Source organism: Simochromis diagramma, unplaced genomic scaffold (genome assembly GCF_900408965.1).
Source record: "Simochromis diagramma unplaced genomic scaffold, fSimDia1.1 OVJJ01000705.1, whole genome shotgun sequence".
In the NCBI taxonomy this organism is placed as follows: Eukaryota; Metazoa; Chordata; class Actinopteri; order Cichliformes; family Cichlidae; genus Simochromis; species Simochromis diagramma.
The window spans coordinates 5,013,965-5,086,053 of record NW_024387448.1 but is presented as its reverse complement, the minus strand read 5'-3'; the positions used below and the strand labels follow the sequence as shown (position 1 = coordinate 5,086,053).

Genomic DNA, 72,089 nt, shown 5'->3' with positions numbered 1-72,089 from the left:
TGCGCAAATGGAAGAACACAGTCTTACATATGTGTTTAATATGTGGTGTTGAAGGACATATCCTGGTCAAAAATGACTCCAAGGTTCCTCACAGCGTTACTGGAGGCCAAGGTAATGCCATCCAGAGTAAGAATCTGGTTAGATACCATATTTCTAAGATTTTCAGGGCCGAGTACAATAACCTCAGTTTTATCTGAATTAAGAAGCAGAAAGTTAGCGGCCATCCAGGTCTTTATGTCTTTAAGACATTCCTGCAGTTTAACTAATTGGTGTATCTTATCTTCCAACAACAGAGTGTACTTAATAGATGGACTAACAACCAAATGAAGTTACACTGGCTACATCCATTGTCTATGTCTTTGTTAACAGTTTGGCTGCCATGTGGTGTTGTACAATCAATACAAGCAGCGAAAATGAGCTTCTTCCCAAGGGTAGCTGGCTTCTCCCTTAGACATAGGGTGAGGAGTTTGGCCATCCGGAAGGGGCTCAGAGTAGAGCTGCTGCTCCTCCAAAGGAACCAGTTATGGTGGTTCGGGCATCAGATGCCTCCTGGGCGAGGTGTTCTGGGCATGTCCCACTGGGAGGAGGCCCTGGGGCAGACCGAGGACACGCTGGAGAAATTATATCTCTCGACTGGCCTGGGAACAACTTGGTGTTCCCCTGGACAAGCTGGAGGAGGTGGTTGGGGATAGGGAGGTCTGGGCTTCTCTGCTTAGACTGCTGCCCCTGCTGGCATTATTAGTTAATGGTGACAAGCTTTGGCTTTAGTAAGATGAATTCATTGACTATAAGTCTATGTATGCCAATTACAACACCAAGTTACCACCCAATTATTCATAAGTAACGGTGTATTGAAATAATTAAATACAAGAGCACTCAAAAATCTCAACTATCCCCGAAGGATGGTGGTTTGGGTGGTGCTGTCACTTGGTGTTTGTTCTATATGTGGTACAGTATTACTTCCTGTTCATGTTCAAACACACAGTGGTGTTTTTTGTGTAGGAGCATAGCAATTTAATTATTACGTTTTGGATAACTTCTTATTTCATAGAGTAATCTTGATGTGCTTGATCCAAAGCACACTCTCTGTTGACAGTATTCGCTTCGCACCCTTGAGAAACCCATAGCTAGGCAGGCCCCTGTAGCCAGCACAGCCGAAGGTAGCGTAGGCCCCAAAGAGTAAAACCTTTAAAGTAATGTGCATTATTAAACATTAGGTCTCTGTTAGTACACGAATTAATAATTGTTCAACAAATGTTTATGTTTGTTAGTTTAAATGAATCAACACCCCCAAGTCATACTAACTATCAGAATCCTCAAAGCACAGGCTGAGGAGGCCGTGTGGAAGCAATTTTCCACACCAGCTTATTAATCAACCAAAGACCAAGACTGACTTTTAATTCATTTGAAACGATGGGCCTTACACAGTTTCTGTCTAATTTCTCAAACTTTTTTATCTGATTTATCTTTCAGTTAATCCAAAATGCTGCAGCAAGATTACTGACAGGCACTGGAAAGCGAGAGGATATCTCTCTTATTTTGGCTTCACTTCATTGGCTTCCTGTTAAATCCAGAATTGAATTCAAAATCCTGCTCCTCACATACAAGGTCTTAAATACTCAGGCTCCATCTTATCTTAATGACCTTATAGTACCATAGCATCCCATTAGAGCACTTTGCTTTCGCACTGCAGGCCTACCTGTTGTTCCTAGAGTATTTAAAAGTAGAATGGGAGGGAGAGCCTTCAGTTTTCAGGCCTATCTTCTGTGGAACCAGCTTCCATTTTGGATGCGGGAGATGGACACTATCTCTACTTCTACGATTAGGCTTAAAACTTTCCGACCAACTGGCTGCTCTTCCCTGAGCCTGGTTCTGCCTGAGGTTTCTTCCTGTTAAAAGGCAGTTTTTCCTTCCCACCTTCGTCAAAGTGCTTGCTCATAGGGGGTCATATGATTGTTGGGTTCTTCCCTGTATGTATTATTGTAGAGTCCACCTTACAATATAAAGTTCTTTGAGGCAAAATAAAAGTGTGTTGTATGCGTATGGAATGTTAAGCTGTTGTTTTTTATCAATCCTGCTGTCCCATGCTTTTAAACTCATCACCGCTGTTGCTTAATCATTTTTTGTCTGCCTTCTGCAACCCAATCATGCTCTGTTCCATGTACTTTAAATCTCCTATCCTACTTTCTGCTGTTGTTAGAAACCAATCTGCTATTTAGCGTTATAGGAGTCTGCCTTATTATTTATGTCAATATTATAAATTCTTTTCACTTTTTTAAAATGCTTTCTCCCTATAAACTTATTATCCGATACTATTAAAATCCTCAAAAAAGACATCAAAAACACAAATAGAATTCCAGTTCAGTGGTTGGAATTAGTGGAGGTAAAGCTTAGTAGAAAAGAGCTGGGTATAGCTACCAGCAGAAATACCTCAATCTTTGCATGAACAAAAACAGTTTAGTTATATAAAAAGACTTATGAGGTGGAAAATATCCATAGAGACCATAGCAGGGCTGGGAACATATAAGCATGCTAATATGGGAGACTGTGGGAACTGACTTACTTTTAGATTTGGTCTCACGTTGACACTGAAAGATAGCCAGCTCAGGAGGTTACTGTTTGGTTCTACCACAACAAGCACATGAACATTTATTAATCTATCTATCTATCCACTATTTGGCGCTGGCCACAAGGCCTCAGAAAAGTTTCTGCTGTTTTAGGTCAGCCTGCGAGACCAGTTTCAACCTTTTATTCAATGAATGAACAACATGGAACAACTACTTATAATAAAAAAATAAAAACAGCTATAAGAAAAAATTACAGGACTTAAAACAAGACTTGATCAAATTAACATGGAACTTGTGAAGCTGAAACCACCAAAAAAGAAAATAAATCAAAACATAGAAAATAAAATAATATAAATAAGATAAATAATTATGACCTGCCTTATAAAAAGAAATCCATAAGTAATGTTAGGAGCAGATTGATGCAACTATTTACTTTTAAATAAATTATATTTGCCAATCAAAAGAAGCATCTAGCTGAGAGGTTCACCTCTAATACTAAAGTCCTGGCACAGCCTCACCGCACTCTTGTCACAGGTGCATGTAAAGTTTTCTCTCCCGAGTCATATATTTGGTTCAGATCAGTATGAAAACTGTTTCCAGATATCTGTTTAATGCTCACAAGAAACCTTACAGTATAGAAATTTTGATTTTTACATATCTTCCATATCTTTTATGTAATATATAATATAATATATTATATATTATAATATATAATTTTGATAGTCTCCTGTCCTGTGTGTGTCATGTTCAGTTTTGCTTCCTTTGCCTCAAGGGTCCAGATTTGTGCTGTGCTCCCACCTGTGGTCTGGTCCTGCGTTTGCCCTTGTGTGTATTTAATGTCTGCATCTTCCTCTGTCCGGTGTTGCAATCTTCCTCATGGTATATGATCCTTGAGTTAGTTTAGTTCCTGTTTTTGTTGCTTCATCTGTTCCAGCAAATACAGCTGTGGTTTTGTAAATTAGGCTTCATACCCATTCTTTGACAAAATGACTAAACAGACAAATTGAATAGATGTTCATTTCAAATGAGGTCTCATACAGTTTGCTTTTACAGTTTTTTACTATTGTTCCAAATGGGCAAAAATTCTGTAGAAGTGCAAGGCTGTTAACCCAAACTATACCTGTACTTGTAATAATGTTGCTATTACATTACATGTTGCTATATCCATTGTTGATGTTAATAGATGAAAGTGCCGCACTAATACTTGTTTAATTAGCACCCATGTTTCCATCTCTTCATTTGTCTTTCTGAACAGTGTACTCACTCCCATTTCTATGTAAGGCTATCTATGATGAATTAGATATGTGAGGAAGACATGATCTGTGTTTTTATGCATTTGCTTGTTTTTATTCATGAAGTCATTTCATACAAAAGAAATACATGAAATATAACTGTAAGTGAAGATTATGGTCCTGATAAGTGACTTTCACATTTTCCTCTCTCCATCCATTCATTCCTCTACTCTGTGTCTCTGTGTTGTGTCGCTCACAAGGCAGAGTGTACAGAATGGAAAACTCGAGCTCCTTGCTAGATACAGAGAGTCTATGAATAGGTCAAAGGTTGTTAATGAATGTTGTTTTCCTTCTCTGTTGATACCATCCCACCACTAAGCCCTTGTGTTTAAAGCTGTCAAGTGCCAAGCCAGAACCATTACAGCCTCGGGATAAATACAGAACATCCACATTAATCCTTTGTGTGTGTGAGTGTGTGTTGCTGCTTCTGCAGCAGCTCCTGAAAAGGCTGATGTTGTCAAAGTCATTGTGCTGTATTTTAAGGACAAAGAAATTGGGTTAAGTCAGGAGGAAATCTACAATGGACGAGGACACAAACAAACCTGCACAGATGCATTTGTGCATTACGTAGGAAATGGAAGAGTGTGTGTGTATAAATACCCATATCATCAACAGTGCTGTGGAAGACAGTGTCTGAGAGGGTTTAGAGGCTTTGTGCTCATAAATCATACTGAACAAGAGAGACCAGTGGAGGATATGCTTAAACTTACTTGGCTAGAGCTGGTTTTCAAACCCTATCTTCCATTTTTTCTCTTTTTCTGTAATCTTACCTTCTTTTTACCCCCCCCCCCCCCCCCCCCCACACACACACACACACACACATACACCTTACTCTCCCTCCCATCACCCTGGTTTTTCCCCTCCGATTCTTCTCCTTGTCCTCTAACCCTCCTCTACTCTTCTTCCCTCTACTTTCATTGTCTCTCTAATCATCCACCTCCTTTTGCCCATTTTTTCTTCATTGCACTTACAACTGATATCAGGTACACCCAGGGCCAGCTAGCACCAATCCATCTCTACACATGCCTGCATTCTCTGATATCCGGACTTATCCCCTCTTCTCTCATCTGCTTTGTCACTCACCTGCACCAGTTGTATTGTCCTCCCTGGCTCGCACCGCTTCCATTATCCATTATTCTCTACCCCATCGTCTTCAGTTCTCTCCTTTTCCTCAGAGTCAAGCAGGGATATAGGACTTTCCTCCTCTGTCCAGAATGCATCCATCTCTAACTGAAGCGCCAATCTAGTCTGGAAGCATAAAACATAGAATCCCAGGTTCAGCTATATATCTGCTCCAACAAGAGGAGGGTGTGCAGTCACATCAAGGACCAAGCTGCAACAACAACTGGATTGTTTTGGAAATATCCAGTGTCACCAGAGTGGCTGTAGCTCAGGATGAAGAGCAGGTTATTTAGGTTGGTGACCCCAACCCTGCTCCAGTCTTCATGCCAAAGTATCCTTGGGCAAGATACTGAACCCCAATTTGCTATCTGATGCGTTCATGGGGGTATGAATGTGTGTGAATGTTAGATATAAAGCATTTGGATATGGAAAATAAGTGCTTCTTTGAATGTGAGTTAAATGAGACATGTTGTATTAAGCATTTTGAGTCCTCAAGTTGAGTGAAAAAGCAATATGAACCAATTCACTTGCCATATGGACCTGCATAACAAGATTAAATTATGGTGACATTTTTCAGTGTATTGACAGAGTTACCACTCACCCTCAATGTCATTCTTTTTAAATTGATCAAAAATAAAAGTATCAGCCCAAAAAACTTTAGAAAGAGTCCAGACAAAGTACTCTCAGCATGCCAGACCCTTACTGAACCAGCACGATTCACCTAGGCATTACCCGAAAACCAACCTGAAGAATCCACTGCGAGCCTCGTGGTGCCAGACTCCAGACTTCCTGGTGATCCCTGCAGGTCATGTGTCAGTGCATTTGACAGTTGTATTAAACTGGTGGTTTTAATGTTGTGATTGGTGATATTAAACAGTTTGAAAACAGTATCAGTGTTCGCAAAGTGTTTAGCTGTGAAGCAAAGGATCTATATAATTTATAGTACGTGATCTGTGAGGGTCTTGTTCGCTTAAAAACGGATTTTTATAAAAAAATAAAATAAAATAAACAGAACCTCATGGACAAAAGAGGACATGGGGATAGCATCAGCAGGGAAGAGCACTCCACTGTAACCTTTATTGTCCAACAGGTGAGAGATACAGAGAGGGTAAAGAGGCAAGAAAGAGAGAAAAGTTAAGGTGTAGAAAATCACTTTATTTTATCTCGCAGCCTCAGCCCTGGCAGCGTTTGTCCTGGCCCCAGGACCTGCTGTATCGCGGCTATATCTCAACAAATTCTCCCAGCCAGAGCCTTCAGCCTTTTCATCATCAGCCAGAGTACTGCTTCTCATAATGTCCTCAGGAGCACCCGCTATCCCAGCACCCCCCCAGCACCCCTACCTTTATAATAGCCTCAGTCTATCATTCAGCTAATACTATTTTCTTCATCTACCGGGGAGCGGAAGTGCACCTTGAAGAAACTTTTGTCCCAGAGGTAAAACTGTTTCTATTAGGTGTTTTCATGACTGGCAGTGGTCTGACCGCATTCTCAGTTCGGGAGCTAATTTGTCTGACATCAACGCACACCCACACATCATCATAGGCTGGCTTAAACAACCTATGCAGATGAACACATTAAATGCATGCACATAGAAAGACACACAGACATACACTTGAATACAGCTGCAGACACCCAGTTTGTCACCATCGCCGAAGTCGGGGGTTTCCATCTTGTGGAGCGACTTACTAATTTCAGGACCTTGAATAAAGTGTTGGTGATAAATCAGAGCTGCCAGCACCAAAATACACACAGATTCATCACTGGATTAGCGTTCTACTTTTATTCATCTCTCTTTCTCTGTCTCTCGCTGTCTTTCTCTTTTACTTTCCCATACCAACACACACACATGGGCAGCCACATGCATGTAATTAGTCTTATACTGCCTCTCCCAATGTCTGTTTTATTAAGCACATTTGAATGAAAGGACACACTTTTGTTCACTAGCAATTTGCCTTGTATTGTGTTACCGCTGAGGGACCTGAAATTCAGGCCAGAACATCAACTACTCTGAACTGCTCAATTCTTATAAGTCATATTGTTAGAATGTAAACTGTCTCACTACTAGATTTATTATATCCATATTAGATCACGCATAAGTACATGTAAACAGAGCATAAACTAGAGAATTTAAGCTCCAGTGTCCATCGCAATGTTATTTGAAACATTTCAATCTAGAATCTAGAAAATGTCTTCTTTTTCTTTTGTTATTCTTTTTGTTTAAAGATAACATCCACCAATCATGGCACCACTAGGGAAATATACCAATTTATAAATGAAATAATATAGCACTGAATGAAACAGAACTTGTTGCTGTGTGGCTTCTATCTGAAAGTCTTTAAATTACTTTTAAAGCTGCTTCCAGCTGTTGGAAAATGTATTTCCCTCTGGACGTGTACTGGTGAGCAACACTGTAGACAAACAGGAATTGTGTTAAACTGTACAGCAAAGTAAACAAATAAAATAGAACATTAAAGTTCACACTGAAAATAACTAAATCATCCTATTACTTACAGTTTCTAATGATTCAAGTGAATACTTTTAATCCAGCATTGAACACAACAACCTTGATGCACGTGCTCTTGTAAATATATATATATGTATATATATGTATGTATGATGTAGGGAGAGTATGTTTTCAGTATCCTGATCAGTGGTCCCAGATATCAAATATTATTTGATGCCACAACTGAGAAAAGAAAGTCACCATATTGTTTTAATTACAGAACTAACAGAAACAAGACAAAAGATCCACAGGACAATGCTCCATAGCATACAGTGGTATGCAAAAGTTGGGCACCCCTGATAATTTTCATGATTATTCTTTATAAATCATTGGCTGTTTGGATCAGCAATTTCATTTAAATATAACATCTAGCAGACAAACACATTTGAGAAATGAAATAAAGTTTATAGCAATTACAGAAAGTGTGCAATAGTTACTTCAAGTAAATTAGGGAGGTGCATAAGTTTGGGCAACGTGCCACATTCACCCAATAACACACTCTCTCTAAACTGAGTGCTTCCTAATTACATTCATATTCTTGACATGACCGGAAGAACAAGGGATCGAACCACTAACCTTCTGATCAACAGGTGACCTGCTCTATCTCCTGAGCTACAGCCACCGGGCAGTTTACATGAGTAAACCCTCACTAGGTTTTGGATAAAGTGTACACTCACAAACCTGTCAAACCTGCATTTGAAATCTTGGCTACCATAGCAGTATAGTAATGCAACATGGCATTCGGGTCTTCTAACTAAAATAGGAAAATAGGAACATAAATAGTGCCATCATTGCCAGACCTGGCCCACATTTGGTTGACATACACTCTGCCATGGCACCAGTCAGTCAGAAGTGCCAGCTTGATGCCAGATCCGGGCCAGACCTGTTTTCTATGAGCCTGGGCCACATAATCCAAACCACAATCGGGCCAGATGTAGCATGCCATCACATAGACAGTGCCATCTATGCCAGGCCTGGCCCATATCTGGATGACATACCACTTACCATGCCAGAAGTCAGTCAGCAGTGCCGGCTTGACACCAGATCCGGGCCAGACCTGTCTGCTATGTGGGTCCAGTTCAGTCAGGTTTGATGGTTTCTGAGCATGGACAGCACGCTTTAAGTCACACCATAGATTTTGAATAATATTCAGGTCTGGGCACTGAGATGGCCATTCCAGAACACTGTACTTGTTCCTCTGCATAGATGCCTTAGTAGATTTTGAGCAGTGTTTAGGGTCGTTGTTTTGTTGAAATATCCAGCCCCAGCGCAACTTCAACTTTGAGAGTGATTCTTGAACATTGTTCTCAAGAATATGCTGATATTGACTGGAAACCGTGCGACCCTCAACTTCAACAAGAATCCCACTACCTGCACTGGCCACACAGCCCCACAACATGATGGAACCGCCACCAAATTTTACTGTGGGTAGCAAGTTTTTCTCTTGGACTGCTGTGTTCTGTTTCCGCCATGCCATCCGTCCAAATAAGTAAATTTTAGTTTCATCAGTTCTGTGGACTGATTTTAGTTTCAAGTTTAGTTTCATCAGTCCTGTGGACAGCACCTTACTCCAATGAAGCTGCTTGTCCAAATGTGTTTTATCATACCTCAAGTAAAGGTGGGTCTTTAGTAGGGCTGGGCCATATTATACCGTTCACGGTAATACCTGTACAATGTTAGGCAACGATAAGAAAATGAAATATCGCGATAGAATATGGGTAAAACACGCATGCGCAGTGCCTTTCTTTTCATACGCACATGGCCGAAAAAGCATGGCGGTAACGGAGAATGAGAAGTGAGAAAGCGGATCGTTGAGTGAAACGGATGAACCAGAATTGGTTTGTAAAAATGGTGCAACTTCAGTGGTGTGGAACTGGTTTGGTGTTTGTCTGTCAGATACCCACCAAAGCACATTTTTTTTGTAGAACATGCAAGTGGCCGTTGTTTTTGCCGTATTTGTCGGACTAAGGCGCTTGTAAATCTGGGACTAATCTGGGTCCTAAACTCCGTCCACTTCAGGTCCCAAAGTCAAACGAACACTGCGGCACATTGAGAGTTAAAAACTGTCTAAATTCTTTCATTTTTAATAAAACGATCAGCATTGTTGCTTTACCAGGTGTAACTATGAAGTTTAACATCCAGGCATCCATGAAAACAGAATTTATTACTTTTAACGTAGTTAGAAGTTAACAGTAAGTTATCGGAAGTTAGCTCGCTAGTTTCTCTAGTTACCTAAGCATGATATAGCATGTTCTGACTGAGAGATTTCTGAAAAAATTCAAACGTACAGCTCTGCTATCACTTCCAACATAAATGAAGACAGGAAACTAAACAGCAGTGACGTTTGTAAGGTTACTGAAGTTGGGCTAGGTGGTATATAATGACATGCTACGTGATCGCTAGCGACACAGCTATGTGAAGCTGCAGGATGAACGCTAACACTTTTCCACTCGATAAAAGTTAACGTGAAGGTTCCTGATGGTTAGAGACAAATGCAGTCGCATGGCAGGATGCTGTAAACGGACCAAACTTCAGTCAGGAGAACAACTGAGATAATCCATCCACAATAGAAGGTTAGTCATTAATATACTGCAACAACATGGGAATAGAGCAGCTGTGATAGAATACAGCATTAATGAATCAATGGTACAGAAGTGGAGGATATGGAGTGCCAGGACTGCCATAATGCATTAATTAAATACACCATTAAATAATTAATTAAATGTGGCAATAATGAATTAAAATTGGAATTAATTAATTAAATAAATAGTTATGACACATGTAATTAATTAATTATTGACACATTTAATTAATTATTGACACATTTAATTAATTATTTAATGATATATTTATTTATTTCATTTTGGCAGTCATGGCGCCTGGCTCTCATCATGAAATAATTTTATCTGTCAGCCTCACCCATCAAACTCAGGGGGTGGGGTTAACGCTGATCGAGTCAAAACCATTTCTTTGGCCTGGTGGCCATTGTTTCTAGCACACAACAACCGGCATGTGGAAGCTAACAGAACTGAACTTTGAAAAACCCTGTTTGTGTGTCACCAAATACTGTTTTAATATTTTTTTAGCCGAGAATGTAGTGGTTTAATCTTCATGTGTCTGGTCGGTTTGTGAAGATACAGCCTCTTTGCAAAAGTACTTCGATGATTTCGGAGATGTCTGCCCAGTCTCACGGCAAAGCGTGGGATAGACCCGCTCGCCTCGCAAGCAATCCCACCGACAAAGCGCAGGCCCCGGTACACAGCTGTAGTAACCCCCGCTGACTTCTTTTACTGAGGTTATATTTATCGGTGTTTTATTTCCTGATGTTCTTATGTGTCCTACGTGTTTCAGTCGCCAATTCTGAATTATAACTAACATTAAAAACATGTTTAAGGAGGAGAGAGAGCAAATAAATCTGTTTAACATCTGATCTTTGGGTTTTTGTTCAGTAATCAGCGTGACCTGTGTATAAACGCATAAAAGAGATAACGTTGGTGTTTCTGTCATGTAGTAACTGCTGGCTTTAACTGTACAAAAGTTGTATGAAACACATACAGACTTCATGATGTTCGGCTAATATTTTTATTGCGAATATTAATCATGAGGGTAAACGGCCCTGTACACCACGGAGCGAGGTCAGCATATCCACGATATCCTCAGCTCCATGAGTTAACACAAAGTTTCCCAGCTGACTATCTAACTTCCAACTATTCCAGAGACGTGAAAATATACAGCATAAAGAAAAGTGTAAGAGACTCGGCAGCAGATTAGAATAACAGTTATACATTTAATAAATCACCAAATGAATCCAAGAAACGAGCAAACCTGTTCCGACAATTTGAGTTTGTATTCCCTCAGCTGCAGACTCGCTGCTGTTTAAATGTTTGAAAAGGAAGATTAGATATAAAAAACGTCAAACATAGACTCAGTCTGCCTTCACATCTGATATGAGGCCAGCACGTATAGTGGCTGTGTCCTGTTTTAAGATCATACATGTAAAATTGTTGTCTGACCTCCGTCGATCCAGCCGCTCAGTCCGTGGTTACCATGGTTACTGCATAAGCAGCTATAATGTTAACAGCTGGCACTGAGGAAACCTACACCAGCATGGGTGTTTATGTTTTTCATTGCAAAAGAACTGTCTGAATGGTTAACTGAAGTTAACTTGGATAAATTATAGTTAAGGAGTATCACAGATAACGCCTACGTGAGCGACTGTTCACCTGAAATCAGCAGGCTATTACTGAAATACACGTGCTATATCATAAACTATGATATAAATAGGGAGGTCCTATTAACATGTTTAGTTTTAAAGGACACCTTCCTGCCTTTAGTCTCCTTCATGAGCAGTATTAGTTTTCTTCTAACATCCAGAAGTCTGCACCATGTGTTTCATAGTTTGTAACAAGCCTTTGACAGGTAAACATAACATGACCGAAAAAGCAAAAAAAAAAAAAAAGAAAGAAAAAAAAAAGAGAGAGAGTGTTGACATAAGAAGAGAAAATGCTCTCAATTATGGAGACAGGCAAATGGTTCATTTATGTTTGATGTGTGTTTATTCCTCCCTAAATATCGTCGGTGAAGTTTGCCATGCACGTCAGATTTTCCTGCGCATTTTTTATACCTCTGCCAACAGAGAGAGAAAAAAAGTCACATTCTAACAGACAGCTGGTGCTTAGAATACAGTTGAATAACTATTAAAAAACAGATGATATTTAGATGATAGTTCAGTCTAACACATGTGCCAGTGAACCATTAAACGTCTGTGAAACTATGCAGTTATGAAACGTAACTTTAACCTCAGCCAAACCGATTTGCTCAGTTGTAAATAAAACAGCGAAGTAAACGTGACCCGACAGACAGAACCTGAGTGAATGAAGTCCAGCGTTTAACCACTGAGAGCTAAAACTCAGCTGAGGTTTCAAAGCTGTGTGCCGGTGATTGGACATCAGCCGCTGATGAAGCTGCTTCGCCTATAAAGTGCTCTGTAAGGAAACAAGCTCCAGCAGCTCTGCGCTCGGGGAAAACACTATATTTACTTATCTTGTGCAGAAAAATGCGCTGACATTGCTTTATATCGAGTACCGGCTGCCCGGTTAAACTGTGACTATCACCAGGTAACGTAGGCGTGTTTCTTGAATTAGCAGCAGGTGTTAAACAGCTGACAGATGAGGAGGAGGATGCATGCAGGTAAACTGAGGGTCTGTTGAGCTGATCGCTGGTTTCATGAGAAAAATGTCAGCTCGTTCTTTATGTTACAGAAGCACAGAGACACAAGACCAGGCGGAAAGAGACGATCGTTCGGTGAAAATGAGAATCTGCGAATGCAACATGTGGAACACGGAGAGTGGAATATGTAAACAAACCGGTTAACGTAACCCCCTGGGTGCACTCTGCATGCTAATTGTTAGCAGAGCTAGTGAAATCTCTGAAAACATCTGAGCACTTTTGCAAACATGTTCTATGTTGACAACCTGACCAGACATACGTCGCGACATTCGCGGCTAAAACACTGTTAAAAGTGTAGCTGGTGACAGAAAAACGGGGTATTTTAAAAGTACACCACCACCATTGCTGCCTGTGATTTGATCTGCATTCTGGGATACCTGGCTGCCCCAAGTCTACACAAGCAATCGATTATCTAGGATCGACCTGTTTTGACTTACTTTGCACGGCAACCAATCAAATGTTAGAGAAGCTGCATGGGCAGCATTAACCCCGCCCCCTGAGTTTGATGGGTGAGGCTGACAGATAAAATTATTTCATGATGAGAGCCAGGCGCCATGACTGCCAAAATGAAATAAATAAATATATCATTAAATAATTAATTAAATGTGTCAATATTAATTAAATGTGTCAATAATTAATTAAAATGTGAAATACATAAATAATTAATTAAATGTGTCAATAATTAATTAATTAAATGTGTCAATAATTAATTAAAATGTGAAATACATAAATAATTAATTAAATGTGTCAATAATTAATTAATTACATGTGTCATAACTATTTATTTAATTAATTCCAATTTTAATTCATTATTGCCACATTTAATGAATTATTTAATGGTGTATTTAATTAATGCATTATGGCAGTCCTGGCACTCCATACTCTAGTCTTTAGACGGGTTTTGAAAGTCTCCAGTGTTGGAGAGGTACTTGTCACACAGTGGAAATTTGTATTTATCTTGTATATTGTTTTTATTCTGATTTTTAGTATTTATTTATGAGTGTCGTTTTATTTGCATGGTTTTATTCTGTTTCTATTGCATGGTTTTTATCCACTGTGGACTGGCTGCACATGGGACAAATTAGCTGATAGGGACCACCTGCTGAGGCAGGGGTGTGTCCAGAGGTGGCCTATCAGCTGTGTAAAGACCTTTTAAAAACAGGCTAGCTGAGCACTGAAGGAGAGAGGCCCCAGACTGGAAGGTTAATGTGAGATGGCCAGCGTGATGCGGCGACCCAGTCCTGACCTCATGGACCGGCAAAAGTAAGAGACAACGCGTGTGATTGGCAGCAGGGCAGAGGTTTACCTCTGCCTGCATTTGTGAGTAGGGTCTCTACTGTTGTTTACTGGGTGCAGCTGGATTGGGAGAGGGTCGCCATGGCCATGAGCCAGGGCCACTTCTGGGACCATTGTTCTGGCCCCTATTTGTTATTTTACAGGACACCGATGCAAGGGGAGCTGTGGCGGTGGTCGCATGATGGATTCGGGTGCAGAACGCAAGCCGGGCTGGGAAGTGATGGGCCAGCGGAAGGACAAGAAGATGGGAGGCTCTTTCTTGTCTGCCGAAGACGAGGCTGGCGTGGACTCTGCTCTAAAGAAGGAATTCCTGGCCTGCTGATGGACCCATAATGAACATGTGGTATAATTATAGCAGGGGAGGTTTTAGTGAATGTAGAAAATGATAGTTTTATGGGTTTTAGAATTGTTTTATTTAGTTTTAGTAGATTGACAACATTTTATTACGTACATCTTAAGGGTGTTTTTATTTTTGCTCCCTGGCCTAGTAATATACTGTTTCTGATCAGATCTGCTTCCTCTCTGTGCCCGTGGTATCTGACTCGCTTGCTCCCCCTTGTATTTTAAAGAATCTTTCTTTTTAGCGTGACATTCTGGCGCGACCGCTTTAGTGTCGCCGCGTGTTACATACTCATATGGAAGGGCAATGAGTTCCATAATTTAGGAGCAGTCACGGCAAATACCCGGTCTCCTCTGTGTTTTAACTTCGACCTTGGGACAACTGAAAACATTTGGTCGGCAGACCTCAAGGATCTTGGGGGAGAATACCGGGTTAGGAGAGCAGCAACATGTAACGTATTAAAAACAAGTGTTAAAATTTTAAAATCAATTTGAAAGCTGACTGGTAGCCAATGTAATGATGCAAATATGGGAGATATGTGATCCCGCTTGCGTGTCCCAGTTAGGAGCCGTGCTGCAGCGTTTTGGACTAGCTGCAGTCGGCCAATTAATGTAACGGTAATACCACAATAGAGGCTATTACAGAAGTCAGGACGAGATGAGATGAAGGCATAAATCGCTTTCTCAAAATCTCTGAAGCAGAGAGAAGACTTAACTTTTGCAAGGAGGCGAAGATGAAAGAAGCTAGTCTTGATTACGTTATTTATCTGTTTGTCAAATGTAAAATTGCTGTCAAAAATCACTCCTAAATTTCTTCTAGATGATTTTTTATAGATCTCTAGAGGGCCAAGGTCAAGATGGTCACAAGCACCAAAAACAATGACCTCAGTTTTCTGCTCATTTAGGTTGACAAAATTTAGCACCATCCATGCCTTAACGTCTTCCAGACAATCAAACAGACCCTTAAGAGGATTCACAGATTTTCGTTTCAGGGGAACGTAAATCTGAGAGTCATCTGCGTAGCAATGGAACGAGATATCATATTTTTTTTTAAAAATTGAACCCATCAGGAGCATGTAGATTGAAAAAAGGGCTGGGCCAAGGATAGAGCCCTGGGGGACCCCACAATTATCTCATTATCTTTGGGGATAATGAGTCTCTGAGTTTAACAGAGAAGGTTCGATTAGATAGGTAGGATTTAAACCATTCCAAAACAATCCCTTTTATTCCAATGTGTTGTTCCAGTCTGGAGATGAGAAAGCTGTGATCTACTGTATCAAAAGCAGCACTGAGACCTAATCATGTTAGGATGGCAGGGTCTCCGGAGTCAGTAAAAGTTAAAAGGTCATTAAAAACCCTTAAAAGAGCAGTTTCAGTGCTGTGGTGCGTTTTAAAACCAGACTGGAACACTTTGCCAATGTTGTGTTGATCTAAAAAGGCCTGGAGCTGGATGAGGACAATTTTCTCCAGGACTTTTGACAAAAAGGGCAATTTAGAAATTGGTCTATAATTTGATAAGATTGTTGCGTCCAGATTCTGCTTTTTAAGAATAGGTTCCACCACAGCATGTTTAAAATCAGAGGGGATGGACCCAGGCTGAAGACTGCTATTAACAATAGAAAGCAAACATGTACATACTGAGTCAAAAACTTCTTTCAGTAAGCTAGACAGAATAATATCCAAAATACATTTTGAGGGCTTCAAGTTACTGACTACTTCATTAAGTAATGCAAGGGACAGTGGCTCGAAGTGATCAAAGACAGCTGAAGTTGAAGTATAAACACATGGGTCAAAAATGGGAGGGATGATATGAGACCCAATGTCTACAAATTTAATAATGAAGAATTTCATTAGAATCTCAGATGTTATGTTTGCTGCTATATGAGAATCACTAGTGGGAGGATTAAGAACAGAATTTATAATACCAAATAAAAGACGAGGTTTTTGATAGTTGTTGGATACAACCTTAGAAAAATATTTTGTTTTTGCTGCTCTTACCACTTTCTGGCAGCTTGACAATGATTCTCTAAGTATCTCAAACGAAACTTGGAGTCGGTCCTTTTTCCACTTTCATTCTGCTTTTCTACATGCCTGTCTGTATTTTCTGGTATCATTATTCAACCACGGTTGGGTTTTTGGTTTTAGATACCTGGTGGTGAACGGAGCAATGGAGTCAAGTATTTCTAAACAAGCTGAGTAAAATCGGGAAAGTAGACTATGAGTGGTCAAGTCGGAGGACCAATTAGCAGGTAATGCATGATTTAGATTTTTATAGGAGCAGGTGAAACGATCTTCTGCTTATGAATTGATCATACGAGATCGGAGTTTGGGCATAACTGATCTACTAGACTGACCCGAAAGAGGAAACTCAAAGAGTACAGGCATATGGTCAGAAAACTGATGTTACCAATTTCAATGTCAGAGAGTGACAGGCCGTAAGGAAGTACGAGATCCAAGGTATGACCGCGTTCATAAGTTGGGCCTTTGACTGACTGAACAAGATTAAAATAGTCTATGAGATTTAAAAAATCAGCGGTCAGCGGAGTATTTCAAGAACAGCAAACATGAATATTGAAATCCCCTATGATCAAACAACATTGTCGTACTTTGGTAAAATTCCTGCCAAGAATTCAGAAAAGTCTTGTATAAAGTTCTTATTACATTTAGGAGGTCTATACACCAGCGCAAATAGCACCGGTGTGGGCAGGTGTAATTCAAATAGCTGCAGTTCAAAGCTGCCAAAAGTGTCAGCTGTTAATTGCTGACAGTTAAAACAGTTTTTATAAATCCTAATCCTCCGCCTGGACTGGTCGTTTGGGGAAAATTGAGGTAGTTGCAGTCTGGGAGAACAAGTTCAGAAAATGGGCTCAACTCACCCAAGTTCAGCCAAGTTTCGGTCACCAGGAGAAAATCCAAGTTATGAGTGGTGAAAAAGTCATTTAAAATAAAGGTTTTATTGGCTAGCCACCTAGCGTTAACCAGGGTCAGTTTAGCTAGCACAGGGTTCCCTGCCAGCTGAGATGATCGACATAGGGGGCGAAGGTTTTGATAATCCACACCACCTCTGCGAAAACGTGGGGACGGATGCCGTAGGCGCTGAATATTATGATGTGGAATCACCGGTATGATCCAACGACGAGCCGATGCAAGGGAACGCCAGGAAACAAGTTGCTTGTTGTCCAGGGCAAGGTGCTTGAGTAGAGTACGAGGATCAGTCATCGGGTTTTTAGCTGTGCATATCGCAACACAGTTTTTGAGTTTGACCAGTATTCCAGCCCGTTTCCCTCACCTCCCGTGGCACTTCTTCCTGAGGGGAAGGCTAGGTGGATAACGGTACGGTTTCTACCACAGGTGGGACAAGGAAATCCGCACATCCAGGGGGCCTTCGATACTGCTCTGAACAGTGGTTCGGATATTTAATAACGATTCGAGGTCATAGACCAAGAGTGAAGAGCCATTGTTAAAGAAAACGGATGCCACCAGGGCTAGTAGAAGCAACACGGAGAACAGCTGACGGCAAGCCGCACACACAGGTGCCATCTTTCAAAAAAGTCAGTGTTTCTTTTTCTTGGAGAAAGCCGAGTATTTTAGGGTACTTATGACCAACACAGGCAGGCAGATATAAGGGAAATTACTATTTATGTTTGTGGCTCATTGATTTCTGTCCATTTGTTTCCAAATGGTTGATGGTAAACTGCAATATAGAGAGAATGCAGATAGGAACAATAATGCAAACACACAAAAAAGTACAGGATAAGCAAAATTGTGCTACCTGCCATTTTAAATCAACACAAAACTGCAACCCACACACTTGTACCAAAACAGCATCACCTGATAAAACAAGTGTCACATTTGCACAATGCTGCACAGGCTAGTGGCGACAGCCGCTACTTGTATGTGCTTGCTCTCTCATGCTCAATTGGTTGCATGAGACACTGATACACAGCGATCCGCCCTAATGGACTGTACTCTGCCGGGAGTCCTAATTCACAGAGAAAATGATCACCTGGCGGCGCCCAGCTCTGAGCAAAGGGGAATGAATGAACAGATGTATAAGGGGAGTGGGGTAGCGTGTTAACACACACACACATCCGCTACTATCACCAGCCACAGCTGCAGCTCTGATCGTCCCCAGCTCTCAACATGCTCAGCTCCCCCGGCTCTTCTTTACCACCCCCCAACCCTCTGACTCCATCCTCTCTCGCCTTCTTCACTGCCTCTCTCCCACTCATTGGTCCCCCAATTTCTCCGTCTGAGTGCTTTGCACCGCTCAGCTCTCTCTGCTCTTTTCCCTTCCTCAGAACAATGCACCACTTGGCACTCTGGTTTTCCCTTCGTACTGTTTTCATTTTCTAATTCCCTCTCCTTCTCTCATCTCCCACTCTTTCTCTCTCCTCTGTCTGTCTTTTTGTCTCTGCCTCCCCTCTTCTGTCTCTCCTTCTCTCTCTCCCTCTGTCCTCGAGTGGCCAGGAGAATGATTATGCGAAGCAAGACTCAGATCCATCAATGTGTCAACGGCTTGTTCCCCAAGTCCCCTCTGACGGCCCACACCCCCCCTCTGGCCCTTCTCCAGCCCACCGACTGCCGTTGCATTAGCAAGGTGGAAAACAGTGGCGAGACAAGGCACGCTTTCACTGACGATGGGGATAATTGAAACTCGTTTTGATTTAACTTTGTTCTTATTGGTATATTGGCCTGATTGAAATAAAGTAAAGAACAGAGGGAGTATATGTGAAACTGACTGATCACATGACCTTGCCACTGAGACAGTTATATATTTGTGTGAAACAAAGGACAAGTCAATGCTATTCTCAGCCTAAGAAAGAAGTCCATGAAGACCCAAAAAAAGGGAGTCTGGCCCAAAGCCATAGACCCCCTACTTTTCTTCCTGTGTCTTCAGTGAGAATTTACTCTCACCTTACTCTGCCCTCAACTGGTCAAACCATGTTTCTTGTGTGTGTGTAGAGGGAAAGAGGGAGGGAGATTCCCTTTATCTCTGCTTTGAGTGATGGCACAGTCAAAGCTCAAAGCTCAGCAGTGCAGAAACATCATGAACACTCATTGTCTCTAGACACACACACACACACACAGTACCATTCAATGGTTGGTTTTTATTGAAAAATAAAATAGGGATGATTTTGTCAGCGTTACATGATACAAGTATATATTTAGATGTGTTCATCGATTTGCAGCTGACACACTACACTAGGACTGTCTGTGGCCCATAATTCAACCTGTGCCACGGAGATTGGCCAAATCCTTCTGCCACTAAATCATAGAAGAGAGGACAGAAACAGACTTATGAATGATTTCTGAATAGTTTATTTCAGCTTCTTTCATCTGCGTGATACACTCTTTACTTACTCAAAAGGGACGTCACCTGGGTGAAATTGAAGTGTTTTGTGCAAAGAGGGGAGGGTGTTAGGAAGAGTGAGGGGAAGCAATGTTTTATACATATTTTCAGGGTTGTATCCGCTTAATTGAGGAATTAAATAATACTTTTTTTTCTTTAAAAAGGTGCAGTACCGGTATGTATAAAAATTATTTGCCATAACCTTTAAACCTTGGCCAAGAATAAACTATATAATTTACAAGACTTAAAAAAAGACATCATTATTGAAAACTAAAATAACGAGCATTGAAAATGTAAATTTGGTGTGCACATGTGAAGCCAGACACTTGTTAATCTTATCTGCAGGAGTGAAATAATTCTCATGGTGTTATAACAAGTGTCAAGAAGACTGTTTGACATAAGACTAGCCATGCTAAATGCTTGCATAGTTGGGATCTTATCTCCTTGAATCATGCTTCATCCTTCCTAAATGATCCCACACGTTAAATTTTGTGTCCACTATATGTAATTAATTTCTAAAGGCCACTTGTATCATTTAATTGTATGTATGTATGTATGATTTATTTTTTCTGTAACCAACTAACCAACTGAAACATTTTAACTAAAATTTATTCAAAGTTCATGTAAAATATTGAGAAATTCAGGAGAATCAGGTCAGGATATTTTCCACTGTATTTTTAGTTTTCTACACATTTTCTCAGACATACCAAACAGCAGGAAATAGCCTGCATCACACAAGTTTTATTTGCTAACTTTTGGGAACTACACTGAAACATGTAAACATCTAATCATATCATCAATGATGATGATCTAAACCTAAGCTATCGCGATATGTAACTATTTAACAAAAAAAACTTGTTCTCTAGTCTTTGCAGTCAGGAGACAAAAAAGTCATCATTATAACTGGAATACTTCAAAGTTGGATGGATTTAACAAAAAAATTATCTTTTTTAACTTATCTCCAAGACATAGGCAAATACACTGCTTCTCATGTAGTGCTTTTCTACTCTTTCTGAGCATTCAATGTGCTTTACCCAACTTTTCTCACTCACACACTTTTTTCACTCTTGCGTAAAGTAAGTGCTTTCTATCTAATGTTCTCACTTGCATAGATGCATCGGAAAGCAACTTGGGGTTAGTACCTTGCCCAAAGATATTTGGCAAGCAGACCATAGCAGATGGGGATCAAACCACTAACCTTCCAATTAGTAGGTGACCTGCTCTACCTCCACCTAAACATAGGGTTACAGTTTTTGGTTAGAGTTTGGGTTGTCATCAACTTTTGCATGACTGCAGATGCTGTGCATATTTACTGACTTTTGGGACTACAAGGTAAATGACCATGTAATTTCTGCCAAAGACTTGCACACCTACATGCACAAGGTTGACAGATAAAATCATCACCCCACGCACTTCTCTTGGTCTATTTTCTTTTTGGTCTTTTTTGGTCAGCTTGAATCTGTAATCATTCTTGACTCCTAGATTCTAAGCTATTGCAATTTGCTGTTGCAGTTGCCTCCATGAAGAGATAAAGCTTATTAACATTTAACTTCAAAGCACCAACAGTCTGTAGAGTCCATTCACAGCTCACCAAGCCCATATGCTAATGGCAAATTCATTGACTTTTTATAGTAGGTTCATCGAAGCGGCCCATAAACATAAAACTGATATGGGAGCAGATGAATGGCATTTTTGTACGTTATATAATAAGCGTACCACAAAGACAATTGGCAGTACTTTGGAAAGTTACAAAGAATAGAAAGAAAATAAATTTTAAATTTTGCGGGTTGTTTTAGTTCTAAATAATGTTTTTCTATTTGATTATAGAGATGATGTTTAAGCCTCCCAAGGCGTTCTGCCTTGGAGACTGTTCTTTTCCTGTGTTGAAATCCATATTTTTGGAAGGTTTTAAATAAAAGTAAGTCATTTTACGCAAATTTTAATACTTAGTTGTAACATTATTCAATATATGTAGTTTCACCACTCCATACAAATGAGATACTGAAGTTTAATATTTCGACAATGCATTTGTAAAAATAAATGAATTGCTGGAGCTGTGTTTTTATAAGTTTATTATGAGATTGAAAATTGAAGACTAATTTGTACTTGTAAGTAATGAATTAGCTCTACAATGTCAATATACTCCAAAGCTGACAACAAATAGAGAGGACATTTTATTTGCAAGAGATGTTATATGGATTGAAAGACTGATGTAATAAGCGGACAGGGACCTATGAGGTGGACGGTGTAATCTACTGGTGGAGTGCTTGACAGTAGGGCTGCCACAATTAGTCGACTAGTCACGATTACGTCGACTATTAAAATTGTCGACGACTATTTTAATAGTTGACGCGTCGTTTGAAGCTTTGTAAGATCCCAAAAGACGCAGGGATAAGTATTAGGATTTAAGAATGTAATAGCGGACTGAAATAGAAGTTGGCAGCACTGTATGTATAAAGATGCTAGCTGCTGTTAAACCTCGAAGAAGAAGAAGCAGTGTCCGGTATCGTAGCTGTGTCAAAATTCAGCAATCACATCCTCCTGTGCTTGCATTAGTAGGGCCAATTACGTTATAGCGACACGACCAAGACTGTCCAAATTCGAAGACTCCGACAAATGCGGCCAACAATTGCGCCCTTCATTTCCCCAGATTTGAAGGATGGGTCGGGTGTATACTTCGTGGCCCAACCTATCCCAGAATTCATAGCGCAGCCCTGCTCAGTTTCCAACAATGGTGGCAGCTAGTTAGTTTTAATATTACTCTTATTATTCATAAACGTTTAACATATTTTCAGGTGAGAATGTAGCTGTGTAAACTTCAAATATCTACTCAGTTTATCAAGCCACCACATATTTTCAAAAGCGCTCCGACGTTTTCGGAGACGTCTGTTACCCACCAGCTCGATAGCTAGCCGGGGGTTCAAGGCTCACTAGAGCCGGTGAGAACACCAGACTCCCGGCAAATCGTTTTCAAACCCACCGCCGTCTTTCGCTACTCAGGTTAAACATGATGTAAGTCACTTAGATAACTTAAAAATGTTATTGTTTGGCTTTTTTCAGTATTTTATTTGTTCCTGAGTAAATCGGTTTGGCTGAGATTAAAGTTATAGTTTTTACACCGCTGAATAAACGTCAAGCAGTCAACTGATTATCAGAAGTGTGAGATGCTGGAGAATATACTCCGGTGTCCTCTTATAAAATGTGTTCAATGTGCTGCCCATTGTGTTGGATTGTCAATGCAACCCTCTTCTCCAACTCTTCACACACTGATAGCAAAACCGCAGGAGAAATGCCAGCACATGCATCCAGTATCCGTAGTTTCAGGTGCTGCATATCTCGTATCTTCACACCATAGACAATTGCCTTCAGATGACCCCAAAGATAAAAGTCTAAGGGGGTCAGATCGGGAGACCATGGGGGCCATTCAACTGGCCCACGACGACCAATCCACTTTCCAGGAAACTGTTCATCTAGAAATGCTCAGACCTGGCCCCCATAATGTGGTAGTGCACCATCTTGCTGGAAAAACTCAGGGAACGTGCCAGCTTAAGTGCATAAAGAGGGAAACACATCATCATGTAGCAATTTCAAATATCCAGCAGCCTTGAGGTTTCCATTGATGAAGAATGGACCCACTATCGTTGTACCCCATATACCACACCAAACCATCAGTTTTGTTGTTCCAACAGTCTTGGAGGGATCCATCCAATGTGGGTTAGTGTCAGACCAATAGCGTTGGTTTTGTTTGTTAACTTCACCATTCACATAAAAGTTTGCCTCATCACTGAACAAAATCTTCTGCGTGAACTGAGGGTCCTGTTCCAATTTTTGTTTTGCCCATTCTGCAAATTCTGTGCGCCGATCTGGGTCATCCTCGTTGAGATGCTGCAGTAGCTGGAGTTTGTAAGGGTGCCATTTGTGAGTAGCTAATATCTGCCGAAGGGATGTTCGACTAATGCCACTCTCCAGTGACATGCAGCGAGTGCTACGCTGTGGGCTCTTGCTGAATGAAGCTAGGACAGCCACTGATGTTTCTTCATTAGTGACAGTTTTCTTGCATCCACATTTTGGCAAATCCAACACTGAACCAGTTTCACGAAACTTAGCAAGCAGTTTGCTAACTGTAGCATGGGAGATGGGTGGTCTCGTAGGGTGTCTTGCATTGAAATGTGCTGCAATATCAACACAATTTCGATCCGCTCCTCACGTGTTAACCTCTTCGACATGTCAATGGCTGTGAACAAAGAGAAACTTGTAAATAACTAATGAAAGAATAAGGTTACGTCGAAACCAAGCACACCATTGTTTTTCTTGTGACATTACCAGTAAGTTCGATGTGTCACATGGCCCTCTTCCTATTGAAAAAACAAAAGTTGTATCCAAGATGGCCGACTTCTAAATGGCCACCATGGTCACCACCCATCTTGAGGAGTTTGCCCCCTCACATATACTAATGTGGCACAAACAGGACTTTAATATCACCAACCATTCCCATGTTATTACAGTGTATCCATATAAATGGCCCACCCTGTATAACTAGGAATAAATAATAAGGGAAGGATTCTGGATCAGCACCATGATGCATACTTGTGACCATAGTGATATAGTATGATTCCATATTAGATTCTTGATGAATGTGGGTTGTTGTTATTTAGCCTGGTTTTATGTGCTCCTTTTTAACTTTGAGCACCTGTCCCTTCAAACATCTCTGCACGGCCCTGTCATTTCCATACTTTGGTCTTCCACAATAACTGCAATGCTATGTCCCATCAGTCAGAGGTTTGATCCTGGGACCTACACACCATGCCACCAGCTATGCACTGCTGCTGATGGATGACATCCAGAAGCAAGTTGTGGCCATGATAAATCAGCATGAGAAACATTCGGTTGCTTATGTGGATACAGAGGAACTGCAGACTTATGTAGGGATGCTCATCTGAAGTACTTTCAAAAGACTATGTCATTTAAAGGCAAAAAAGCCATTTGTGGGAAGGTGGCATGTTTTTCATTAGTATGAAAAAAAAAAAAAGAATCTGACACTGTAGAGAAAAATAATGCACAAAAATCAGTGTGGCTGCAATCACTAACCCATCTCAGCTTCTAATAAAAATAAGCTATGTAAACAAACTGAACTTCAAAGGGTTAAAATAAAATGAATTGTAATTATTTTTTTATATGTATATTTCAGGCTGAAGTAGTTTTAAAAGATAATATTTTAGAAAGCAAATAGTATATAGTCATATTTTTACAGAAGGTTGCATTTTTTTGTCACTAAGGTTAAAAGAGTTAGCATTTTTAAGGATCATCAAAATAAAACCCTCAAATGCCATAGTGTTAAGGTCATCACCAATAAAGAACAACACCTCACAGAGAGGGTTAAGATAAAAAAAAAAAAGTCATCTGACTGGTCTCCAAAGGGACACAAACCACAAAGGCAGAAATAAGTAGCCCTTCTCACGAGTGTAGCATAAGTGCAGCGATATCCCTGAAGGTATATTAAGGTAATTGTTTGTAGAGAGTAATAGCTACAATTGTCTTTTGGCAGCCATTGTTCTCTGTTAACTTGGTTTTACCAAAATGTAACTTCACCAATAAATTTTGAAGGCCCAGCATGAAAAAAGTCTGATATTATGAACAGATAGTTGAAGGATTGTCTTTGAGTGGACACTCCAGTTACAATAGGAGCCCATTTGCTGATGCTGCACCTCCTAGCATTGAATATTAATTAGTTAGTGGCCTAAACAGTCATTGGCTTGAAAGCTAAAGGGACAGCTCCTTTGAAGGGGTATTTTTTTACTTCAATAAATGATTTTAATTTATTTTGAACTTTAAAAGGCACAAGGTCACTGGCTGTTCTACCGTGGCATCAAAAGACAATATGGGCTGGATCCATTAATCTATGTTGTATTTTATTTGCATTTTGCAACTTTACCGATTGAATTGCTCATTGACCTCTGAGAGCATCTGCTTCCTCTGGCTCTGGCTCCTCAGTGTGGACACTGTGGACTGTGAGCTAATTGTTGTTTATGGGCAGTGGCCCCCTACCTATGGTTTAGTCCCCCTGCTTGGGACAAATGGCTCCATTCAGTCCACCACAATTAGTGTTAGAGCCAAATTGAAAGTCAAAGTCTTTTCATTAGATTGAAAACCTTCCCCGTGGTGAAGAATTATCCAAAGTCAGGAATTTAACTTTCCTCTCTAGTTGTACTAATTAAAAATACAATCACACATCGTACTCCGTTATCCCTCCTTCTTTCTTTCTTTCTTTTTCTTTTTTCGCCTTCTGGCCGTCTCTTTTCACATTTCCCTTTTTTCAGTTCTGTCACTAGCTTGGATCAGAGAGTTCTCTCTCCCAGATTAAAAAGTGTCTGCAGGATCTGTGCACTGTATCCATTGCTTCTCCCCCGCCACCAGGTAATGCAGAAAAAGCATTCATCTCCTCGGCCATTCCACATGCCAGCTAAAGTAATAGTCCTCTGGGAACTTTAACTGCATCATACAGAGAGGAGGAGGGAGAGGAAATAAGGATACACCCCACCCAAAAAAAAAAAAAAAAAAAAAAAAAAATCAAGGAAATATTTAGGTGTTTTGTCTTGGTGGTTGCAGTTTGTCTCTGATGGGACAGCCCCATCACAGACAGAAGGAGTTTGAAGGAGCTTATTGGGTTTTTTTGTCCTACCACACAACCTTATTATTCTGCTGGCTCACCAAGCCAAATCAGATGAGTGTACAGACTCTAAAGTGCCCGTTGACACTCTGGGACTCACAAAGATGCAGATCAGCACACGCACACATGCAGCACTGCAGGTATGGCTGGTAAGTGGCCGGCATAGAAAGACATGCTTGAATACACACACACATTTAAGCATAAATTAAAAGCACACACAACAGGCAAACTCTTCACTCAGTGAGCACGCATGACTGTGCATTCAGAAATTAACAGTGTAATCTAATTCAACACATGCTGACCCAATCACAAAGACAAATACTTTACAGGAAAGAAGCACTGCTACAAGAAAACCCCCTACATATGAAGAGATTTTATAATATAGTCACTGGTTTTTGCTCAGATACATCATTCTTTAAAAAGAGAAATTAAAGCTACAAGATTCGATTGTTTTTTGAAATACAAAACTGAATATACAGGGTGGGCCATTTATATGGATACACCGTAATAACATAGGAATGGTTGGTGATATTAAAGTCCTGTTTGTGCCACATTAGTATATGTGAGGGGGCAAACTCCTCAAGATGGGTGGTGACCATGGTGGCCATTTAGAAGTCGGCCATCTTGGATACAACATTTGTTTTATCAATGGGAAGAGGGCCATGTGACACATCAAACTTATTGGTAATGTCACAAGAAAAACAATGGTGTGCTTGGTTCCAATGTAACTTTGTTCTTTCGTGAGTTATTTACAAGTTTCTGACCACTTATAAAATGTGTTCAATGTGCTGCCCATTGTGTTGGATTGTCAATGCAACCCTCTTCTCCAACTCTTCACACACTGATAGCAAAACTGCAGGAGAAATGCCAGCACATGCATCCAGTATCCGTAGTTTCAGGTGCTGCATATCTCGTATCTTCACACCATAGACAATTGCCTTCAGATGACCCCAAAGATAAAAGTCTAAGGGGGTCAGATCGGGAGACCATGGGGGCCATTCAACTGGCCCACGACGACCAATCCACTTTCCAGGAAACTGTTCATCTAGAAATGCTCAGACCTGGCCCCCATAATGTGGTAGTGCACCATCTTGCTGGAAAAACTCAGGGAACGTGCCAGCTTAAGTGCATAAAGAGGGAAACACATCATCATGTAGCAATTTCAAATATCCAGCAGCCTTGAGGTTTCCATTGATGAAGAATGGACCCACTATCGTGGTACCTGTTATGCCCCACTCCATATACCACACCAAACCATCAGTTTTGTTGTTCCAACAGTCTTGGAGGGATCCATCCAATGTGGGTTAGTGTCAGACCAATAGCGTTGGTTTTGTTTGTTAACTTCACCATTCACATAAAAGTTTGCCTCATCACTGAACAAAATCTTCTGCGTGAACTGAGGGTCCTGTTCCAATTTTTGTTTTGCCCATTCTGCAAATTCTGGGCGCCAATCTGGGTCATCCTCATTGAGATGCTGCAGTAGCTGGAGTTTGTAAGGGTGCCATTTGTGAGTAGCTAATATCGACTAATGCCACTCTCCAGTGACATGTGGCGAGTGCTACATTGTGGGCTCTTGCTGAATGAAGCTAGGACAGCCACTGATGTTTCTTCATTAGTGGCAGTTTTCTTGCGTCCACATTTTGGCAAATCCAACACTGAACCAGTTCCACGAAAGCAAGCAGTTTGCTAACTGTAGCATGGGAGATGAGTGGTCTCATAGAGTGTCTTGCATTGAAATGTGCTGCAATGACCCAGTTACTGCGTTCACCAGATATCAACACAATTTCGATCCGCTCCTCATGTGTTAACCTCTTCGATATGTCAATGGCTGTGAACAAAGAGAAACTTGTAAATAACTCATGAAAGAATAAGGTTACGTTGAAACCAAGCACACCATTGTTTTTCTTGTGACATTACCAATAAGTTTGATGTGTCACATGGCCCTCTTCCCATTGATAAAACAAATGTTGTATCCAAGATGGCCGACTTCTAAATGGCCACCATGGTCACCACCCATCTTGAGGAGTTTGCCCCCTCACATATACTAATGTGGCACAAACAGGACTTTAATATCACCAACCATTCCTATGTTATTACGGTGTATCCATATAAATGGCCCACCCTGTAGATTTGTGAATACGTTATGGTGTGTATTTGTTTTTTAACATAGTTATCACAGGAAAGCCTCAGAAGGCCACCAGCTGTATTAGCTGTACTTACACAAGTTCTATTTTAATTCTTGGACTATTAGACTATTAGAGCAGCTTTGCATAATCACACTTCAAAATAATAAATGTATCCCTTTTATGTTTGCCTTTATCTGAGGTTTGAAAATAGCAGTTTATTTCTTTACCTTTCAGGCCACCCTCCCTTTGAGTTGGCTTTCTTCTGATTGGCTGTGTGTGTGTGTGTGAACAGCAGGTGGATGGGCTTCTGTGCTCACAGCTGGAGCTGTGTCCCTGAGATGATCATAAGTGTTGTGTTGTGTTGTGAGAGCTGGGTATCCTTCTTCATCTTCATTGAGGTCCAAGTGTGCCTGCTCAGCACAGCACACTGGGAAGTTTTTTTGGGCTCATCAACATAATCTGTGCATAACAACCCACTTGAATTTTACTCCCTGTCACTTCATCCTCTTTCCCAGAGTAAACTTAAAGACTAAGAAGTCAATTTCAATACACAGAAAAAGCTTCAGTGTGTGTCACACTTGTGTGAGGGTAAATACAGCAGGGCAATATAAAAATAGCTGTGCTGAAAGTGGTGCAGCACTGCCCAAGGAGATGACCTTGAGAGCACATGTGCTGGGGTTAAATTACCAAAGTTAAATAGCTAAAGACGTGACATTTAAAAAGTGGTAATATTTTCAAAAATGGATACTTTTCTAATCCAGACATAAGAGAGGCACTCTCTCTTCTTGCAGTTGACAAGATGTCCTGAGAGTTTAATAGGGCTGTAAATGTTTCATAAATTACAACCTTCTATACTAACTGGTCTCACATATTATGGCGTTATTTTTGTGCCACTGTTCTGAGCGCACGTAAAAAATAATTTGCAGGTGCAAGTGTTGCATTTTGAGGAGAAATTTATTTTGAGCGATACCGGCCAGTGGCCAGTCCAGCTATGCGGTCAGGTGGTGGGTAACAGGCATCTCCGAAAACGTTAGAGCACTTTTGCAAATATGTGATGTCTTGATAAATTGAGCAGACATTTGAAGTTTACACAGCACCATTCTCGCATGAAAATATCTTAAAAGTTTATTTTGTGACCCAGAAAGAGTAATATTTCGAACTCTGCCACTCTGTGTTCCTCCGCCACTGCCTTGTTTGAGTTTTGGACGAAATGGATTCTGGGATATTGCATTTCGTCATTTTGAGCTGATTGGAGACCAAAACAGCCAATCAGATTTTTTTGCATCCAAGTCTGTGATTGGCTGGTTTTGTGGCACAAATATAACGGTGTAGAGAAAGAGTTGAATGCGCATGGGCAGAAATGTTGAGAGCGCAAGCAACACTTACGCAAGCGAGCGTAAATGCAAAAACTGAGCGAGAGGGGCTGCTATTGTGTGTGTGTGTGTGGATAATAGCAAACACTGAAATACATTTGTTGCACGCAGCAATGAATTTTGTTCACTCAAATTTAGCTTTTCTTTGCTCAAAATAAATTTCTCCCCTAAATGCAACACTAGCACCTGCAAATTTTTTTTTACGTGCGCTCAGAATAGTGGCACAAAAATAACGCCATAACATATTAGTTGTGAGTTGTGTGTAATGTTGGTCTTTCTCTAAAGTCTGTAGTCTCTGGTGTCTGCCCAAAGATATAAGGGCCATTAATGTAAAAACCAACAATGTCTGAAAGATGAAAAGCTGCCACTCATTTTACATATTGTAGTTAAAAGAATGTACAAATGTGCTATTATATTTTATTATATAACTATTTCTGAGGGGGAAAAAGCTTGTTTACTGATATTGGCACTACCGTCTCAACGGATGCAGTAAAAATGTAAAAATGTTTACAATTAGTAAAAATGTGACTCTGATGTAGTCTTAGTGTAGTTTGAATCTTCAGCATTCAGTAAGCAGTCATTGAAAAATCCTTTACTTAATGTTTTTGATGAAAGTTTAAAAAAAATAAAAACTGTTGAGAAGAAGGTGTGAAATAAAAAGAGAACATAAAACTCGTAAAAATTCAAAAGAGGAAAAAGATTGCAGCTAATAAAACTAATTAGAGCAGTGGGATGCCTTTGAAGGAGGCAGGGCACAAAATGACTAGTTTAAAGGTGTTATTTTCTCTTTTGCTCTGCGCTTTGTTTCATTTTTTCTAAACATTGTTAACATTCCAAATTGTGTATTTATGTGTGTGTATGTGTGTGTGTGTGTGTGTGTGTGTGTGTGTGCACGCTTGTGTGCACCCTTGTCTTCAGTCTGCGATTCCAGGACAGATCATACACATACGCACACGCACACGCACACACACATACAGGCACAGATACATGCTTACTCCCTGGAGCTCCTGAGAAGCGGAGATTGCCTCTTTAAGGTGGAAATCAATATCCTTTCTTTCCCCATCTCTCCTCCCTTTCTCCTGTCCTCTCAATTCCCAGGCCCCCTCATTCGCTCTCTTTCTCTCTCTCCATCTTGCCATGTCTCTTGGCTGCTTCCTTCACAGATACATTTGTCTCCCGTGAGACTCTTTGTTGGATCAGAGACTCACAGAGTGAACACCTCTAACCCTACTTGTCTATATGTGGGTCCCTTCTCTCTTAATTTTTTAGGGTCCATACATATATAGCACCACCCCATGGTGTCGCCAAATGTGATGCAGTCCCAAGCAGGACTGGGGTTGGGTGCTGTGACTACAGCTTGGTAATTCGGGGAGGGGATGTGTGTGTGTGATAGTTGGTTTCCGGTTTGTCAGTGGAGGGCCCCGTGCATCTTTATTTGGCAGCTCTAAAAATACAGCAGGGAGATTCAGCAGGGCGGTGGTGACAAGGGGATGAACATAGGGGATCTCAGGCTTAAGAAGGTTTTTTCTATTGTGCCAGTATTAAAGCTTGTCAACTTTAAAGGGCAAGCCTATAAAGACAGTGCATGTACTGACATTAACTCTTTAGGAATTACAGCCATTTTTATACATAGTCCCCTATTTTCAGAGACTCAAAAGTAATTGTCCAGTTTACAAAATTATAAATTTTGTATAATTGTTTTTTATACTTGCATGTAAGCCCCTTGTCTCCTCATAGACATTACCAAATACTGCAATTTGTCTGCTGAGATGCTCTTCAAGCTTTCAGTCCAGACGTGCACCTCCCGAGAAATGTAACTACACGTCGGGACACATCCCTCAAATATTGTGATTGGCCTTGTTCAGCACCCTTGATTCCTCCTGTGCGCTTCCGGCTACTTTTTCACTGCAGTTTTTGAATTTATCATTGACAGCATAACAATCATCAATATAACTACAGGGACATTACGGAAACTGCCAGAATGGACATGAAGAACAAAGGAATGGAAACCTAAGCAAATGTTTGCCTCCAAAAAAAAAAAAATAAATGGACCAGAACAAAGAGGGAAAAAAGTCCCGGCACTGAATTTTTTTCCAGCTGACACTGTCTGTAACCGCAGGACATGACCATGTGGTAATTAACATGTAACCATATACAAGCATAATTGTGGAAAATGACATTGACCACTAGGTTACGTCATAGGCTCTACAAAGGTTTCCCACTGAAGTCTAAATCAGGCCTAAGTCATAATTGGTGACGACCTTAACCCCAACTCTGTGCTACTTTTTAAAATTGTTCTCTGAGGTTTTGGCAGTCGTTAGATAAACAAAGAAAATTTTTAACTTTCCACATTTTTATAACATGTGGAAAGCTAAATATAACACATTTTTAAAAGTCATTTTTGAGCCTCTTCAGAAGAGTTAAGGTTGGTGTTATAAAGTCAAAGTTGAGGCTCTCACCAATTATGACTGAATAAATAAAGCTGAAAGTTTGCACTTCAATCATGTCTTGACTGTTTGGATCAAAGTGCATTGTTCTATCGTACAGAGAAAAATTCATAAAAACTGAGAAACTGTCCAAATACTTACAGATTTGACTGCATTTACTTCATATATGCAAATAGTGGAGTGCAGATTTTTAGCACCAAATAGATATAACATGGAGCAAATACCAAAAAAATCCATTACAACATTATATTACCACCAATGCTGGTGGTAATGTAATGATCACTTACAGAGGAAACACTGGAGAGGGATGGTAATCTGTAAGTACAGCAGATGATGCATTCTGAGCATAGGAAGCTATAGGATGGTCACATGACACTGGTGAAAACAAGATAAGATTGGTGAGTAAATCAAGCTCAGGCCACACTAGTCAAATAGCAGATAGAATGATTAAAAGCGGCTACATCACCACCTCCACTGACCCAACCTTTCTCATCTCCAAGTCTTTCCCATCTTGTCACTCCTATTCTCCCACCCACCCTCTGTACACAGACACTCCCACCCCACCCCTGACACCTCAAAGCAACACTTGGGAGGCTATTTTTTGCCATGCTTCTCTAAATAAGGCCGTGGTTCTTGCCTACATGGGTGGGCTGACAGAGGGGTGTGTGCCTCGGTTCTTTACCTTGGTATAAAAATCGTGGGACAGTGGGGGTTTCCTCTGATTACGCTGCTTTTCCCTCACTCAGTGTTCTCATTCTAATGTTCTTTCGACTATTTTTGACACCCATATTGAAAAAAAGTCAACGTACAAATCACTGCTCATAAGCGGTATCAGATGACCTTTTATCATTAAAAACCCTTTTTTACTTTACTTTAAGAATTTGATATCTAAGTGTTTTTTTAATTAATTTATTTTTTTTGTTATTGTTTCTTTTTTTGTAGTCATTCCCTCATCTTTTTTTTTTCTGCGGAGGAATTGCCTTTACCAACCTCTGGACGACATATCTGGAAAGTGACTGAGTGGAATATGGGAGCAAAAGGACAAGAAAGACAGAAAAGAGTAAGAAATAATTAAGTTTACTTTTTAAAAGCTCCCCCTTCAACTGCTCGTTTTTATTTTTCTGTTTTTTTTCCTCTTCCAAACATTGCACCTCTGCGTTTCTGCATTTCCTTCTTTCAGTTCTTTTTCCATTCTTTTTTGTTTTCCCATTTCCTTTTACTTTACCTTCCTGTCTTTCATTTTCCTGCCTTTTCCTTTCTACCTTCCAAATCCTTCCTTCATTCTTCTCTATTTCATTTTACTCTTTACGTTATTTTCCCTCTTTTCCTTGCGCACTGCCTCTCTTTACTCCCGCTCTTTCGCTCTCCCTACCCCTCCCTCTCCCTGTCCCTCTTCCCGATTTGTCCTTCAGCTCTGTCAGCACTCACTATCTCTCTCCATCTCCTTCTCTGGTAGTCTGATCAGCTGTCTTCCTTCTAACTTTACATGGCCTGGTGTGGTGCGCAAGGACGGGCAGCTGCCGGCTGACGCATTTCACTGCCCAGTCATCACTTCAAAATCGAATCCTCTTACACAAACCTCTATGGTTTTCTTTTATGGCCACTATTTTTACTCTCAATTCTACATGCATGTCTTTTTTTTATTCTTGGTCTGCCTGTTTTTCCCCTCCTCCTTTTGCATCCAGCAATGAGAGAGAGAGAGATAGTCACAAGTCCCATGACCCTCTTCTTCTTTTCTCTCCTCTCCTTTCACTCCTTCTTTCCTTCTCCTCCTCCTCCTCCTCCTCCCCTTTTCCTCTCCGCATCCTTAAACTCTCCATCGCTGATTCAGCTCCCAGGGAGGCGAGACTCCGCCTGCAGCGACTGCTTCACTCTGCATGGGCCACCATCCCCATCTGGATCACCTTTACTACGGTAGGTGTTGAAGTGCCTCAGTGTGTGTTTAGAGATTTGTAGAATAAGTGTTTTTAAAATTTTGCTTTCTTTGTTTTCATAGTGCTTACACACTGCATATATTGTGTGTTTCTGTATGTGTACCATTGTTTTGTTCACCTTCTCACAGAGTACAGTATTTAGTTTTGTTATTTTAGTTTTGTTTTTTAGCTGCTGGTTTGAAAGAAAAAATTCCAAATGTGAGTGAGCAAGCTGGAAACAGTCTTCTTATTTATTTGTTGCGCCGCTGTTTTTTTAATTGGTGGTAGCAGGGAAAGTGTTACAACATGCTGCATGTTGGACAGGGTTGAAAGGTCAAGGGTTATCTCTGAGACTCAACATTCTGGACAGATGAAGCAAGTATTTCACACTCAGTGAAAACTCCTTAGAATGAAAACTGGAAATGGTGGAAATGACACAGTCTCTCTTTATGGAATATGAATTTATACAATGTACATCAAGTTTAAAGTACTTTTTTAAAAAAATTATTTATTGTGCTATTGCCATTGTCTGTTTACTCAGATTGTGAACATGTACATGATACACATGTGAAGTCATCACATCGCCTCACATTTTTTTTTCACCAGTTTTTAGAAAACTTTCCACTGCATTTTATGCAGCATGTGAGCCACTATATTTCCATATGGCAGCAGCAGAACATAATACATGGTGTTGAACATGGTGCAGCACAGGTGAGTTCTATCAGTTGCATCATTGTGTTGGGACGGCTGTCCAAACGGGGCCTCGGCTCTATCTATAGACACACACATGTGTCACTCTCCAGAGAGAAGGAGCGAGAGAAGTTTAAAGTAAGAGCAAGGTTCTAAAAGTGTCCTGCATATGCTCCCATCCTTCTCTATCATTCCCCCTACTTCTCTTCCAGTGTCTCTCCTTCTCTCTCTCTCTCTGTGTTGCCGTTGTCCAGGCTAATTTTACCCAGTTAGCAGATACCAGGGAGATCAGCAGTAGTCAGCTGTCTGTCAAGCATCCAGAGCACTGACAGGAGGTGGCAAAGTGTCGGGTATCTTTGCCCATCCCTGTAAGAGAGCACTTCCATAGCTTTACATGCTTTAGCAGACACAGCTGACTGAAGGGAATGTGTCTATCCTCCACTTGGTATGAAAAGAAGCCTGTGTGAAACTGTGTTAGCTTAACCATAGGAACTCTAAATGTTGAGAGGGTACAAGAATGAAGAGGTTTATATTTGTTTCAATTTCATTTGCATGTATGAGAAAACATTTTAGTACTTCACCTTGTTCTAAAGAAGTCCTGTCTGATGGTACATTCCCAACTATGTATTATAGTGGAGCAAGGGTGCACATTAGATGCTGAGCAGCTCTTGCAATCTGCAGGAACTGGCTACTTCTCCTTGGAGAATTGTAATTCCCGCCAGGAATATTGTGACTATGATGGCAAAGAAGCTAGATAGGTAGCTTAATTCTTCTTAATGTGTCTGTGTCTAGAGCTGGATTTGTAGTGTGCATAGCCCCTCTCATTTACCAGCCATAGCTGGTAATTTACAAAACTTTCGTTCCATCCCTGGGAGAGAAAATAGGATAGGAACGAGAGAGGAGAAAAGAAGAAGACGACTGTGATTTATGGAAGAGACTTTTAGTTTAATTACTGGGCGGGCAGGGCTGATGTGTGCAGCCCCCATGGCACTGGTTACACAGTGGTAGGAACACACAAAAGGGCTATTGGGGCGGCTATAGAGAAGATGACATACTAGCTTCTGCATTTGCAGTTGATACACTCAGGCAATTTGTGTGTTCAAAGTGCAGGACAAGACATGAGAGTCAGATTATGTAGCATGGAAAAGCAATATACAATATGTGAGTGGTTAGGCACAAACACAAGTGGAAAATGTATGCATGTAGAAGCTTTTACAAAATATCCATTTTCCACTTCACTGTGGAAGGACTCTTATATAGGGGAATGTGTCTTTTGTTCCTTGTATGTTAACAAATAGAATATTGGGGAGAACTTTGTGCTGTGTCAACAGTATGTTTTAATGCACGCTTTCATGGAGATTTTATTAGCTTTAATTGTCCTTCAAGCTGAAAGTTTGACAGAACAAAGACAAAGAGAGACTTCCTGACATTGCAGATTAGCAGAAGCAGTGCATGCCCCATTTTTCTTTCTTTTCTATTACTAATAGTTTGGGGGGGGGGGGGGGGTTTGCATTAGTGTTTTGTGGATGGAGAACATGCTCATTTTATCCTCGAACTTGTCTTATATTAGTTAAATACCTTAATGGGGATCTTGACTGGAAATTAGAGTAAAACCTGTGATCCAAAAACCTACAGTTCTGCAAACAAACACACACACACACACACTTCCAATAACCCTTACACGCTTTCTGCAGCTCCCGCCATAGGTTTTCTTAACGCCTCTCTCAGACCCTTCATTAGATGTCTGACGTTAGCAATGGTTCAATTCATTAAAAGCGCGACTCAGCCTTTGTGCATTTGCCTATAAATTGGTATTGATCTCTGAGGGGATGGGGAGGGGGGAGGAAGGGGGAAGGGAAGGAGATGGGGGATGTGTGTATTTATATGTGTGTACCAGAGGGAGATCGGGTGGTTGGTTGGTTGTTTGGCTGGTTGGTTGTTTGGAGTTCGGGGCTGAGGCTAATACGAGAGGGCAGACAGTGTGTGCCAGCAGGTAGGGTGTATGTGTTTGTGTGTCTGTGATTGTGGGAAGGGACTTCAGGTGAATAGGATTCACTGGAGCAACAAGGGCAGTTGAACACACACACATACACACACACAGTCTATGCACACTGATATACATTTACAAATTAACACACGACATATACAGAGATTAATTTAATTCACTCGGCCTTCTCCCCCTTGCTTTGTCCCCACTTTGACCATGTGCAGCACCACATGTGCCATTCAAACCTCATCATCACCACCACCGTCTGCTCAGCATGGAAGTGTAGCACCGCTATAGTTTGACTGGGAAAGAGGCAGAAGGCTGAGAGAGAGAGCGCATGGGAGCAGGAGAGAAAAAAAGAGAGGGAATGAGAGCACATGCTATATGAGGGGGAGTGGGCAGTCAGGGGGTGACTGCATAGCATGGCAGCCTATAGACTACATGGGACAATGTTTATGTGTGTGTGTGTGTGTGTGTGTGTGTGTGTGTGTGTGTGTGTGTGTGTGTGTGTGTGTGTGACAGAGAGAACGAGAGTGAGAGAGAGGGTAGATGAATGGGAGGTGAGGGAAAAAAAGGGGGGAAATTGCTGTCAGTGGTGGAGGACCGGTGGGACAAGCAGCTGTGCACCGGACTAAAAGTTTTCAGTATGAGGAAGAGGGAGAGATTATAAAGAGAGGATAGGGCGAGAGAGAAAGAGAGAATCAGAGTGAGGATGTTAGAGAGAGAGAGAGAGTGAGTGTGTGGCGAAACACACACACACAGACTGCAGAGGCAGCACCTGGGACACAGACTGAGGGAAGAGAGAGCGAAGCACTTCTTCTTCTACTCTCCTTTTCTTCTGTGCTTTCGCTTTATTGCTTCTTCTCTTTGGTGCATCATCCCAGCTGAAGCGAGAGACGAGGGGAGGAGGAGGTGGGGTGGGGTGGGGGGGTGGGGGGGCTTGTATCTGTGTGCCTACGTGTGTGTGTGTGTCTGTGTGTGTGTGTGTGTGTGTACGTGCTGGGGGGCTTCTAGCCAACATCTGCCTGTAGGTAAGTGCAACATCTCCCTTATTTCCCATCATTCTCTAACTCCCACACCTCCTTCACCCCACAGTAGCTGAACCTCTAAGTATGACACTCAAGGTGAATTGCGTGCTGTGTGTGCATGTGTGTGTGTGTTTGAGAAAAATCACTTCATAATGTACAATATTTCAAAGCTCAGCGGTCACATGGTGGGCAGACATAGTGGCTTATTACAAGTGTCTTCTCATAGTGTTTTAAGCGTTGATAGTGACTTGTTGGTGGCAGCTGTAGGTGTTTTCTTTTCAACAAAAAAAAGTGTAAACTAGCTGCATGGATTTCTCCTTTAATTCAAGTTTTAAATCATCTCAGCTCTTCTTTGGTCCACGGGTCAGAACAAAAAGCTGGGTCCTTATTCTAATAGGCAGAAAAGTTTGGCATGTTAGCATCAAAAGAACTCTCTCTATTGGGATGGGAGGAGTGAACCCTGAAGCCTGTGCTACTGGTGAGTGTCATAAATGCATTCAGTGGTCAGCGCAGTTCCTGATTCGACACTTTTTTTCCCCTCCCCATTGACGAGCGTTTTGGGCTGGCAGCGAGGAGGAGGTGTGAGGCCTGATGCGCCACCAAGGACAGTGGCCTGCTTGGGGGACATACTTCTTTATATGCCCATATGAACAAGAGCAACTATGGAATGTAAAGAAGTATGTATCCCAGGTCGGGAGAAATTGCAGCGCAGCAACCTGAAAGGAACTTTAAACTTAACTGCAAAGCAAATCCACCATGATGAAGAAGATTTTACTTTAGTTCCACATCCTAGCTGTAGATAATCTATCTGCATGCTACATGATCACAGGCAAGGTATGTGAAAATTTTTTTCTGCCCTGATGTGGCCCAATTGAGTCCAGTCAGCTTCTCAATGAGATACATACATCAGTAAAGTGTAGATGCAGCTAAACTCTGGTCGACATTTTCCACATGGCTGTCATAGATTTTCAGATTTGTCTTTAATTCTTAGTTCATTTGGACAAAAGTGGATTTTTTTCCCTACACCCTGTGATGGTGATTAGTTTTTAAGAAGTCCGTTTTGTTTACTTTAAGAATACATTGTGTGAATTTGCTAATGCTACAAAATGACACACAAGTAGACATACCCACACTACAGACAGACAGCGGTTTCCAGTAAATGGTGCAGTGATTAAATGCTTGCTAATGGATAGCATGGGCCTGAGAGGACGGTCAGAAAGAGGAAGAAGAAGAGACTGGCTGCAGGCCTCTCTAACAGATTACTGCGCTTAGACGCCTGCGTGCAGTCACGCTGTCTGGATCTGGCTTCAACTTGTTGGCCTACTTGTAGACATTTGAAATCAGAAGTCTAAATTTTTCACCTCTCGTTCAAGTTACTTGGTCTGATTGTTCTGTCAACTTCTTTGCAGTGGGGGAAGTTTATGTCTTATGGCATTTACAAGACAGCTAAGAGAGAGAAAAGTGACAGGAAAAGTGAAAGAAAAAGACTTACGATGAGGCAAACCCACAGTGTGAGCCTGTATGATATCTGTCTCAGGATGCTGAGCCAGCAGGACATGCAGGTCTTTGTGTAATCATTTTTTAGCTCTGATTAAGTATGTATGGGAGGCACAGTATGTCTATGTGTGCTGGAACAGTGACTAATCCGGGTGTGGTTTGGGAGCAGGTATAACAATCATGTCAGGTTTTAGTGTATGGATTTTGGCCTACTTTGTATATAAATACTGTATGTGGCCTACTTAAGGTTTACCTGTCCCTGTTTAGGTATTATTTGGGCCAGTTTCAGTGCGGTAATTTGGCCCTGGTCAGGTGTACACCCCGGGGTGCTGTGCCTGTGTGGGAGCGACTGGTCTGACAGGGATATGCAGTCGGATTACACTTCCTGCCAATGTGATTTTTCAAGGAGAGAAAAAAAGGGGGTGGGTAATAAACGCGAAGAACAGCTTCGTGCCAGGAAGAATTGTTTAACATTACAATACATGCAGTCGTGTGTTTGTTTCAAAGCTAATTAAGCTTCAATATGAGAGACAGTTCTAATCTTAGCAGGCGCAAATGAAGAGGCTCCACACATCACTGGAGAACATATTCATAAAGACCCCCTGCCCAGCACCCCCAACACACACACACAAAGAAACGTAAAGTATGTGTGCTTGTGAGTAAGTACAAGTGTGTGAGTGTGTTTTTATGTTGGAGGGATTTATTGCAGTGATTTTTAAGAAGCAGCGGGAAAGGTCGTTGTACTGTGGGAGAATTCAAAGATAGAAGGGCACAGTAGTAAGTGTGTGATAGAGGAGATGCGGATGGGGTGGGGGGTGGTAAAGGAAAAAAAGGGAAACGAGAGAGCAGCGTAGACTGAAGTAGGATCGTAGCGGAGGGAGTTGTGGCGAGTGAGCGTGTGAGATGAGGCGAGGCGAAGGCTGGATTGATGATGGTGTTCAGGGCCTCCTGTGTGTATGTGTGTGTGTGTGTGTGTGGGATGGGGGGGGGGGTATGAGGTGGGGCTGGGCGGGTATTGTTCTGTCACTTTGCCTGTGTCAGCAGGTGGAAGCTCTCATCAGGACATTAAATATGCAACAATGCTGACTGCGGCACCGTGCTGAGACAGCCAAAGCTGGACGACTGGGGGGCCCCGCTAAAAGTAAACCAATGCCACCGCTTTGACTCGCTCTGCGCTAGACAGTTATCCATCCATCCACACACACATACTCACGCATACATAAACACATACAGGCATGCACACACCTTGAGAACTCCAGCTTCTTCTCAGGGCTTCCCCGACCCTCTCTTCCAGCTTTTCTTTGCTGGCTGTTTAGTCCAATGCCAAAGCTGGCTGACTTGCCAGCTTACCGGCTGGCTGGCTGGCTGACTTGTTTCCCCATTTGGAGTCCACACAAGGGCAAAGGCAAAGCTTGTAATCCACAGGCCCAGTGAGGGATTAGTGGTAGTTACATACAGATCAGTCATGTGGAACATTGACTGTAGCAACTTACAAAAAAATTGCCTCTGTGAATATGGAATTTAATGCAGAGCCTACAATCCAGCTGACTATACGCATGTGTAAAGAAGTGCTTGATTCACCACTCTCTGTCAGCTGAAGCAAACCAGTCAATCAACCAGGGCAAGATTATGTTAGAGGCCAAACCTGCGTTTTTTCTGAGTTTATACAGGCATTTGTCCAAAAGCTTTTAGATGTTTATGATTTTATGCCCTAGGCATAAAGTGAAGCAGTTGCATCTTAACACTAAAGACTCACAAGGTTATTGGAGATTAGGGGTAGCATTGGGTTTTTGCCAGATATATTAAACAGAAACAAGAATTTGTTACATTTTAAGCGAAATCTCTTTACATTTCTCTTTAAATTCTATAAAAAGGAGTCAACATTAACTGAACCCCAACCCTAGCTTTAATCATCAATGGATTGTAAATTGATGTTTCACCAACCACGCAGACAACAGTGTCTGTTGAAGGATTAGAGCTCAGAGGATTAATTAATGACCCTTCCTGTTCAAATTTCTCACAAACTAATTAAACACATTTAATTTAAATTCAATTCAGATTGACCAAATTAACTCAGAATATACAAAGTGATTCACAATCAAAATGAAGACAAAGACTTTGATTTAATTATGAGCAGTATTTCTCCTTAAAAAACAGCTAGAGACCAGATTCATGTGTTTTTTTCTTTCTTCAGACTGATAAAGCAACACTCGCTGTTAATCTGCTGACTGTGCCTCACTAGATGTTCACCCTCTCTGAAACAGCTATTCATACTGTTAGGTTGATGATTTGTTGGACAATGCCACCAAATTTTTGGGATTTAAAAAGATGTATTAATATACTTATGTTTCTGTCCACCACTAATTGATTCTGATTCTGTTAGTGTAAAGAATGTTAGAGATTAAGTGATATTTCTACCAACTAGTAGGAGTGTCTTCTGACACCACAGTAGCCTTATTTATACCACCCATACCATAAATGAATTACCTGTCCTTCTCAAATATAGCTTATCTTTAGTATCACTACAAGGCATTTGAAATAATTTCCTACAGAAGCAGAATATATTTTAAAGCTTTGCAGCTTTTCACCAAGCTTGTCAGCTCTGCAAAGAACATACTAACATATGCATTGAAAAGTGATAGGTAACGATTGAAACAGCAACTAGTGATAGAAGGCAGCAATGGCAACTGATGGGAATTTTTTGCAGCTTATAGTGTAACCAAATCAGTAGGGTCTGTTTGGTGTATATCCTGTGATTTTACACAGTGCACACCACACAGGGTACATTATTGTATTTCAGAATGTAAAATCTTGTTAATGTGCTGCTGTCTACTTAAACAAAAACACACCATGTGTGTTTTTATTTTGTCAGTGCCCCTATGTACATTACGATAAGGAAACATGTTTTAAGCAATTACCAACAAGAAACACTTGCAGAAGCTAGTTATAGTGCTGATGGCTCACTTCAAAATTTGGAAAAATGATACATTTGTGAAGTTCCTTTTTCATTTTTATTCTAAAAAAGGTGAAAACATGGTTGCAGGGTTCTGCAGTACACAAGATACCCGCAACCCTGAATATAACTCGAATTTTAATCAGGGGTGACTTTATGTGGCATCATGAGGTGTGTAGTGATAGAAGAACAAATGGCTCCAAATGAGGCCTTTATATTTTTAATGGTGCCCTAGATAGGTGAGTTTAGTTTCTTAAATTGTTAATATGCCTCCTTGCACTGCATTTCTGTGTATCTCAGAAGACAGAAGGAAGTAGAAGACAAGACTGTAGGAGAGAAGATTGTAAAGTCAGCCGTTTGATATTAAGTGTCAGAGTTTATTGCCGGGACTTTTTTCTCTTTTAATCATGTTTATAGTAAGTGTGCTTCGGCAGCAATCTACAGAATATAATAGCGGTAAAGAGTAATGGAAGTTGAAACAGATGTGGTGGAGTGGTAATGTATGTGTCGTTTCGCCCTGATACAAGGACACACACATAGCCTATTATATCCCATTCTATGTTTATGTCTCAAAAGCTAATCTCAGGGGAAATGTACATCTGAAACCCCCTGCAAAGTCATTGCTCACACAATGGGCACATATATAAAACACACACATAGATACCGTCACACATACCGGTCTAAATGAAATGTGGGTATGGCCACATAAACACTCAGAAAGTAGCTCTAGAATGTATATGTAACACCAACAGACCCAGCCACAGTATTGATTCATCTGGCTGTTTATGTTCTGTTTTTTTTTTTAATGTTCACATTACATGGTTGTAATGCACCTTTTCTGAGGGCGGTAGCTCAGTGATTTGTTTCTTTAGCTGTAGAAGCTTTTTTATCTGTAGCATCAGCAATAGGCTTCAGCCAAAGTTTGCAGTTTTCCAGTATATATAAACACATATGTGTGTGTGACTTATATTCATTGAATGAATGAAAAATGACTGAAGGATAAATATGCTAATTGGAGGGTGTTTTTTTTCTTTCCACTTATTTATTTATTTTTAACTTAATATTCCACTTGTCTGGATGGTAGGTTGTTTGAGATTTGTGCCACTACAAGCAGCTGTAACCAATCTATATTTTGCTAGGCTAGGCTAAGTATTATTTGACAACTAGTATAGCTTACTTTGTGGTTCAGGTAATCTGAAAGTTTGTACTTCAGTTTTGATGAATGAAATTGTGGTATTTTATCACTTTTTTTACTTAGCACTAATTAGTAGATATGGATTTCTTTGCTTTGACTCCATGCAATTTATAGTTATAGTTTGCTAACCAAACAAGCTAGCATTAGTGCATAACTTAGTGCTCATGCTTCTAGGTCCTAAACCTAGCATGTTGTAAACAAAATACTGATGCTGAGGCTTAAAAAATATTGAATCCAAAATCAAAAGTTTTTTTTAAAAAAAAGTTTATATGTATAATCTTTGGTTTAAGTATGCAGAGCTTTAAAAAAATATAAAAACTCAAATACGTGTACCTATATGAGTAGTGATGTCTCTTTTTGGCCTATAAAAGTTCTTTTGGTCTTAGACATTAAAGGAGTCTTGTACAGACGCAGAAAGAGCTTTTTAGTGATGGAACATGTGTCATACAGTACATATGCCTCTGGAATTATAAGAGACAATTTACAACCGATGAAAGAAAGAAGATAAGGCCTTGATAATAAACGGCTTCAAACATCTAATGAATTTCTCATAATTATGGGCCTTAAAAGTCAATTAGTTAATTGGCCCAGCGGTTTAATGTTAGAATGATGGTGCATTAGTTCAAAGGAAACCTCACAATCAATGAAGAAAACACAGCACAATCAGAAAGCAAATTACTATTTATCATTTAGCGATTAAGCCATACGTTCTCTTTGAGTGTGTCAGAGCCAAAAAGGATTCACCCTGCCCCGAGCGTGCACGCGCGCACACACACACACACACAGTGTGGCTCCAAATAGCAGATCAGTCGCTTAGGCCGGGACAGAGATCAATGTTGAGGTAATTTGTTTCGATCAATTAAACAGACATCTGCTTGAATTAGACTCCAATAGACTGCAAAAGACCCAACCCCTTCCTATCCTTGTGAGTGTGCTGCACTGCAAAAATAGTAAGTTCACATTAAAGCGCTAAAAGCTGAAGAATCTAACATTCCAGCAGTGCATAATTGATAGTAGCAGTTATGGGACATAAGCGGGGTTTATAATCTGTAGTGCCTTTCTTCTAGTATCTGCTGAATGCTCTTAAGATGCAATGCAGAGAGGAAAAGGCAAAACTTTACATGTAGACTGAGCAATGCTACGGGCAACTTTTGCTCATGTTTATTGTGCAGGAGGTAGAGATGGGTGGGTAGGGGTGTTTGTAAAAGACAATTGCATTAACCCGAGTCTAATTTAATGGCTCCCACTAGTATTCTCTTCACATCAAGTGATGCTGCTGACATCACAGCCTGTCTGATGTCCGTTACTGCACGATATGAGGAGAGGGGGTCTGCTCCCTTCAAATGAACACGCAGGATAATTGTTATGCAGTGAAGCTGTGAAGCAGAGGAAGTAATTAAAGGAACAAGGGCACTGTGGTGGTGCTGGTGGTGGACCACATCCCCCTCCTCTGCGTCCCCTCTGCTACTGTTTCTCTCTGCTCGCTGGAGATTACACACATATTTTCACATGCGAGGTCCCCTTATATTGACACCCCTCCTCCCCATGATTACCGCTAGGGTTTACAGTTATCCTGATATTCTAATTACACTCTGTCTGCATTTATAAGGTCATAACATTTACAATTTTACGACACAATAGTTGTCCGTTGACCAAAAAATTAGAAAAGGGCATTTCCTCACTTTAATTGTTTCTTTTGTGGCTATCACTTGTCCCAGAATAAGCACTTTTTTTTCTTTAATTATTTCAAAATACATTTGGGTTATTGAACGAACAGCTCCAGTGTCTTTTGTAATGCAACTCCTGCCTGAGAGCACTACCATCCATGTCCCGCAGTATTTCAAAAAATATATTGCCTGGAGAGGCATCTCAGGGAATATAAAGTAGAGTTTCACTGATGTATCTCATAAGGTATATCTCAGAATATAATGCATTCCTGGGCACATTGTTATTTTGATTACTGGTTATGAGAATAGTGAAGGAAGACTGTGGGAAAGAATGGTTTCATGTAGTCTAGATTCATTTTTAGAGGAATTCTCATGAAGAAGGACAGGAGGAACTGTTATAGTTCTTAAAACCTGTATAAAATATTTATGAATATGTATCAATCTATTAAAGCTCCTTGGGGCAACAGTTGTTGTGATTTTGGTGCTATGTGCTGTACAATTCAAAGTAAAACTGAATTGAAATTAAAGCTAATTGGTTAAAGTAAAAAAAACAAAAACAAAAAAAACAGAGACTGCTGTAGTTTGTGCTGGTAATGTGGTGTAGACTTCCATCATGAAGTCTAGTTAACATTTTAATGTTTTAATCATATTGTCAAGAACATGAATTCTTTTCAGTTATATTGATAGTTAGCAATATTGGCAATGTCAGGGCACATTATGAGTAAGCTTAAATCAGTATTAGAGATCCCGCCTTCTTCTTTGTATATCTCCTACAAACAATCACTTGGTAACGGTGGGGCAGAAGAACGGCCTTCTAACAGGAAGACCTTTCTTGAACCAGGTTCATGCAGGGGCAACCCTCAAATACAACTGATCTCAGGGTGAGTGGAAAGAGAAGACATGAAAGAATACAATAGATTTAACCCTTTGGCTCTTATCCAGTCAAGAGCACAAACATTTTGCATAGACCTTCATTGTCTCCAGAGAATGAATCTTGTCTAGTCTGCACATATCCTCTAGTGCAACTATGAGTTTTGATATTGGTGGTTTGTAGATGTTTGAAACAGACAGTAATTGAAATCGTAATTTTGACCAAATTTAGGAGAAATTACATTACTTATTGAATAAATTGGCACCTGCGTGTCTGGTGTCTTAGCATCAATGATCTACATTAAGTGCAGTAGTTACCCATGCGATTTCTATGTGCATACAGCACGTCTTCTGTCTCAGTGGGGTCTCATGCATCCTTCTCCCTTCAGTCTACCAGAGGAGGAGTGTAATTGGGAGCAGTGTGCTGGAGTGCAGAGTGTCAGGGAGTCAGCAAGCCAGCCTGCCACAGCCAGTGATACAGGACGATAGAAGAGGAAGATTAGTGGAGCAGCCTGCAAGGCAGCAAAAGCAGTGAGTCAGCTGTGGACTGTCAGCTGGTAAAATGACCATGTCAGTCAGGGAGTCCGTCAGTCAAGCAAGCAGAGCGCAGAGTCTGGCCTCTCTTCCCTCCTGTAAGTACACATACATCTAAAAGGAGGAGAGTGCGGCGTCGGGACAAGGCTACTTAGCATTCCCCTGTCATCACCTCACTGCTCAGAACTTCTGTTATTGAAGAGGAAGGAAAAAAGAGCAAGGTAGGGGACAGAAAAGAGAAAGGAAGAAGGCAGTTGTGGTGGCACGAAGGCTACGTTAGAGCCCCAGGAAGGGGTTCAAGACTAACGAGAAAGCCGAGGAACAAATGATCAATAAACAAAGGAAGAGAAGAAACAAAAGAAGAGAAGAATTGTAAAGAACATGAATTACAAAGAGAGAGAGCCAGTCGCAGAAAGTAAATCTCCCAAACCAATAAAGAGTTATGCGTTGTGATCTGTTCCAACGATCGTTGTGTGCTTTGAGATAATTGCTTCCATTTTGTTGCACAGAGACTATTACAGTATATGATAGCTGGATTACCATCTGTAACAGTGGGCTTTACACACCAGAAGTAGTGCTGTATCAGCAGCAGGGCTACAGTAGAAACTATAGGTTTAGTGAACATCATGAGTGGGTTGTGTATTAGCCTGGGGCTATTGTAGCAGTTATGGTTTCTTTTCAACGAATTCCACTTCGTAGAGTGAAAACATTTTTTTCCTGTCAGATCTGGGGGCATCAGCACGGCACCTCAATGGGATGAGATCTCATTGTGGATTTGAAAAGAACAAGTTGAGTGACTCTCTAAAATGATCCTGGTGATTGAAGTGATATTCTGTTTCTAAAATCAGAACAGATAGTCGTCGAGTCCAACTGTTTTTGCTCGAGGCCTTACGTGGGCCTTTTAACAGGCAGAGACCTCCTGCAGAACCAAGATCAGGAAGGAGCAGCTTTCTATCATGCCTGCTTGGCCAGTAAAGGAAAAACAAGACCAGACTAGCCCTCTAATCCGCAAGTCTTCATCAGCTGATTATTTAAGACCTTGTATGTGAGGAGCAGGATTTTGAATTCAATTCTGGATTTAAACAGATGCTCTCTCTTTCTAGTCCCCGTCAGTACTCTTGCTGCAGCATTTTGGATTAGCTGAAGACTTTTCAGCGGGTTTTTAGGACTTCCTGATAATAACGAATTACAGTAGTCCAGCCTGGAAGTAATGAATGCATGAACTAGTTTTTCAGCATCACTCTGAGACAGGATATTTGTAATTTTAGAGATGTTGCGCAAATGGAAGAAAGCAGTCTTACATCTTTGTTTAATATATGCGTTGAAGGACATATCCTGGTCAAAAATGACTTGAAGGTTCCTCACAGCGTTACTGGAGGTAAGTGGAGTAAAGAGCACAGTTGTTTTATGTAAACGTAGTGGAGATTAAAGCACCACAGATTTGTTCCCTTAAACTTTCTTACAGTCTCTATTAGAGTCGGACCAACATTGACATTTATTTAGAGTCCTGTTTTCTTCCACATGATTGTGATCCACGCCATTGACTCCTTCAGTGCACTTTGTTGCTCTGTGGCGTCAGTGCTGTATTGGCCATTGCAATAAAGTATGTGAAGGACATCATTTATGCATTTATGTTTTTTTGTGACACCAGAGACTTGTGATTAACACCGTAGTTTGACGCCCTATAATGTGAGAACCTATCTGTAGTTTGTGCACTGTATCGTTGCTGAACAGGTTGCTTTTCATTTTTTCTTTATCGTTTTTACTGTTAAGTGGAAAGAATGAATGATGATAGTAAGAATAAACCTAAGCAGTAAAACTGGAAACTGCAAAATCAAATGTCAAAGAAGATCTTTTAGCTAAAAGGAACTGTACAGTTGGAGAGTCAACCTTGTTGAGTCGCTCAATATGAGCAGCCCCTTTTCACATACCTGTGTAGTCCTTATTCATATACTGACACTGATTAGCCCTGCTTTAAATGATGCAGAAGGCTCAAACTTGTAGTTTACTTATGTTCATAATTTAACATGATAGCCAAATTATTCATCTATGACCAACCAATGATTAGAAGACCAATAAAATGTATCAATAGAATGATACACTGCAGTGGCGGCTGGCCCATAGGGGGCGCTCGGGCTCCGCCCCCCCAAATGTGGAGGAGTAAAAATATATATTTTTAAAAAATTCATCAATGATAGTTTTACTATGTGTGTGCCCATATACAGCCAGGCGTATTTTAACATTTTCACCAGCTGACTCATTAAAGTTCAACCAACAAACGGTGTTTTTCTTCTTCTGGGGCGCTCGTCAAAGCGCCCTTGATATGCAGCGAAATAGCCTATCATTAAATGGTTGCCAGGGGAAAATAATAAATATTTGACCTATCAGCGTCGCTGAATTAAATGGTTTGGGGGCGCTTAAAATTGCGCCCCTGCAGAAAACGCGCGAAGATTTGCTGTTCTAGAATTTTACCTCAGTCAGTAGCCTAAGTGAGCTATAAGGTCAGAGAGAGACGATGGCAGCGGTATTGTTAACGGTTGAGGCACAGCCTCCCCCAAATTCGGTTAGATCGCTTCTAACCTACCCTTTTGCCAGAAGGACAATGGCAGAAAAACTGCAAGTTAAAGAGTTGGGACCTGACAAGCCCGAAATTCAACTAACCCAGGCAACGAAGGAGAAGTCAAAAGCATACAACAGGACTTTTCGTCGGAGTTGGTTCCAGCGCAAGTCGTGGCTGACAGGCTGTGGAACAGCTAATGCACTTTTTTGTTTCCCGTGCATACTGTTCAAAAGTGACAAGTGTGATTTGACGTGGACACAATCTGGACAAACCGACTTAAAGCACCTCTCCGAACGAATCAAGAAACATGAAAGCTCACGAGTTCATATGGACAACAGTGTAAAGCTAGCTGTGCTAGGGAAAACTAGCATAGCGGCGCAGCTAGATGATGGACATCGGATTGCTTTAAGAAGGCACAACGAAGAGGTAGATAAAAACCGTCATATTTTATCTAAAATCATCGATTGTATTAAGTTTTGTGGTGCTTTTGAGCTAGCAATGCGGGGACATGATGAAAGTGATTCCTCAGACAATCCAGGGATTTTTAGAGGTTTAGTCGACTTGATGGCATCAATTGATCACGGCATGAGGTATCACTGTATGAGTTAATCACCTAGCAACAAATTAAAATTGTGTTGTTTGATGTACTCATTAAATGGGTCATTTTAGTCGATATCATAAAAATTGCCCCCCCTGAGATTTTTTTCAGGAGCCGCCACTGATACACTGTAACTTTCTTTATTCCCACTATGTTGCCTGTAAGTGAAAACCTTATCACTTTGGTTACACCTACCCATCCCGACACACGTCTTCACAGAAACAACCAAGACACTCATCTGCCGCTGATTGTAATCTAGATGGCTCTAACTAGCTCAGGCCCTCTTTTAGTTCCTTTTTGTCCCACGTTAAAACAAGGACACTGTTATGAAGCCTCTCCGTCTCTGAGCTTTTCAAGCTTTAAAAGAGTGGGTGTCCCACTGTCTGGCAATAGAAAAGAACACGTCAGCCGGGGCTATCTTTACACCCGAGCGCCCATTCTGACTTTAACTGCATTGGATTTTTTGTTTCACAACAGAGTGTATATCAAGCACGCCTTTGTGGCCCTGCCGCAGCCTGTAATGCATGACTAAAACACCTAAGTGGCAGCGGTGGTTCGTTAAGAAAGGGGGTGGGGTGGGGGGGGAGTGGGGAGAGGTACGAGGAATGGGGGTGGGGAGGGGCAGGTTGGAGCGTGCTCAGAGTGACAATCAGCCTGCATAGGTAGAGAGAGAGAGAAGAGAGGGGGAGAAAGAAAGGTGAAGACAGAAGGCAGGTCTGCTGCGGTTTGGCAGCCACTGCATATGGAACATGACATCATTCTCCGAACCGGATGACGTCTTCTCCCCCTTAATGTCGTTCAAAGACTTCTTTTAAAAATCAAAAACCTGCTCATTAAATTGTTTTAATTTAACTTCTGGAGCACTCCTCGTTCTCCTTATCTGATCTCCTTTTCCTTGAGAAACAGGGGCTTTTCTCTTCATTACTGTCTATCGGAGCCATTTATCTCCTCTGCTTTCCCAAGAAGTTTACTGACAGCCCAGTATGCAGGAATTCTTTATATCTTTACATTAGTTTATGAGCGTGTAATTACAGATATTGGCTGTCTCCAGCATATTTAGACACCAATTCCATTTAAGTTTTGAAGCTACATCTCAGCATTTTCTATCGCATAAAATCACACACAGCTACATTGGCAGGAATAAGAGCTTTCCTGTGCTTTTTTAAATGTGTGTGTGTTTTAATCTCATTACAGTTATTGATGGTGTGCTGCTATAATGTGGATAGGTCCAAAGGGCAGTAAAACTGTAGTAGACTCACATGTGTGCTATGTGAGGAGATCCAAATAGGGCTCCAACTTTCAGAATATATATTTGGTGAAATTACCAAATAAAATGGCTCATTAAGGACACTTACTGTCTCAACCTTTGCTCTTAAATTTGCATTATATAACTTTTTTCATTTATCAAAGTCTTGTCCTTGTAAATCGACTATAATGTAACTTTAAAAATAGACGTTCTTGCCTTTAAGAGCGAGGAGTTAATATTACCATTTTTTTAAACCATGGCCCGATTATTTACAGCCAACTGACTAACCATATCTCACCTGCTAACATTGTCATTAGCAAAGTCATACTTGAGAAGAAATGCTACTACACCAGAAAATATTAGTCACAATGCTAACTTATATGCAGGGTCAAACTGTATGAATTTTGTCTTAAACATGCAATGGCACAAAGCCAAACAAATGCATAACTAACATTTGTTTTCTACAGTAATATCCAGTATGAGAGCAGAGGGCAGAATAGCTAGTGTCGTGTCTAAGTGTGTTTGTTGTCATTATGCTAATATTCATAATATATACATAATATATCTTTGACATATAACATAGCAGTATAAAAGTGCAGGACAGTCTAATGCTTGTCTCATCACTGTTTTAACCTTGGCTAGCTCATGGCTAGCCCATGCAGTCTGCATCCAAACTGCATGATGGCAAAAGTTTGTGTAGAGCTCCTTAAATGAAAAGTATTTCACTCCTGCCAAGTCTGAAAACTCACAAAGTCCTCGAAGAGAGGGTTTATTAAGGAAACAGGCTTTGGTCCTATTTGTAAAAAAGGAAATTAAAGTGCTGAAAACAGTCAAATCCTGTTTAAATGTTGTGGTGGTGGGAGGGCCAAAGCGTGAGGATATAATTAAATATATCATCTAAATAGGTATTGATCGTCTTAAGGGTGTTGGCGTTAGATTAAAAGGTTAAGGAATAAAGCGACTTTGAGGATTAAATCATTGTGAGGTAAAATCAAAAGCAGCAGAAGATAAACGCTGCAATAATTACAAAGTATGAGTGCTGCATACACGCTTAATGAAAGAGACATTAAAGATCCCAAGCTAAGATGCATTTATTGGCCACAAGCAAACCCGATCATGGTATTTTATCCACTGCAAAGAGAGGTGAGTTTGGAAGACACAAAGGTCTACCAATTGCCCTCACTGTTTATGTCAACGTTGCTCCACAATTTGAACTACAGTATTGAGATAGAATCATCAAAGGCCGTAGCAACCCTGAGACGGTTGATAAAGAAAGAGTCACGGTGCGGCACCTGAGGCAAGCAGTCGCCACAAGGTCAGGAAACTTTTATTTTTTTAATCCAATAGACGTGTTTTATCTTCAGGGAGAGAGCGAGGAACCAGCTGAGCAGAGGATAACGGGCCCTGTTACACTCCTGCCTCCCCCTCTGATCAACCAATCAGGCGTGGGAAAAGTGCTGAGTCAGCCGCTGGGCGCTGCTCACGTCCGAATGCTGCGGAGGAGGGGTCGGTGGTAGAAGAAGAGCCAGCCAGGCAGCCAGGCGGTGTCTGCAGTGGACTGCAGCAGCATTAGCACTGCTAACCTCGTGGCACAGGTCCTTTGATTTTGAGAGGTGCTGACCCACCAGCCCCCAAGTCTTTAAAGGCTGGTCTCTGCTGATGGACTTTTATTTTACATCACATCTCCCATAGAAATTAGGTTTAATTGAAATGTCTAAGCTTAGTTTGATGATATACGTCCCACTTTTCCCTCTGCCTCTAGTCACTAGGTAATTAGAGGGAATTAATACAGCCAGCCACAGAAGATAAAGTTTACAGCCTGACCACAGGTCAACTTGTTTCATTACTATGGTGCGCCTTGCATTAAGCTAATTACCAGCTGGCAAACATCTTCATCAGACATGCACACAGACCTTCATTAGGATGCTTTGTATAAATCTGCTTCATTTAAATGCCGCATTACAGAAGATTATTGTGGTTTTAAGTGGATTTTAATGGCTATTTTGCAACAGTGGCCCTCAGAACCATCAGGGGTTTCACACTGATGTGACAGGAAGTGATGGTCTGACAGGTTTCCTGGCCTCGCCCTCCCACAGTATTGGCGCTTGATGGAGAACCAAGGTCTGGCAGTCAGTCAGCTAGACACCGAAAAAGCAGTAGGACACTGATAGGCAGAACGCATGACATGGTCAGCGAGAGAAGAGACCGATAGAGTGAGGGGAGTGGCTGCGTATGGCAGGTTGTATTAGTGCAGCCCCCGGTGTCAGGCCATACATCTGAAACGAAAATATCATGGTGAGCAAGAGTGACAGAGTCCACAGCGGGACTGGTTTCAAAGTGTCACTCCTCCTGCTGGGGCCTTACTTAGCTGTGGGCAGGCAGCTGCTACGTAACACTACCTGTACTGTGTGAGCCTCCCCAGGGACGCCGTGCACCCCCACTGACCTTCCCACTATGACTCCCTAACTGTCTTTACCGCTCCGTCTCTCCCTCGCTCCTCTGCAGGCGTCCAGCTGTCCCTAACCCTCAACTCCTCCTCCCCTCTGTCTCCAATATAAGGGCAGGAATGCAGCGGACAGCACGGTCCCAGAATAGAAAAATAGCCAGCCTATCTCCAACCATGCAGTCAGCCTCATAGAGGGCACCTACAGTAGCAGCAAGCAAGAGGGCCCGCACACACACTAAGCACTCCAACCCACATATATAAAGTCCACTTCGCTGAGCTCCTGAACTGCTAAACTTATGAATGCTTAACACCTTTACTTATTGTAGTTGTGATCTTGACAGAGCTGTCTTACAGTTTAATGTTGAAAGAGCACTCACCGGTGAAGCCTTCAGCAGGCATCTGAGCGAAGTTAATGATAAAACGCTCTGTTTATAATGATTCTGTTTGATGTCAGATCTGAGTGGAGGTGTGTGGGGTGAAGGAGGGTTGCCTGTTTGATGAGTGTGTGGGCCACAGATTGCAAGAATAAAGCAAAGGCAGGAATTCTCTCCTCAATCTACTGAAAATCCTGCTATGAAAAGGATTCAGTGTGCAGCGCTTTCTCCTCTGAAGTTGATAGTTGTGCTTGACCACACAGAGAAGCTTGCCGGGTAGTACTCAGCCTCACCATCCATCCTGTGTGAACATACTACACAGGCACAGTTCACACTTGCAACACCAGGATCAAATATAGACATGAGAATCAACACAGGATACTCTGTTGGAAGCACAGAGTACGCACACACATGCACACTGCAGTGCTGCATGTTGCAGAGGTAGAGCAACTGCAGCTCGAGGACAAGTAGAGAATTCAGGCCATGCAGGCTTGTCCTCTCCTCTGTGTGCTACTTCCAGCTTTCTTCCTCCTGTCATTCTCCCTTCTCTCTTCCCCCTCTTTTTTCCTCCTCACTCAAGGATGCGTCCTCCTCCTCATCAATTTGCCGGTCTCATAGGTTGCAAGTTTATTAAATAAATGGAAGGAGAGAGAAAGAAATACTGGACGGACCCTGTCTTTACATCTGCAGCTAGTATTTACGCTTTTTTTTATGCGATTTGTGTTAGGTTGTTGTATTTGTTATCTTGACAGATTTGATACAGAACTGAAAGTTCACAATTACACGTGTCATTTTGAAGTGCTAAATCTCAGTAGAGCTACACACAGCAGGCTGTGACTGCTGGACAACATTTTTTTTTTTTTTATTCAATTTGGCGCAAACAGTGAATTTCTTCAGCTGTGGATTTACCCATATTTATTGTTCCAGTATGGCGTTGGTGGGACTGAGTTAGAATAAACTGTGTGTTTTCATTGTCACCAGTGGAATAGGAAAGATGACAATTGAGATTTGTTGACAACTAGGAAAACTGTTAAAAGTTTAGTCAGCGTTAGCGTACTCACCCGTTGAGTTTCCCCCACAGTTCAAAATGACCTTCACCAACAAACCCAGTCCTGCCACAAAAGACTCTGGTGAACACCTCACAAATGATGGCTCAGGGCAAAAGCTTGAAGAAAAAAATGCTTTTGAAAATATAAAAATATCTGAATTTATCTGAATTAGTTTATATATGACCACATGTCTGTGTTCTGAGATTTGAATGAGAAAGGGGTGGAGCCGTGTTCAGTACAGAGAAACTGTGGGCAGGCTTAAGACACTTAAAAATCTCAGCCTATATAAGCTTAGTGTGGAAGGATACCCGATGAGTTACTTGTGGCCGTTCTGTTAGAAAGCTCCATTTGCAGATTAGTGTGGTCTGTTCCAGCCAGTTTGTATCTGATGCTACCAATGCACATATGGTACGCATCTTTTCACATTAGAGTTCAAAACAAAACTTTACTTTAATAATTTTCAGTACGAGCCATCCTTTCCCATGTCCACTTATGTATCGGATCCTTTGTTAATATAAAAACAGTCTTTAGCAGGTTTGTCATTTCAGTTAAGCCATTGATTATCATATAAGATCAGTCAATTATGAAAAAGTACAGTCCAAACACAACATATATCAATACGTTTCTAGGGCCATGAGTCTGCTTAAAAAGTTTATTTTCTAATGATTAAATGATTAGCTAGGCTAATTGAACCAGGAAATGAGTGAGTTGTTCCAAAGACGAGCAGAGCCATGCAGCAAGACTGCTGAGTACATCATCTTTGTGCCACCACACTGAACAGGCCCAACTATGGGCCAGAACTTAGTGCATAGACGTGAGAACAGTAACGGCTGGTGAGGAGAGACTGGGTGAAATGGAGAGAGGAGGAGATGTTCCACGTGTAAGGCTAGAGGTCAATGTGAGTTAATTTTCCTGCTGTCCTATCCACTGGCTTCATTAGCAGTATTGGCAGTTAGGTGATGAATTCATTGTTTTTTCAAGTTTGTCTGCAACCATTGTTTATATGTGCTCCTCTCTTATCTCTCAGGGCCCCACTTTCTGTTTTTCTCATCTCTTTTTCATCACCCGTCCTACCTGCTATTCCCCTTTCTCTGTCTTACCTTCTGGCTCACTCACTCTCTTCTGTTCTTCATCTTTTTCCCTTGGTCTTTTGCAATCCATACATTTTTTTGTATCATCTGGCTTCTTCTAAGCAGTAACATGCACTCTTTTAAGGGCAACATTTTTTTTCTAGCAATCAATGCCTGTTTGCTGATACATTGTGCTGTTTGGTTTGTTGCAGCTTGTACAAATTTTTTATTACTGCTTATTGATGACACGTGGGTGTGAACAGTGTCATTTCTTATCATTTTCTTTCTCTGGCTTTGTCTCTTTCAGGCATCTTCACTTCTTCCTGTCACCTCTTCTGGACCAGATTCTACCCTAAAATGCTTTGCTAAAGCTGGTAAAATGGAACCAAATCAACTGTTCAATGGATTTGGTCCCCTTCAACCAGCTGTAGCTGTGCATTGATCACCCCAATCCACATTCAGAGTGACAAGAAAAAAAAACCCTGAAAGACTGGAGTTAATTAATCAGAAAACAGCTTTAAATCTAAAACTGAGGTTAGATTGGCTTCTTTATTGGACTAAGATACAAAGCCATTCATGGATAATACACATGATGCACCAGTTACTGCTTGGATTTATCTCAATCATTCAGTTTGCCCAAAAGACACTCAAGTAATTTGCTTAATCTGAGTAAAACAAGGCAGGTAAGTAATTATAGATACTACATCTTGTCAAATTTGTGCTTTTTGATGTGCGCTGCTGTAATTGCATTGTCCTTTGGAGACTTACTTTATTGTTCTTTCCAGATTTGTCTAAATGTGTGCTTCTTCTAAAGGGTGGCATTGTTGAAAACTTTGAGAAAAGATGCTGTGTACAAAAAGTACTGGTGGAAATACATGCATGTACAGATGTGTCAATGACACAAAAGCAAATGTGTAATCAATAAAGCTTAATCCTAGTGTTTATGTGAAATGTCAAAGTGGTCTCTTCTTTCAACGTGTGGACTTACCAGGGAGAGCAGTAAAATGTGTTGTGCTAAGGCTGGAACTAAACGGAAATATATATATATATATACACACAAATACACTGGGCTAAAAAATTTGGGTCAGAATAACACTGACCCAGTATTGCTATAACTGCTTAGTACCAGTTATCAAATGTTAGTGTGGGCTTTATATGCTGAATGTCATCTTACCTGCTCTGATTGGGTTGGATGTCCCATCTGAGCAGCACTCAAAGGAAAACTATGTTTTTTGAAGAACTCCAGTGATTAGACCTGATCCAAAATAGATCCCAAACAGAATAAGGTTAAAGTTAGACCTATACAAAAAATCTTGACCCCATGCTTTGGAGAAAGATAACATTTAAGATGACATTTAGAAAAAAAAGCACCTCAAAAATTTTTTTTCACACACCAAAGATTACATTTTCTGTAGTAGCAATAATAATAAATAACAATATAGGAAGTGATGCACCTGGACGTGCTTACATACTTCAAGTTAATATTAAATTAATATTGATTACTCTGAGTCCTTGATCTTGTAACAACCTTTAATCACGATTTAATCACGAAAGACACGTCAGTCCATTATGTCCATTTCACTCTGTCTCTCCAAAGCGTGAAATGAACACTCATGCAGAAGTTGCAGTGCCAGCATTGGGGAGAAGATATATTTCCAATAAGTCTAAGAAATTGCTAGTGACCAAAGAAGCTATGAATTAAATTCCAGGGTACTATTATGCCAGAAAGGATTAACCTAGGTGGCTGATGTGTATTTTCATTTAAATGTGTTAGCAATATCTGTTTAAACACCTTCCAATGATTGGTTGAAAAATAAAATACCTCCCTCTGCTGGTAGTGCTATGTACTGCAACTTCTGCAAGCATCGCCAAAGCGTGAAATGCATGTGTCTATAACTTCTTTGCTAAGATACTGGTTTGGATAATCAAAGCTAAAGTATAAAAATTATATAATAAAATTATATATAAAATATATGTATAAAAATTAAAAGAAGAATTATACCAAATTGTAGGTATTTTTTTCCAATTTGGGTATAGGACAGATCAAAATTTAGCTGAAGTAAAATAAACCCTTGTGACTGAATGAGAGTCAGTGTATTTTGGATTCAGACAAACCACCTGCTTGGTTTCCATTATTTACACCTGGTGGTCACTACTGTTTTTTTCTGTTTTCCAACAAGATTGAACATAAACTGCTATAAACACAAAAGGCACATTTTTAGTGGAGGCATTGGAAGGGCATAATAAGAAAAAGAAAAAGCAAAAGCATGCTTTTCTTCCCCAGTGCATATAAGTGACATTGGATATGTCTACAATCTAATGCCTATTTGTACAAGCCTCTAAATAGTCAAATTATTGTCCTCACACACCATAATGGTGCAGTGGCAAGCAATGTCATCTCACAGCAAGACAGTTCTGGGTTCAAAGGTAAAGCTACTGAGAAGGATGTGATACCCTCTTTTTTCAGCTTAATGGAATGCTCTTTTCTACACTTCAATAACTTTAAAAAAGACAGCATTTTAACTTTATGTTTTACCCAAACAAACATTTTTTATAGAGCTGGAAAAGAAGCCAATGTCTTTTCACTGAGGTTTTGCTGGTGTTAAAAAAGACAATTAAAAACTACAGTATGTGGCATCAGTAGTACAAAACAAGGTCAAAACACAACAACAACAAATACAGACTTATATTGAATGGCTTCCACCTACAGTATGGGCACTTGATTAAGATAACTAAGGTTTATAGTGTAGAATATGAATGATGATGGAAGTAAAAAACAAACAAAGATGTCAGAAATGTAAGTATTGTTAAAATGATCTGTCTATCCACATTTTATCCCGTCTCTTATTTGTCCCTACTTTCATCCTACTTTCTTCCTTCCCTGAACCCTTCACTCTCCTCCCTCCTCCCTGGCCGTTGTAACACACGCCGAGTATGGCTTTGGAGGTGTGACAGATGTTTTAATGTGGCTGCGATTCCTTATCACCACTCAGCTGAAAGCTCCATTTGCCTTGGTCTGCTGTGATAGATGGTAGGCCGAGGCTGAGCGGAGATGCTATGCTAACGAATGGTAAAGGAGGCATTTCAGGGGCTGAGGAGGTGGAAGGAGGAGGGGGATGCGATGAAGATGACACACACTGCTGCAAATGGTAGATGTGGTCATTTTCAGTTTTTCATGTCCTGGGTGTGATGAGCTAGTGAGTAATTATGGGAAGGGAGTGTTGTGTATGCAATTACACTAAAATGAAACAGTGCTTGTCACGACTGGAAGCGCTTTTGAAGAAATGGAGAAATCAAGTGGAACGTACACGTTACAAATAAACTCGCAAATAAACAAACAAACCGACAGCGATTTTGATTAAACCTCGGTGTGTTTACAACCCGTTAAATCTGTGGGATTATTGAAAGTCAGTGGTATTACATCTTCTCGATGTTTCGAGGAAGTGAAGAGAAGAGAAAAACAAGAAAAGGGCAGGAGTGATCCATCAAGGTGGCATACCTCAACCTGCGAACCAGGGATGCGTTACAGAAACACAATGTAATTTCTCTAAAATGCTTCTTAAGCAAAATACACCCCTTCTTTAAAATACTGCAGATGGCTAAGTCCTTTTACACTGAAAAAAAGGGATTGGCCAGCTCTTGGATTTATGTAAGCATCTTGCGTGTATTTAACACAATTGCCTCATGGTTTAAAGTTAAGTGTAACTATATAGTGTAGAAATGACATAATATGCAGGGCGGGTAGATTAAATTGTTCATATCATGTTCGAGTGAAGTAAGTCAATGATGTTAAATGCAATGTTAAATCTCGCGACACCGCACGGGATTTCAGTCTCGCACGCTTTGGATCGTGGTTTGAGGAAGGCATCCATCTCAGTCAAGTCGAGCAGCCGCCTCTACTTTTTTTAGTATACCGAAAGAAGTAAATTGGGTGGTTGTTACATTAAAAAAGTTTACATTGTAATTTGAACACAAAATGTTCATGTTTCTATCTTGAACGTAATTAAATCATGTAGGATCTGTACGAAATTCAACAACTTAATTTGTTCTTGTTGAGATGACATGATACAATCTAGTAAGAGTGGTTAGTTGCTGGACTCGTGAAATTAACGAGATCACATGAGATTTCAAACTGCAGGAAAATCACTGGAGTTATAAGAGGCAGACAACTACACACACACAACATGTATGCTATTGCTTTTTATTTGTGGTTTAACCTGTCAAGGACAGAAACATACAGAAAATTCTGCATCAAGCCTTGAAATCATAGCTTTCCTACTTTTGTTAACCCTGGATTGGTGACATGGTGGTTAGCGCTGTTGTCTCACAGTAAGAAGGTCCTGGTTTCAAATCCACAATCTGGCTAGTTTGCACTGGGTTCTCTCTGGGTATTCTGGCGTCCTCCCAGTCATGCAGTTATTAGAGTTAGCTTAGGTTGATTGGTGATTCTGAATTCCACATGAATGTGAGTGCAAATGGTTGTTTGTCTCTATGTGATTGACTGGTGAGCTGTCCAGTGTGTACCCAGCCCCCTGCAACCAGGATAACTCTAGACTTTGTTGAACATTATGTAATGTGAAGACAACATGTAGTATTTAAGTGATCAAGTAGTACTGTGGTAAAGGTTATTGAATAGTGCTGAAATAAAATGACAAAATTGTGAAGGATTAAAATATTCCAAGAGCTCAACTTACTTCATCTAAACATGTTTCAGTCACGTTTTATGAACAATAAATTCCCAGGTTTATTGACTATGAATAAGTTGTGTTGATTTAACTCCGTTGTTTAAGTTTCTGCCAAAGCAAAACATTTGTGTGCAACCAATGTCCACTATTGAATCAAGTAAATCCAACATGGCCTTTTTTTCACCGAATGTACAATGTAGGTAGTCTTTCTCAAACTGCAACAAAAATGAATCTTCATTCGCTCAAAATATTTCTTTATTTCAACAGACTTTCTGTGATTTATTAACCCTTTAAAGCCGGTCGGAGCGGACACGCTCCATTTTGCGTAACTATTTTTAAATCCTGGTAGCACTGCAACCACGTAAGCTAGCGCAATAATTTTTTTTGCATATGAAACCGGAGGAGTTGTACTTACATCTTATGCCATCAGCTTGTCCTAGATCACAGTTTTCTTCCACATATAGCTTTGCAAAAACTGCATAAAAAGCACTTGCAGCAACAAAAACATAATATTCCAGAAGCAGGCTTTGCCGATCCGATCAGCTGTTTGTAACACTTCCTACGTCCATCAGCGTGAACTATCGCATGTCTGGCATGACCTGCCCGAAACCGGAAGTGATGTCATTTTGCGGAAATGTAGTTTTTTACCATCGTGGCCTTATGAGCCTATACTTGTGTTTTTAAAAGTTATGTTTGACTTTATGACTTTCTGTGTCGTTTCTGGGATGCTGCACTGCTGGAAATATTTTATTTTGATGCATATGCTGTTATTTTGCAAATTTGCACTATAATATATTTTTTCACTTTTCCTGCAGTATATGAAAATTGGTGTATCTCAAAAATAAAACTATGAAGACACTTAAAATAAATTTCCTTTTGTGGGAAACTAGTTTGTGCAACTTTTTTGTATTTACAGTTTTGAGGGATAAGCCTCTTAAATTTCTCTAACTAGAAATATATGTTAAAAAATCAAAAACGATTTAAAATTTTTTTGTAGTTTATTGCACTTTTTTGCAATTTATGTAATTACTATGCACTTAATGCAGACATATTATTAAAATTTGGGCTATAATGGTTGTATTGATGTATAGCAACTTGAAATGCTCCAAAAATGGCTCCACAGCATGTAAAAATATACTATAAGCTCTGGCGGACTTGGTTCTAGGTCTTAAAGGGTTAATGAATGAAATCTGATGATGAGATCTGGTCCTAGTTAAGCACCAACCCAAATTATAGCTCTCAGTATGTTTAAGTACATATTTAGGGAAATTACAGTTCAAAACTAGTAGAGAACATCAGGCTAAATAAATTAAATTCATTTTGGTTCTTTCGGTTTTCTGGCATAAATTGTCAGCAAACAGTTGTTCCAGTGTACGTTGTAAGATCCTGAGCTGGATGAACAGTTAAAAACATTGGATGGTTGGGGAATCAATATCATTGTTCTAGTAAAGAATGGCTAAAAAGCATTAAAGTCAGCATTTTGGAATAGTCAAGACCCTTAAAGGAAAGGTTTACATTCTTTGTCTGCTTACACAATGGCAATCATTTTCTTTAATTGGTATAGAGACAAATATCTGAAATTTCACTGGTATATAGCCAGAAATGCTTCTTCATTTATGATTGAGACTGAAAGGTAAGATAAACAAACATGGCATAACAATTAAAATGATGATTTTTTTGTTAGGATTTCAAAATGTCCCTTTCTACACATATGTAGCATTTAAATGGGCTAATACAGAAATGATTAGTTTAGTTCAACTGTAGCAGACATATAGGATGCAAGTTACAGCAAAATGATGGCTTCTAAGGACATTTTCTTTTCAGTTATCTGCAAAACTGCATTTGATTTAATATGTTTTTGAATATTATACATTTTTATCTCCAGGGTTAAGGAATTTTTCCTTCAATTTCAACACCTAAAGTGTGTTCGGAGAAATGCAAAATGAGGAGACTGAAAAAGTTCATATCAGACAACATGTCACAAAGCAGGACGTGGACTAGGCCAGCCTTATACTCGCAGAAAGGAAAACTGAAACTTAGAATAACAGATCGAGCTGCTGCCGAACACATGGGCCCATCGTGGCATATGATAACTTTGCCCTTTACTGTACATCGATTTATTTATCAGCCTGATGTCATTGAAGATCAAGGAGCAATGTGCCAAGTCACATAAAACAATGGGAGACATTTTAATATGGAAATTGAAATGGAGGTTAAAGGGATGAAGAAGAAAGCAGGTACTTTACCAAAGCACATTTAACTGCGTGTTGTAACCTTGTGTGTGTGTGTGCCAGATGTCATCATTCTCACCGTATTGATGTTTGACCACATTCATCAGTAGTGGCTGACATGACTCTCAAAAGGAGGGAGGGTTCCTTTTCTCAAATTTTATCCTCTTCCTCTCCCTCTTGTTGACTTTCTGTTTTAAGTTATTGTCTCCTGAGTTTTTTACCCTGACAGATTTTTTTTTCCTTCTTTATCCTTGTTATTCCCAAGTGTGTGTGTGTGCCAGCCAAAGCTGAAAAGAAATGGTTCTCACAGTTGCAGCATAATGTGTTTCTGTGCATTTCTAATACTACAACTCCACCCCAACCAATGTTCCCTCTAATTTTTCACAAAACTTTTTTTTTTTATTTTTTTTGCTCTGACTTACATTATGAGTATGAGTCTGTGGTCTGGGAGAGAGTCCTGTAACTCTCTGTCTGCAAAATACAGTATATAATGACCAATGTTGGGCAATTAATTATATAGTTACTTCTTCAAAAAAGTAGCTGAGTTATGCAAACAAAGTTAAGTGTAATTTTTGCAGCTGTTTACCTAAAAATGCAGCCAAGACGGTTTTTTAAATAAACATTTCAAAATATTTACAGAACAATCAGCTGTTCTGCATCAGATTTGATGCCACACAAATTATTTGTGCCACTCCAAAAAATAATTTCTGTCCACTATGAGATAAAGGAGAACATCACAAGCCTGATACCTGCAAGCCTGACAACAGTGTGCACAGCTTAGAGGGAACATTGACCCCAACTGACCTTAAAATAATCTTAACCTTGAATATACTTATTATCTGCTACTAATATTGCCAGTAATATTATGAAGATATTATCAAATGTGAAATATGCCCATATGAAATATCAAGAATAAGCAAAATAAAGGTATTTTTCTTTTGAAAACAAATGGCTTAATGGCATTTTAACAAGCAGAAAAGGGATGCAGGTTGGACTTGAATCCAGGCCGCGGCACCATGAGTTAAAGTGGTGCCACTAAATTTTATGTGTTAAATAGTGTATTATAGCATGTGACAATTAAAAGCCACACTTTCAATCAGCATCATTTTACCTGAATTCTTGAATCTTTCCCTTCCTAATTATGCCTTTCTGTCTATTGTCTTACTGCTTTAATTTCACCTTCCTCTTTCTTCCTCAATCTCTTGTTGGGACTGCTATCCCTCCTCCTGCACTTATTCCCTGCTTATGCTAGCAGCAGCAGGAGCACACTGTGACTGTGAAGGCTTGTTATTAATTTGTGCCGGTACTACTGATGAAACGCTTGATTGTTCGATGATCACGCTTCAGAAGCTTTGCAATTTTGAGACTGCTGCATCCCTCTGCAAGATATCTCACTATTTTTGACTTTTCTGAGTCTGTCAAGTCCTTCTTTTGACCCATTTTGCCAAAGGAAAGGACGTTGCCTAATAATTATGCACACCTGATATAGGGTGTTGATGTCATTAGACCACACCCCTTCTCATTACAGAGATGCACATCACCTAATATGCTTAATTGGTAGTAGGCTTTCGAGCCTATACAGCTTGGAGTAAGACAACATGCATGAAGAGGATGATGTGGACAAAATACTCATTTGCCTAATAATTCTGCACTCCCTGTAGCAGATGGCTACCCTTCACTGAACCTTCATCTGCTTCATGTTTTTTCCTGCTAAAAGTGAGTTCTTCCTTCCCACTGTCACCTAGCATCGCTAGGGACTTGAGGATATTGAAAAAAAAATATCACTTTGAACTCAACCATTTCAGCACCACAGGCAATGCCAACCCCAAAAATATAACACTGTGCAGACATGTATTGGTATTCTGGTTACGATAGATTTACAATTTTGTGCAAATGATGGCAAATGTGCAGGGCATTTTTTGCATCTTAATACTATTTTTTATGATAAAATTATTGTATTGTTTTAAATTATTTTTATATTGATTGACACCTTACACCAAATATAAATACAAACAGTAACAGTTTTAGATGGAAGTAAATTTAAATTCTTATCTTTAAAATGGAAAATATAGCTTTAATAATCATTTTAATAATAATAATTTTAAAAAAAATCTCTCAATCCTGAGACCTAGTGCACTTCAAATAGTTTTTAACCCACTTTAGCGTACTGAAAGCTCTCAGCACCTAGAACAGTGACTGGCAGTGTACAAAATGTATGCAGTGATGTACACTTCTGCAAAAATGATTTGTTTATGTGGGATATGTTCATAATATATTATTACAAAATAACGTGTGGAATGAAAAGAAACTTTACCAGGAGCTTCCTGCAACTAGACACATTTTTGAAATAAAAGAAATCACCAGCTTCTTCCTAGATCTGCAGGGGAATTCAGTGTGAGGAGTGAGGGGCTAGATGGAGATGAGAGTGGGACAGCTAATCTCTTTGGCCTGGAAGCAGGTTTACAGGTACAGAAAAAATTGATTAAGCAGAAATATGTACAAAGGCTCTGCAGTCACTGATCAAATGTTAATGACACACAAACACATTATTTTCTGTTAGGAATGAAGTTAGCTGACTAATACTAGAAAAGTCAGGCAGTTTATTTAATGTTCACCGTTCCAGAATGAGACCCATCACGTTTTGAAAAAAATTGTGTCAAAATAAATTGTGTGCTTTGTCCTTTCTCTGCTTTGCTTTCTTTTCTTTTTTGGAACCTGAACTTTACTTTTAATGAATACATACTGCTGTCTCTTTCCTACAGGTTCTGATGTATAGAGCCAAGTGGAAGCTGACACCTGGACCAAACCATATCATAGCTTGCTTGCTATTGTGTGATTGATGCTGCTTTTCTTTCTCATATTCCAGGGTCTTTACTTTGAAATCTAGAGATTATTGTCATCGTGAATATGTGCTAAATAGGAAATGAAACTGAACTTAAACTGAATACCATGAAAACTTGTGATTTGCTTCGAAGAATGAATGAAACTGTATAAAAATAAAGGCCACCTTTTTTAATATTTCTAGATCAATGGCACAAAACATTGTCTTTTACATACATACATATGGTTAATATACATACATATTTACAGATGCTGTTGCTTTTCTTTCGCTTGTTTTGCCAGCCAGAGTGTACACAGAACGTAACTGATAGAATTGTGAATTCTGTCTACACCTGAGGCAGTGTACGCGTTTTAAAAATAGTTAAAAAAAAAAAAAAACCTTCATCACCAAGGGCAGAATTTAATTAGATGGTATGTTGAGTTGTTTTCATATATTTTCAACACAACACAGTAAAATTTATAGTTGATAATATATAATTTCAATTAAAAAATAGAGAGGGAATTCGCTCTTAATTTTTAAAATGTGGTGAAACACATTTGCTTTGTACATTTTCACATTTCCATAACCTTTTTTAGTGATTTAACAGCTTGTCACTCTTTATTCTCAGTATCATCACTTCTCTAGCAATTGCAATTTGCTTTCATGGGGAAATATTCATTAACAGTAAAATTACATTAGCAGCTTATTTGCAGCAAACCTTATGTCACAAGTTGACCTTCATTTCGTTTGAAAGACCTCTCTTTGGTAAGAATCACCATCATGGACAAAAGCTGGAGGATTTATAACCATCTGCACAATATGCTGTCATCAAATGCCTCCACATCCACCGTAGCGTTGCAAGTAAAAAGCTGATCTGAATAAGGAGCGGGACATCCTCAGCCATGCTCTGACTGAGCATCTGTCTAAATTGTTTATCAGCCTTATTTTCCCATTTCTCCGGGGGGAAGAAGAGCATATTCTGCAAAGGAAATTAATGGGAAAGGAACTTTTTACTGTGAACTGCATTCCCCTGTAAATGAAAAATGACAGTAATATGTTTTCATTCAATAATAGAAGAGAATTCAGTAATGCAGTTTAGTGTGAATTACTGGAAGAAGCACAAGTTGAAGTGAGTATTCAGTGTGTATATGTGTGCACGTGAGTTTGTGAGAGCAGTTGTCATTCAACACAGAAACTCTGGGTCTAAATAACACTTGCGTAAGCTAAACAGTGCTACAGACAGTGCTAAAATCATGACTGCATTTGAGATTAATAAGTTAATTTGAGAGTAATAAGCCTACACCCCACACATTATGTTGTAAAATCACATGTGTGATCAGCATTTAATCAAGGAAATCTAATAGTTTTCACACTTGAATAACATCCTGCAGTGCACAAACTATTTGTCCATGAACTCTTTCTACTTTTAGATACTGCTGTAACAAAACACATTTAGTTCTTCTTTTAAATTTTGACTGTAGGAAACAATGTTCCCTCTAATTTTCCATGTGTCTGAGTGAACACACAAACTCCCTGAGCGGTCCCTTGGACCACTGTGAGCAACAGCAGACGTGTGCACTGTGGTCACGGCAGCATCGAATCCATCCAAGTTACATGGTTTATTAAAATAATCAAATTACAGCATTTACATTTATGTTAGACTACTTTTAATTAACTGCTTTAGCCCACTTACAATGAAAATTTAAAAAAGAATCTTGTTCATGACCTGTGTAGTATGTTAACACTATTGTAAAAATAAAAAAATAAAAATAACGTGAACTCTAATTTTGAAAAAAAAACTTTTGTTCTTCTTTTTTTTCTTTTTTTTTTAATAAAGCTCTGACTTGTATTATCAATATGATTCTGTGGTCTGGGAGAGAGTCCCGTAACTCTCTGTCTGCAAAATACAGTATATAATGAGCAATGCTGGGCAATTAATTATTAGGGGTGCAACAATACACAAAATTCACGGTTTGGTTCGGTTCGATACTTTGGTGTCACGGTTCGATATTTTTTCGATACAAAAAAATGTTCATGCATTTTTAATTTGTCATTTATTAAAATTATAAATATATATTTTAACTCAAAAGTACAGTTTTTAAATTTAACCCTAACCCTTGTGCGTGTTTTTTATTTTGACAGCGAATGCGCACCTGCGGACCACTTATGTGCAGCCCTGGTTATTTAGCTCATCATATTGCAGCCACAGAAATTCTTTTGTCCATGAAACCATAAAGCTGCACTTTCTTTTTGCCTTATAGTCTGATTTGTCATAACTTCTCCGTTTTGTGGTAAGCTTTTCTTTGGCTGTCACTTCTTCACCCTGACCTGTCTTATTTGGCTCAGCAGAACTGAAATGCTTTTACACGCTCACTCACATAAGCTCAGCGATTCTCTGCGCGATCAACCTCTCACATGTTTAAGCTTGCTGCGGGAGATTTCACTTGTCATGTTTGCATAGTAAGCTAACGATTAATAAGACGATGTCAGAGGAATTGGTGCACAAATTATCATCACTCACAGATCAGTGCTGTCGCTCTCTATACACAGTTCGCACGATTGCAAAGTGAAAGCAAAAAAACAAGCGCAAATTCAAACGCGACTTCAATATGTCACATATTGACAGTGGCTCACCGATGCCAATGACATAATTACCCAGCTACATTTCTGAAAGAATGCAAAAGCATTGACATATATTTTTCCTACAATAGCCCGACGGGCAGGGAAGAGATAGATTTTGGTAGCCCGACTGAAAAAATCGCTAGCTCCGGGACGTCGGGCTAGCGATATTGCAAGCCCTGTATCTGATTGAGGAATCACTCATCTTTGGAAAAGAGAGTTTATTACAGAGAAATGGCTCTTTCCAAAGTAAAAGCTATACTATCCGCTTCTTCTGGGCTATATTCTCAGCAGCATAAGGAGAATCATGTGCTAACAGCTGTCTAAATGACTCGGCTAAAGTTAGTAGCATGCTTGCTTTTTTTTGTCTGCTTCCACTTGTCTTTGCACTAGGATGATGTCGGCGTAAATGTGCAGTCATATTCGTTGTGTTCCCACTAGTGCTTTCAGGTTAATCTCGTTGAAATGACCTTAACACCACAACACGGCAAATCTCCGTTAACGAGCTACCGCCGATCGCCCCGTGCATGGGGCTAGACGGCAAACACGTTAACGAGCTAACTGCGCTAACACACTAGTTCACACCAATGTAATTGAGCATTGCATGGCACATCCAACATACTGTTTTACTTTAGTCCATGACTCGCTTACCTTCAGGGTCATACGTCACATGAAAACCAAAATAATTCCAAACGCCAGATCTGAATGAGGTTCAATTTGCCTGTTGCAAGTAGAGCTTAACTTCTGTCTCGCTAGCTTGCCCTGCGCTCTTCCTTCTGACGATGCTGTCTGTGTTGAGCGCTCAGTGGATCTGCGCTCGACAGTGCAGCCTAGGCGGAGTAGTCGAACGCAGATTCACTGAGCGCTCAACACAGACAGCATCGTCAGAAGGAAAATTGATAAAATAAATTACAAATGTTGTATTGTTCGATACATATGCGTACCGAACCGAAAGCACTGTATCGAACGGTTCAATATCGATACGAATATCGTTGCACCCCTATTAATTATATAGTTACTTCTTGAAAAAAGTAACTGAGTTATGCAAACAACAAAGTTTTTTGCAGCTGTTTACCTAAAAATGCAGCCAAGGCGTTTTTTTAAATAAACATTTCAAACTGTTTACAGAACAATCAGGTGTTCTGCATCAAATTTGATGAGTAAATATAAGCAACGATAATATTCGGGAAGAAAACCAAACATTGCATATATTTTTATCATAACTCTGGTTTTACGTGGCCTATCAACACAATTTAAAAACTGGTATAAAGTCCACACTTTTTCTGTCATTTGTTCCATCTGTCCTGCTCACATCTCCAATGGTTGTACACGTTGTCATTAACGTGGCTTCACTCCACATCAGCCACGCCGCTTCGCTAGCTAAAACACTGGTGTGGCACATAAGGATGCTGTCATAGCCTGTCAACGACGTTGATTAGCTGCGTATATACGAATGTGAATCGCATTATTGGCTGGACTATGGGATAAGGTGGCATCGTTCTAATCCCATACGGAAGCAGCCAGTCACTTACTGACTAACACTAACAATGTAGCTTGCTATCGCCAGTGTGTGAATGTGTGTGTGAATGGGTGAATGACTGAATGTAGTGTAAAGCGCTTTGGGGTCCTATGGACTAGAAAAGCGCTATACAAATGCAGGCCATTTACCATTTACCATAACACTGCAAAAAAGAATTGTTAAAGTATTAATTTTAATTTCAATTCAGGTTAGATTTTTTTTCTGTGCACAACGCAGATTTTCTGTGCGCAGAGGCCGTGCCAGCAGTGCGTACGTGCACAGCTTAGAGGGAACATTGGTAGGAAAGTCAACCGGTCGTGGCAGGTGGCTGCTGGAGGTTTCTTCCTGTTAAAAGGGAGGTTTTCCTTCCCAGTTTTTCTTTTGCAAAGGGCTTGCTGAAAAGGAGTCATTTGTTATTGGGGTTTTTTCTGTATTATTTTAGAGTATTTACTAGGGCTGCGTATTGATTTCTGGCAGTTCCCGTCTGACCTCTGCCATTTACAAGAGCTACTGCTCCTGTCATAGCTTCTTCTTTTTTTAAACATTTTATGCATATCCTAGAGATGATTGTGTGTGAAAATCCCAATAGATCAGCAGTTTTTGAAATACTCAGGTCAGACTGTCTGGCACCAACAGCCATGCTATGGCACATGTCAATTAATTCACCTTTCTTCCCTAATCTGATACTTGGAGTGAACTTCAGCAGATTATCTTGACCATGTCTACATGCTGCTATGTGATTGGATGATTTGCTTATTATTATTAATAATAATAACAACAACAATAATTATTATTCATTACATTTACTATAGGAAAAAAGGCAGGTTTTACAGTCACTCTAACTGGGTTTATTTAGGTATGTAGGGCTGCAAATATCGCAGAAGCCAAGTCAAATTGTGAGCTCAGGATATTTCACAGGATCATAAAAGATGGAGGTGTGTAAAAATGTTAGATGATTATGGTCAGTGTAATAGCTTTGATCTTCCAAAATAAGAACTATATGGTGACCCAGAGAACTTAACAGTTCTCACAGTTTGTATGGAAGATGCTGACTTGTCTGCAAAGGCTCACTCACTACTATGAAACTACACCTGTGAAACTTGAAAATGAAAATGAAATATGATCTCTGGCTCTCTTTCACAGTGTGACTTTAGTCCTTTCTTCCTTTAAAAACTGAGTTTTTCCTTCTCACTATCACCAAGTGCTTGCCCAGAACACAAGGGGCTGTTGTTGTTTTCTCTCTATTATTGTAAGGTCTTTGTCTTACACTATGAAGCATCTTAAGGTGACTGTTGTTGTGATTTGGTGCTATCCTAAGAACATATTTAACACACATAAACGGCTACCATGGCATATCAAATCCTCCACTGATTGTTGTACAGTGAATTTTTTAGCTAACTATTTTAGCCACTTCATTTAAAACTTGCTCAGTAAACCATAAGCTGACCAATCATAGCTGTAGCTATTTGTTTTCTTTTTAATTTGTTTTGTTTTGCTCCAATACTAGCTAGTTATGACAACTACTGAAAAATGTAAATATAGCAGATCCTTTAAATGGATGTAGTATGCCCACATATGCCTGCCTTGCATGTGCCAGCCACCACTAACAGCTGTCCATTATCACGCTTATATCGCTAACTTCTGCAACCCTGGTTCTAGGTAACACGGTATAACCTCAACCTTTGAGCCTCAGCTCAGAGATAACAAAACCCACAATTTACCAACAAACTCATTTGTGGATTATTGTCCACACTCATTTGCATATTGGCCATGGCAGAAGTAAAGCACAAAAAGGCAGCCAATTGAAAAGTTGGTTGAGTTGACTGATGACTTATGTGTATTTTCAGTGCTTCAAACGAAACTTGCTTTTTAGCTATGCATCCTTACAATTTTTTTTTTAATATTTACAAATTTGATTACTTGCACACAACTCTGAATAGACACACATGAATTGAGATATCATCTTATGTTCCTTTCTTAATTCTTCTGCTGTTTCACTCTTCCTCCATTTGTACACCACTGTAAGTATACAAAACAAAACCAAATACAAAAAGATGCCTAATAATGAATGGACTGGTTATTTACATTGTGTTTATCTATTTCCTATGCTGTAAGCATTTAGGGTGCAAGTAATTAAAATGATAAAATCTTTTTAATTACTTGTTTTTCTTAAGCTGAAGTACAATGAGCCCCATCAGTATTCATATGGTTAATAAAAAAACA

The 72,089-nt window shown here is 40.2% G+C and overlaps 2 long non-coding RNA genes across 3 annotated transcripts; both read left to right on the top strand.

Annotated features, from left to right (window-relative positions):
• Positions 1–33,039: 33,039 nt before the first annotated feature.
• Positions 33,040–56,942, top strand: LOC120722776. 2 transcript variants are annotated; one of them, XR_005693589.1, is made up of 4 exons: positions 33,049–33,142; positions 33,257–33,374; positions 34,146–34,228; positions 56,299–56,942. It is a non-coding gene; the product is annotated as an uncharacterized LOC120722776 (long non-coding RNA). The 2 variants fall into 2 exon arrangements; XR_005693588.1 differs by having other exon boundaries at positions 33,040–33,374.
• Positions 56,943–60,034: 3,092 nt separating this feature from the next.
• LOC120722626 lies at positions 60,035–65,507 on the top strand. Its single transcript, XR_005693552.1, has 3 exons — positions 60,035–60,398; positions 61,079–61,083; positions 65,494–65,507. It is a non-coding gene; the product is annotated as an uncharacterized LOC120722626 (long non-coding RNA).
• Positions 65,508–72,089: the final 6,582 nt, after the last annotated feature.